Source organism: Nicotiana tabacum, chromosome 6 (assembly GCF_000715075.1).
Source record: "Nicotiana tabacum cultivar K326 chromosome 6, ASM71507v2, whole genome shotgun sequence".
In the NCBI taxonomy this organism is placed as follows: domain Eukaryota; kingdom Viridiplantae; phylum Streptophyta; class Magnoliopsida; order Solanales; family Solanaceae; genus Nicotiana; species Nicotiana tabacum.
In genome coordinates, this window is record NC_134085.1 from 5,298,319 (window position 1) to 5,370,407 (window position 72,089).

A 72,089-nucleotide genomic window follows, 5' to 3' on the forward strand; every position below is an offset into this window, starting at 1 on the left:
TATTGTTCCCTTGCCAGGATGTTGTTATATTGCTCTTGTTTCCATGCCGGGATTCTTTGTGATTGTCGTTGATTTATAACTAGGATTGGGTGGCACGCCTGCCACAAGATAAATGAAATGAGAGCGGATAGCACGCCTGCCACGAGATACATGAAATAGGAGCGGGTGGAACGCCTGCCACGAGATACATAAAATGGGAGCGGGTAGCACGCATGCCACGGGATACATGAAATAGGAGCGGGTGAAACGCCTGCCACGAGATACAGGAAATGGGAGCGGATGGCACGCTTGCCACGAGATACATGAAATGGGAGCGGGTTGCACGCCTGCAACGAGATACGTGAAATGGGAGCGAGTTGCACGCCTGCAACAAGATGTGAAATGAAAGTGAATTCTGCCTTTGTTTCTTTTATCCTTGTTAGCAGTTGGATTTTGGTTCCATTATAATTCTCTTAACATTCTGTTTTTACTTGTTATTCCCCGAAGCATGCTTTCCCCCCTCCCATCTTTACTTATTTATTTCTGCTTTACTTTTCGTTGTATATTATATAACTGCATAAGTTTAATTGGTGGTCTGATCCTAGCCTCGTCACTACTTCGTCGAGGTTAGGCTAGACACTTACCAGCACATGGGGTCAGTTGTGCTGATACTGCACTCTGCACTATGTGCAGATCCCGGAGCAGCTCTTGGACCGTAGTTTGGAGGCTACCTTCAGTCCACGCGGAGATCCAAGGTAGACCTGCAGGCGTCCGCAGGCTCTGGCATCTCCTCTATCCTTTATCTCTTGTTTCATCTCTTTCCTTCAGAAACAAGGTGTCTTTTATTTTCAGACCTTGTATTTAGCAGTCTTAGACCGTCTGTGGTACTGTGACACCAGGTTTTGAGTGATTAAGGCTTAAACTGTTGTAATAGACACATGTCCAGATATTTTGTTGCTTTTCTTCCGCTTATTCTAAATTTTCGTTGTTTACTCGTTGTTGTTTTATATAATGTTAAAGAGAATAAAATTTGGTAAAAAGGGTAAGTTGTTTAATAATTGGCTTGCCTAGTTTACATTAGTAGGTGCCATCACGACTCCCGAGGGTGGAAAATCCGGGTCGTGACAAAATACGACCGTTAAGGTGTTACCCTTGCATTATTTTATTTACTAGTCTTAGGCACGTGTACCCTATATAATGAATACACGATCTTAAAAAATTATAATTATTATTAAATAATAAATAATGTGTTTGAGCTATTGAATAAAAGTTAAAAGAAAAATATAAGTTCCTAAAATTGTTAAATGTTGATCCAAGTTAGCTAGTTCAATAAATAAAGAATAATGTCCTCTAAAAGTCTGTATATGCTTTATTATAATTTTTGATGACTTATATAGGAATATATAATGAAAAGTATTATTATTTTTGTTACCTAATACTGAAAACAAGTAACAAATAATACTATGATATAGCTAATTTTGCTCTATTTTTTAATTCCTTTCACTGCTAATGCTCTTCTTGTGGAAATAAATTTATGTAACTTAGGAGTTTTATCAACTTAAAAAATAATTTTACTTGCGTGAAGATTTTGAAAAAGAATTGAATTAGATTCTTTTTCTGATTATTTAATTCGACGATTTTTTTTTATTTTTTTACATGGGGCCTTTGTACTGTTAAAATAACATAGAAAATATAAATAATTTTTTAACTCCATTCCTACTTGAAGAATAATTTTCTCTTAATTAATATTTGAATAATAATTCAAAATTACATTCGATAATTAAAAAAATATTTAATTAATTACATATCTCTTGCTTTTAATAGTTACCATCTATAAAAGTTTTCGCTTATAAGAATAAGTTCTTTATTAAGAAGAATGAATGTCTAAACATATTTTATATGGAAATTATCGTGAGAAACTATAAGGAAACGAAAAGGTCTTACATAATACGAAGTCCATACACAAAAGAATAGTAGTTTAAAGAGTGAATACCTTAAACCACCTAAACTATCACGTTTTTGTTAGTTACCTACTTAAACTATTCGATGTCCTCAAAACCCCCTTACCTATGTATACCTATATATTGAAAACCCCTCGTCGATTTTTTAGTGGTGAGCGTGATACACCCTTCTATTTACTCAGCCTAATCTGATATATAAATTTAGTTAGGAATTTTAACTAATAATAAAAACAATTAAATAGGTAAATGTTTGGGGGGTTAAAAAATCAAAGGAAGAGGATGAAGGGATAAACACATGGTCATTTGTAAAAACAAAAAAAAATCTCTTGTATCTCCTCGGGTAATGACTACACCATATCTCAAACGTGATTTTTACCATTAAACTTCGATTAAACATTGAATTTTTTCCAATAACCTTCGTTGTCACTGGAAATTATAGTTTAATACGAGATTTGGAATAAATAAATTAGGGTTATGTTGAAAGAAGAAGACCTAAATGAAGAAAAATGATAATTTTAGAAGAAACAAGAAGAAAAAAATTTCATATGAAACCCATAAGAATAAAGGAAGAAGAAAGACAAAAAAAAAATGAAGAAGAAGGCTAGAATACAAAGAAAATAGAGGGAAAATACCAAAATTAAATCTTTTAAAGAAGGTAACAATAATTAACCATTAGAAATGGCCAATTGAGGTCATTTTTATGTATAATTTCATCTCTCAAGCGCCTTTTGGCGAGTTACCTTACATATTTCATTAAAATATTGATGATGGATTTTTTAATATATAGGGGGTATAGCTAAGGAGAGTTTTGGGGATACCGAATAGTTTAAATATGTAACTGACAAAAACATAATAGTTTAAGGGGGTTTTTAGGCTATTCACTCTAGTTCAAATATAATTAAGAAAATAATTTTAATTTAAAATAAATAAAGATTTAATAACAAAAACTTTTGTTATTTTCAAAGTTCTAAATATTAGGAAAATAAATATTAAATTTCAATTTTGTCTATTTTGAAAACTATTTTAAAATGGCAAAAAATGCGAATGATATTTCGCTAAGGGTCTTGGTGCTTTTAGTATAGTATATAGATTTTTAGGTTAGGCCTCCCCAAGAATAGAAAAATCCAAAAAAAAAAAAAGAACGACAACAATCATATCTAGTGAAAGTTCAAGATGTGTCATGTCTTGTGTAATTAGTTCTCCCTAATACTTTTTTGGTCTACCTTTACCTCTTCTCGGACTTGCCACTTCCACCTTCTCGCACCTCCTCACTCGGGCATCTGTGCACACCTCATGTTTGCATGACCGAGCTATCTCAAGCTCACTTTCGTTATATTATTTATCATGGAGGCCACTCCTACCTTGCTCTCTCTCTATATTTTCTTATAACCATATTCTACCTACACATCCATCTCAACATTCTTATTTTTAGTACTTTTTAGTTTTTGAATATGTGACTGACCAACACTCTATCTCATACAATATAGTTAATTAAACAATTAATCTATAAAACTTGACATGTCCCTCATGTGTAAATAAAATGTCCCTAACTATGAAAGATAAAAATTAAAAATACACGTGGCAAAGAAAACAATTTAAGAGCAACTTGCCTTCTGCAAATATTGGGCACATTTTGGGCGAAGATTTTGGACGAAATCTCAAATCCCGCCATCTCACCCAGCATCCACAAATCGATAATGCTTTGGCTTCGTCAATGTCGTAACAATGACATCACCTATCTGTTCTCCTTGTACTACTCCACAGCTGCAACTTCCCACAACAATTTGTTGGCGGAAATACTAGTGAATTCACTTGGTTTCTCCCACGATAAAGCTATTTCTGCTAGCGCCAAGGTAACACTCTTGAAACCTGGAAACAACAAGCCTCAATTGGTCATCAATTTCTTCCAACAAATTGGTCTAGACAAGACCCACATCAAATCCCTTGTTTCTTGCAACCCTAGGTTGCTGTTTTCTGATGTTGACAAAACCCTTAAACCCAAAATTAAGGTTTTTCAAGAACTTGGCTTATCTGGGTCAGACCTAGCTAAAGTCATCGCAAAAAGTGGGTCTTTCTTCTTTTTAAGTCTTGATAATTCAATCAGATCCAATCTTGATTATTTCCGGAATCTGTTAGGTAGTGATGACTCTGTAGCTAAGTTTATCAAGAGAGAGCCTAGGTTCTTATGGGGTATTGATGCCCCTAAAATAATGCCACCCAATATATCATTGCTGCAAAATCTTGGGTTTTCAAGTGTTGATATACAGAAGCTTATGCTTTGGAATCCTAGAATTTTTACTCAAAAGGCTGAGCGCCTCAAAAACACAGTGGATCGAGTAGAAAAAACTTTCTCTCTCTCTCGCGATTGCAACATGTTCATACATGGGGTTTATGCACTTGCATGGCTTGACGAATCGACGGTGAAAAAGAGATTAGAAATCTTCAGGAGCTTCGGGTGGTCTGACTCGGAGATTTTTAAATTGGTCCAAAAACTTCCTCTTTGTTTGACAAGATCTGAAGCTAAGATCAGAAATACGTTAAATTTTTTAATGAAGGAACTTGGTTATGAGTCTCATTACCTGGCTTCTCATCCCACGTTTATGACATGTAGCTTGGAGAAAAGGATTCTGCCTAGACATAACGTTTTGAAGCTACTCAGCCAAAAGGAGCCGACAAAGTGTAGTCTGAACCTTTATACTGCTGTGATATGTTCCGAGTCGAAGTTCTTAGAAAGATATGTGCTGCCTTTCAAGGATGAGATGCCCGAGGTGTATGATATATACATCAAAAATAGAAGCCAATAGAGCATTTTGTGAGTTTTACCAAATTTATTGATATGTTTGCTCATATCTCATTGCTATCATAGAGGATAAATCATTATGTTTCTACATGGTTGTTCTTGTTTTTTTTTTCTTTCAAATGTGGCTATCTCAATCTGAATGACATGTTTTTTTCTTGAATGCTTGTAGATTATGTTTTTGGTTCTTTTGTTTGTCATGCATTGGTCATGATAGTATTCCGCCTAAAGCCCTATTCGACCTAGTAAAGTTCTTCTAGATTCTAGAGGTAGTATCTTGTCTCAGCTTTGGTTTATCTGTAGTTATAGTAAGCAAAAGGCCAAGTGACAACCAACACCACTCAACACAGGTAAAGTATACTTAAAACAAATTGTTCTCCAGTTTGTCTGAATGATTTTATTGTATGTGTCTTCCTAAGTTACTCGAACTCTTCACTTTTGGTGCCGCACCCGTGTCGACACGACGTGGGTGTGGGTGTGGGATCCGTACTTGATCTGGTCAATCAATTTTGGGTACTTTGACCAAAATCGAAGGAATGATTCGAGACAGGTACAATGATTTTTGAAATCAAAACAAAAGTTAAGGTAAAATTGAAGAAAATGGAATACCTTGTATATAGAAATTTCTATGTTAGTCCTTTTCCTTTTATCTCTTTCTCGGATTCTCCTCTTGATCAATATAATTTTTCCTTCTTAGCATACATTGTTAGTTTTCCACATAATGTCTCATAATTTATATATATTTTTAGATATTTGAATTATTTTTAGTCGAATTCCCGCACCCGTATTTATATTTGGATCCATACCCCGAATCTTAATTTTTAAATCATGAAGGATCTGACCTCTAGATCCGCACCCGTATCTGACACCAGCACCCGAGTTCGAGCAGCTTAGGTGTTTTCAGATGCTTGGTGGTCACAATCATCCTGACAGTAGATATAACCGTTAAACTCCATCATTCGTTCTTATTTCTCTCGATTCAATTCAGCTACAAACTTGACTATCTAGCTGTACTACTTTCAACTGCACGGTCCTACACTTTGAGGTTTCTCTTACTAAGGCAGAAGAGAAGGCACCAATAAGGACAAAACAGCACAGATCACTCCTGAACAGCTAGCAAACTGATCTTGTATTGAATCAACACCAGCTTTTAACTTCACTGAATCTATAATTTTGAATAAATATTAGAATCAAGTTAATTAAGATGTAACTGTTTGATCATACCTTTTTATGTATTAGCTTAGAAATTTATGTTCACGAGTTTCTACACAATTAGGCTGTCTACATCACACCCCTTGGGCTGCGGCCTTTCCCCAGGCCCTGTGTGAATGCGGGATGTTTTATGCACCGGGATGCCCTTTATGTATTTATTTATAGATAAATTATGCAGAAGGGACAACACACAAGCTGAAGTTAAACTGTTTTCTCTCTTAACCTTTTGGCGCAAAATGCAGAATGTACAAGAACTGGATAGTTTTTATGTTTTTCAGCTCCCCAATAGATTAGTATGGAGAGGAACTGTCTTTTAGCAAGGTCCTAGTGGAAACCTTGCTTTTCAAGGATATGATTTGTGCATCAAAAGCAGAAGCTAAGAGAAATTCCTTTGGTGGGGGATGTTGACTACAGAACATTCTTTGAGCCTGTGTTAATAGGTCAGGCATTGCATACATCATATGTCCAATTCCTTGTTTGTACTGGTCATTCCTCTTCAAGCTACTGTCAAGCGTTTTACTGCTAATTTACATTTTATTTCTGTAGAGCCAGTGTTAATAGGTCAGGCATTCTGATGTTAAAGTAGAAGATGCTTTTAGTAGAGAAGCACATTTGTCGAATAACCATCTATTTTGGTAAATGGAGAAGAAAGTTCGGGAAGAAATTAACTCTTGTATCAGTTAAAGTCATTTCATCAATGCCAATCCCCGATCTGGAGAATATATCTTCTTGCATCTTAAAAAATCTTCTTGCTTTACACCAGCGCGACATTTTCTTAATCAAAGTTCTTATAGAAAGTATAAGTCATGCTAATTCTTTTTTATTCTGTCATTGTGTTTTGTTCAAACGTAGATTATTTATGTCTGTATCTTCATTGTCTATGGGAGGTGGAGTAATCTCTTCAACATGTCTTTGAAGATCATTTTTCACTGTTTCAATATCATCTCTCTCTTTAATAACATGGTGGTGTGGACAAAACATGGGATTCAATGACCAAAACTAATATGGTTATCCAACAAGAATGAGTCTACAAAGAGAGAGAGGATCTACTTCACCCATGTCACTTGTTGTATCGGCCAAGGCTTTACACCAGCGTGACATTTTCTGAATCAAAGTTCTTATAGAAGTATGTACGGTCTTTTAGGAATGGTTTCATATTCGAAAACCCACCTTTTGATCAAAGATAGAAGCGATAAGGATTATTCTTTACGGTAATATGCATATTGCAGATTCTTTGTTTGTGAGGTTTCTTTTTGATATTGTTTACTTAATCCTCTCTGGAGTATTACTGCTAGTTGACATCTGATTGCTGACCGCTTATTTACTTATTTATTTCGAATTTTCCTTGATGTTTCTTAATCCTGTCTAGAATATTTTCCTCTCCTTGTTGACTGCCTCTATTAATCAGTTATACTGGAAATGGAAGGTATTCAGATTTTGTTGTTCAATGATGCTTTGTAGTAAATGTGGAGAAAATAATGGAAGTTTTATTTATTTCCTTTGTTTATGTACCTATTCCATGAATCAATTTCTCAATGGGGATTGCATGTTCTTGTTTTTGGCTGAAACTACTAACTCTGTTTCTATGACAGGGTACCGGGTAGGGGTGGGCATAATACCGACCGAACCGTGCCGAACTTTTGGGTATTAGTTCAAAACTTAATTAATTGTCTTATCACTTATGTTCTTAGGCTGAAGCCGCTGAACTCTGAAGCCCAAAGCCCAAATACCTTTGAATCCCCCCCCACCCAAGTGACTCACTTACGTTATTTCCCATCAAAAATTAGACTTAGGGTTTTGCGAGTCTTGCGAGTTGCGACTGCTGGCTTCTTCCTCAGCTCTGTGCCACACTGCGAGTCTGCGACTGCTGCCTTCTTCCTCAGCTTCACTGTGACGCCTTCTTCCTCAGGTTAGTGCGACTTCTTGTAGCTAGGTAACAGTTTCTAATTGAAACTAACTTCGTAAAAGAAACTAGCTAGCTATTGCCGGAAAAATTTCCTTGTAGTCACGCACACACACACACATTAATCATAGTGTTGGGACAACTTAGTTCAAGTTTAATGTCCTATCTGTTGCTTGCCTTTAAAGATGAAATATGGCATAAATCCATGCATTTTATCCAATTCTGTAATATGTCTAAGGTTGTTCTATTTGTATAATTTGACTGAATTACTCTGTTGTTCTATTTGTTATAAACTTATAGCAGTTCCGACCTTAATTCTGTTTTCATTCGATTTTCTATAGATGACAGAAGTTGAAAGTAGAGTAAGTGAGGTGGGTTCATCTGAAAGCGAACCTACTTCTTCACCTACAATTTCAGTTGAAACTAGTCAAGACCCAAAAAAAAGAAAATCTGTACAATCTAGATCAATTGCTTGGGATCATTTTGAAAAGTTTAAAGACGCTTATGGAGGTGATAGAGCAAAGTGTAAACATTGTGGTTGTGATTATAAGGCTAAGTCACGATTGAATGGAACAACATCATTAAATACTCATTTAAAGAAGTGTCCAAAAATACCACGAAAAGTTGATAATACTCAAACACAATTGTGTTTACAAAAGGATGGGCAAATTAATGGTGGGGTGCTTTGGAAATTTGATCAAGAACTAGTTAGGAGGGCTTTAGTTGAAATGGTAATTATGGAGGAATTACCTGTTAGCTTTGTTGAAAAGAAAGGCTTTAAGAAGTTTATGAGCATAGCCCAACCTCTATTTAATGTTCCTTCTCGTAGGACGATTACAAGGGATTGTTTTCAAGTTTACAGTGAAGAGAGGCTTAAACTAATGAAAAATTTCAGAGATGTAAAACCAAAAATTTGCCTTACCACAGACACATGGACTTCGTTACAAAGAATTAACTATATGTGTTTGACGGGTCATTTTATTGATAGAGATTGGGTGTTGCTTAAAAGAATACTAAATTTTTGCCCTATCTCTAGTCATAAGGGTGACGAAATGGCAAAAGTTATTGCTAATTGTTTGCTTGAATGGAAATTGGATAAGGTATTCACTGTTACTGTTGATAATGCTTCTTCAAATGATGTCACGGTCAAAGAATTGTATAAACAATTAGATATGTGGAAAACTAATTCGATGGGTGGTAAGCATCTTCATGTAAATGCATGGCTCACATACTTAATCTAATTGTGCAAGATGGTTTGAAGGAAATTGATGTTTATGTAAAACGTGTTAGACAAGCTGTGAGGTATGTGAGATCATCTCCACAAAGGACCTTAAAGTTTAGGGAATGTTGTGCACATCAAGAGGTAGAATGTAGCAAAACATTGTGTTTGGATGTTCCTACTAGGTGGAATTCCACCTACTTGATGTTGGAAACGGCGCAAAACTTTGAGAAGGCCTTTGACAAACTTCATCTTTTTGATGATGGATTTTCAACTCATCTTTGTACACATGTTTGTGAGGATGGGAATGTTGTAGGTCTATTTATATGTGATGATTGGGTGAATGTGAGAAATGTGATAAAGTTTCTTGAAAGATTTCACGAGCTCACCGAAAAAGTTTCAGGCCCACGTTATGTCACTTCTAATTGTCATTTTGAGGATATATCTGAGCTTGATAGTCATTTGAAAACTTGTTTAGCTAGTGATGATACTAATTTGAATAAGATGGCAGAGAAGATAGAAAGAGAAGTTTAAAAAATATTGGGGTGAACCTCAAAAGATGAATAAAATGATTTTCATTGCTTCTGTATTAGACCCTCATAACAAATTTGAGTATGTTGGTTTTGCACTTGAGGAAATGTTTGGGAAGGAACCAGGGAAGAAATTAATTGCCGAAGTGGATGCTAATTTGAATTCTTTGTTTGGAGAGTATCAAAAAAAATATTCCAAAGGATGTTGTCTTCAATCATCTCCATCTAAATCTACTTCATCTGATGACACATCCGATTCATCTAGTGTAAATGTGAGAACAAAATCTGTGAGAACAAAGCAATTGTTGAAAAGGCAAAAGGTAGACTCCGGAAGTGTAGGTGCTAAATCTGAGTTGGAAAGATATATTGGTGAAAGACAAGAGCCATTGTTTGATGATTCTGATGACTTTAAAATCTTAGATTGGTGGAAAATTAATGCGCCTCGATTTCCTGTTCTATATGAGCTAGCTCGTGATGTATTAGCCATTCTAATTTCAAGTGTTGCATCGGAATGTGCATTTAGCACCGGTGGCCGCATTCTTGATTCATTTAGGAGTTCATTGACTCCTCGGTTGGTGCTAAGTCTTGTTTATGTTCAAGATTGGTTTAGATGTGACGATACTCCTATTAATGTTGAAGAAGATTTGGAGTTTCTTGAGCAAATTGAACTTGGTAAGATTTTCCGTTTTATGAGTGTTTTAGTAAAAATTAGTTTACTTTGTAAGTTTATATGACACGTTATCAAATTATATTTAGATATGGCAACAAACGGAAGAGAAACTTGCATTATTGAAAGAGATACTAGCATTGTTGATGCATAGTTTGAACAAGTGGTAAGCTTAAGAATTTGCTTGTTTTATGGTATTCTTTTGTTATTTATAATTAAAAATATTTTATTAACTTGTGATCTTTTTTTTTTTTTTGTAGGTTCAACTATGCCTCGTGGTCCTAAAGCTAGATCGACTATTTGGGAACATTTTGAGCTAGTTGAAGCAAATGAAGAAGTCCAAAGCAAAGTGTCTTCATTGTGGTCGAGTTTATAATTGTCATCCAAAGTATGTTGGCACCATGTGCTTAGTGAAGCATATTAAGAAGTGTCTCAATCCTCATCCAGTGATTCCGTATGTTAGACTTTAAGTATCATTTTCTAGACTTATTTTGTGGCTTGTGGGTTGTGACTAGTTTGCCACTGTTTTGTTGTTTGGTGATGGTAATTTTTAGACTTATTTTGGACTTTGGTAGCTGCTAGATTTGCCATATGTTAAACTGTTTTTGGACAAGTTTGCCACTGCTGAGCAGTTTATTATTTGTTTTTGCCACTGCCCCAGCACAATGCAATATGCATTGCTCCTTTCGTTTTCTCATTCTGGTTTGCCAAAGGGAACTGTAGTTTTCTCATTCTGGTATGCCAAAGGGAACAGGAACCTTCATGTCTATATCTTTCTGTTGTATGCCAAATATTTTGGTATTTGAAAAGTTACTGGTGTTCCATACTACATTGTGCCTAAACGCTATAATTGGTGAGGGGGAATGAATTGCCACAATACACATACTACATTGTGCCTAAACGCTATAATTGGTGAGGGGGAATGAATTGCCACAATACACATTATTTATAGGAGTCTTTAGACATTGTATTGTACATAATTATATAAGGACAGACTTTGTTCCTACGAGTCTACAACCGTTTGAAACCGAAAATATAAATTGGAAATAACCGAACCGAATTTTGAAAAAATCTGCACCGAATCGTAAATACTTTGGTTTGATTGGTTATTATTACAAAACCGAAAACTGATTAGCCGAACCGTATTTTTATAATAACCGACCGAACCGACCGATGCTCACCCCTAGTACCGGGAAATGGAGTGCCTAGCAATAAGGTGCAGTATTTGTTAGTACTCTTTGTTTTGGTTCCTCTGAAATTTTATGACTTGGATGCTCTGTTTCTTTATGCACTTACTCATCTTTCTAGCCTTGTTGTTGGTCCTAAAATAGTCAACATAAGGCAGTGATCATTCCTCAAGAATATGAGTAATCGCGGACTTGCATGTTTGATAAATTGAAGTACTCGCATTATTCAGTGAGGATTCATGTTGTCGACTTCAACTTATTTGGGATTGAGGGGTAAACTGTTGTTGTACATTTTCCTTTGTCATCATGTTCAGATCAACAACACTCATCGTCACATACCTTGCTTGCGCTCGCTTAGATCAAATCTAGTTCTAGCAGATGAAACATATCAACAAACTAGTATGAACATCCTATGGACAAATACCAATTACATAGAAATGGTTAAGTGGATATCGCAAATTACAGCCAATAATTGAATTAGAAAGCTAATTTCATCTCTCAACTTCCTAGAATGAGTAAAGAAATACCAGCTATACAATGCAACAATTAGGCTGAAGTGTTGTGAATTTGCGATCGCTTTACTACCAGTAACATGTGTGCGTATCTTCAATGTTATACTGTTGTTTATTTACAAAACTTGTAGCTTTTACAGAATGTTTTCCAGGTGAAGTTTATGTTCAAATTCAATTTAACTTCCACAAATTGGTTTTCGTATATTATGAGTTATTTCGAAAACTTCTTGTCAACGTCAATTGCAAGTACAATTGTAATTTTTTAATTTTACTCATGTGTTATTCAAATATGCTTGTTAGATATTAGATATATTTTTACGGAAAAAAAAAGAGAAAGAAAAGAATTCAAGGGGAGATGCCATGGTGTATGCTATTTGCAGATGATATTCGGCGCCAAAAAGTGATAGCTGCCAACTCGACGCTACACTAAGGTAGGAAGAATGGGTCACAAATAGCTTTTACCCGATATTAGGGTTGGGATCGATTTCCTGAGGGAGCTAGTAGTGGAGTTGGATTGTCTGTCTAGCCTAGAGATATATTTGTACTCCTAATGTCACTTCAAACATTTTTGGGTTTTTGAATTACAACTATTTTTATAAAACTATTGATTAACACTAAATTATGCTATGAGAATATTGCTAAGTTGTATCTAATGGGAAGAAGGGCACTAGGGTCATGACACTGCCTAGGTGGTTAATTGACGGATAGATGTTACTAAGGTTCGATTGACATAATTGGGGCTTATGCTATAACCATTGCACAATTTTACCCACTCTCACACCTCTCGATAGAGAGAGTGATTTTGCTCAATTGACTCGCTCGAGCCCAAATGGGTAGGCAAATTAGACCAAGCAACTAGGGTTCAAGTAGGGTAATTACTCTCTCGAGATTTAACCCGTTAATTGGGACTATCATTTCTAATGAGTCCATACCAATTCCTTGTTGGGTCAATTTTGGGGTCATAGACTCTCTTTCTCAAGAAGAATTAAACCCACAAAGCTTGAATCAGTGTTTGCAACCATCAATTCTAGGTTAAAACATAAAATCAACCCAAATAGCAAACATCCATAGTCAATCTAACACTAGATGACACACACATCAATTACCCATACTAGGGTTGAGCCACAACCCTAGCTAATGGGTTTAGCTACTCATGCTAGATAAAGAAATTGAAGAAATAGATGAAGAACTAAGCATATTAATTAATTGCTAAAATTAAACTACAAGAATCTATCGTAAATGTAAAGCAAAAGTGCCAAAAATGGCTACAAAATGCGTTCTCACGAGTGCAACTGTTGTCTGATATATCTGATAACCTAAAAAATGGTAAAATGTTCTATTTATATTAGGCTGAAAAAACTGGACAAAAATACCCCTACGGGGTCAGTGCGGGCCGCACTAAATGGACCGCGGCCGCACTGGGCTCTGAGACTGTGATTTCATCTTCTCTGATCTAGGACTCTGCGGACCACGTAAAATGGATCGTGGCCGCGGAGGGATCTAGCGCGGTCCGCGCAATCACGACCGCGGACCGCATGTCACTGGCTTTGCAATTTTTCATCTCTCTGAATCTCATGACCGTGGACCGCACAAAAGAATAGTGCGGCCGTAGAGCCTTCATCGTGGACCGCGAGATGTGTACCGCGGCCGCGCTTCTTCTAGCGTGATTCACCTACTCTCTGATCCACCTAGTGTGACCACATTCCACTTTGCGCGGTCCGCACTAGGCCCTTTTTCCTTAGATTTCTTGGTTTTTGCTACTTGAGCAGGTTTCACTCTTTTTTGAGCCGATCTTTGACATTTCGTCACTTTGCCAATCAGACCTGCAATCAAGCACAACTTATGAGTCTTTTAAGACTATTTTGTAACAATATATGATCAAAGTATAGGCAAGTAGAGGCATAAAACATGTTAAAATCCTAACTTATCACGTATCAACCTCTGAACGGCTCGAAACTAGCCAAAAGCAACTCAGATACATCAAATAACGCCTTAGGAAACAACTCAAGCGATAAAGGTCTAATCTTTAACCAAAAACTCAAAGTCCACCGAAAAGTCAAACTCGGGACCGCACCTCAGAACCCGACAAAACTCACAAATTCCGACAACACATTGAATTACGAGTCCAACCCATACTAATTTCACTCAAATCTGACACTGAATCGATGTTCAAAACCCAATTATTCACTTTAAGAAAGTTTATGGAAACCCCCCAATCTCTCTCCTAAAAATCATCAATCACATGCCAAAAATGAAGATAGAATAATGAAATATAATCAAAATCGAGTCACAAATACATACCCCAATCCATGTGGTGAAAATCCTCTCCAAAATCGAGCTCTAGATCCCAAAAAATGAGGAGATAACTGAACCCTCGATATATATAAAACTTGCCCAGGGAGTTACGCATATGCGGACAAAATAACGCACCTGTGCAATCGCATTTGCGAGAAAAAGCTCGTATCTACAACTTTCACTTACCTGACCATCAACCTCATCTGCGCGAAACAAACCGCATCTGCAGCATCGCAAAAGCGCGAACACGTCCGCAGAAGAAACACCCACTTGTAGCCTCAATCCCGCACCTGCGATCATTCTTCCGCAAATTCAACCTCGCACCTGCGACCCCTCACCCTCAGAGCCAAGACCTCGAAAAAGTGAATCTACCATCGTAGAAGCAGATACGCATCTGCGCTCCAACATGTGGAGATGCGAAACACCAGAACCAAGCCTTTTTCAGCAATGCAACATGAGACAAAATGATCCGAACACGCTCGAAACTCACCCGAGCCTCTCAGGATCCCATCCGAACATACCAACAAGTTACAGAACATAACACGGACCTACTCGAGGCCTTATATTACACATAACAACATCGAAACCACGAACACACCTCAAATCAAAATTGATGAACTTTTGAACTTTCAACTTCCAAATCTCGTGTCGAACCATATCAAATCAGCTCGGAATGACCTCAAATTTTGCGCACAAGTCCTAAACGACATAACGAATCTATTTCAACTCCTGTAATCCGATAACATCTAAGTCAACTCCCGGTCAAATCTATGAACGTCCAAAGCTTCAAATCGCCAACTTTCGCCGAATAGTGCCAAAACCTTGTAGAAATATCCAAATGCAAATTCGGGCATATGCCGAGGTCCAACTTTGGAAAAAAAAGTTAATTCCTTCTTGATATCTGAAAAATAAAATATTGTGGATCACAAAAAAATGGCCAAAAAATTAATTAAAGTGGACCGGAGGGAGTATTGAGATCATGAGGAAGATAATGGATGTGTGGGAGTTACAACCATAATGGTGAAGAACCGTTTGCACTCACATCTTAATTTTGCTTAATAATGTGATTTGAAAAAATATTTACACCAACGCTTGTCACACCTCCTTTTTCCGTACCTGCGTGGGTACAAAGGAGTTTTTTCCAATTAAAGGACAATCGAAACGGGATTGGTTTGTTTATTTCAGAGTCGCCACTTGGGAGTTTTAGGGTGTCCCAAGTCACCAATTTTAATCCCGAATCGAGGAAAAGAATGACTCCATATTACAGTCTGCGTACCAGAAATCCGGATAAGGAATTCTGTTAACCCGGGAGAAGGTGTTAGGCATTCCCGAATTCCGTGGTTCTAGCACGGTCGCTCAACTGTTATATTCGGCTTGATTATCTGATTTTATACAATTATGAACTTATGTGCAAATTTTAACTTTTTACCGCTTTCATAATTGTTATTATTATTTTCTACAAGAAATTGCAACGTTGTGAAAATATATCCCGAACCGCGTTACAATCAATGTACTCGTGGTCGTCGACACATTTTGACTCTCTGAGATTTGGATTTGGGTCACATCAATGTGCACCCGTGTTTAAGAAGGTTAAATTATTAAAGGTGCGCCTAAAGCAACTAGCGTATTGTTATTTTGGGAAGGCCGTAAAATTCGCTAAACGGCCTGTCCCGAATTCTAAGTATTTTAATATATACATTTAGAGGGCCCCGCAGCTTGTGCATTTTTGTTTGTCGAGGCTCGTCTCATTTTTATTTAAAAGGATAAACCTACAGTGACTATATTTTCCTATTAAGTTCGTCTCTAAAATAAAAGAAAATCTCTTAATTAATTACATGCTAAAAATGTAACTTATTAATTATTAGTTTACGGCTAATGCGAATGGAAAATTGCGACCGAGTTTGTACAAAGAAAAACTGCTTTCATTCTATATTCTATTATTCAATAATACTAAAACGTGAGATTGACACACCATAATATCAAAACAGATTAACTATTCTTTGATTAATTTAAACTAACATTATTAGATGAAGAAGTTATACATATGTGACATCGTTACTAATTTAATCAATCAACTACATTTTTATACAAAGAAAAGAAAATTATATTCAACCACAAATCTAAACAGGAGGAATTCAACAGGAACAAAGCCTGATTAATATTTCATTTTTGCTTCAAGCCGAGATTGTACAAATGTGTACCTGGAAACAGCAGTACAAGAACAAAAGAAGGAGAAGTCAGCAGCAGTAATAACACAGCAACAGCAGATTCAGCAACACCGCAAACCAGTACAGTAGGAATAGCAGAAAACCCAGGAGACTATAAACGACTCCAAGTATAGAGAAGAAGTAAAATGCAGGAAGGTTCTGACTATTTCAGATCTTAAGCGAGGCAATGAAGCAGTAACTATTCTTTTTCAACTTCAAAACTCTCCAAAATGAATTCTGCCCCTGTATATTCAGTGTATCCAGAATGTATATCGGGTGTATACTTCTCACTCCGCCCCCTCTTTTTTTCTTCTCTCTATCTAGTTTTTCCTCTTTTTTTCCACTCCCTTCTTCCTAAATTTTCTCTTCTATTTATAGCAAAATTTTTGAAATTTTCAGATTTGTTTTTTATTATTTTATTATTTTTTTAATTAAAAGAAATCCCACTTACAAATTGCTTTTATTTTTTTAGAAAAAGAAATCCCACCTTTATTTACTTTTATTTTTAAAATTCCAACTTTAATTACTTTATCTTATTTAAAATCCCACTTTTTATTTTTTTAAAAGAGAATCTCACTTTATTTAATTTTTCTTTAAAAAACAAACCACTATCTTTTCTTTTTCTTTTAAAAATGCTACTTTCAATTACTTTAAATTTTTTAAATTTTCAGATACCTTTATATTTATTTTTTAATTCCAACCTTCTTTTACTTTTAAATTTTTTTAAAACTTTTTATATATTTTTTTTAAATTTTCTACATTCTTTTACTTTTTTTTTTAAAAAAAAGAGAATTTCACCTATTTTTACTTTTATATATATATTTTTTATTCAATACTTCCCTTTTTCTTATTTTTTTTAAATCATTTCCGAAATTATTATATATATATATATTTTTTTTAAAAATAAAAATAAAAATAAAATAAAATATTTTCGGATTTTTTATATATAAAAAAACAAAAAATAAAACTATTAATAGTGATAATTCACTTTTTATTTTTTTATTTTTTTGGTTTTGTTTTGTTTTTGGACAAAAAATGAAGAAGGGGTGTTGGGTTAATGGAGCGGACCGGGTCGACCCGGTTTGAAGTGGATCGGGTCATGGGGAAAGTTGGGCAATTATTTGGGCCTGTGGTTTGAAATTGAAGAAGTGGCCTAATCCGATTTTTCTTTGTATTTTTGTTCTCTTTTCTTCTTTTATTTTTTTAAAACTAAATTATAAAAGTACTTAAATTATTATTAAGAACTAAATTAAGTTATAAAAGCGCAAATTAACTTCCAATAACAATTAACGCACAATTAAGTAATAATTAAGCATAAAATTGTTCATTTGGACATTAAATGCTAAAAATGCAAAAGATGCCTATTTTTGTAATTTTTAATTTTTGTAAACAAATTTAATTACTAACAATTGTAGAATTAAATCCTACATGCAAAATGCGACATATTTTGTATTTTTTATTAATTTAACAAATAAACATGCATAGACAAACATACAAATAGTTACACAAAATATCACAAAATATCACAAAAATTGCACACCAAGAAAAATTATTTTATTTTTGAATTTTTTGGGAGTAATTCTCATATAGGGCAAAAATCACGTGCTTACAGCTGCCCCTCTTTGCCCGAAGACACGAAGGGTTTTCGTGCAAAGATAAAGCGAGCGATTTTTGCCCATCCGAGTACTCCGTGTGAAGCATTTTTTTTTTGAAAAAGATTTGACCGAACCTTTGCTTCAAAGGTTTCCTACATATCCTGGGCTAAACAGGAATCAGGTCAATGTAGTTCGGGAAGTTTTTGGTAGCTGGGACTACCGTGGGACTGCGATGTTACTGTTGTTGCATGCTGTTATCACTGCTTACCGATCTCCTTGTTACACCGTGCTTAAAAGAAAACAAGAAGCTAGGCTAGACTAAAATTTGTTCTTGTTGCCTTGCTTTCTTGTCGGCTTGTGTTTCCTTCGGTGCTTTTCTTCCTTGAATTTTGGAATGATACTGGCCCTTTGCTTTTCTGAATACCAGTTTTCATCATTTTGCTCGGTCCGATGGGGACATGGCTTTCTTCATCAAGCTTTTCGGCGGTTCCTCTGGTTGGTACGGCTTTCTTCATCAGACTTGTTATGCTGGGCATGATTTAATGTTCACCAGCTGCTTCTTTCAAGACGCGTCCTTTCTTCCTTTTGACTCATGCGCCTGAATTTGTGCTGGAACATCTTGTTGCAACCTTCTGTTTTCCGGTGCTGGGGATTTTTATTGTTTCCTGCTGGGGATTCTTGTTGTAACCCTCTATTTTATTATTTTCTGACTTGATCTTGAAATGTATGCCTCTATTATATGGGCGGGCTCCCAACTTCAACGCTTGTAATGAAAAAGACTGAATGTATTCCCGCATTATACTGGTGGGCGACCTAGAACATGAATGTATTCCCGCATTTTACTGGTGGGCGACCTAGAACAGAATGTATTCCCGCATTTTACTGGTGGGCGACCTAGAACAGAAAGTATTCCCGCATTTTACTGGTGGGCGACCTAGAACAGAATGAAAGGACAGAAATGTATGCCTCTGTTATATGGGCGGGCTCCCAACTTCAATACTAACTTAGGAGGAAATGCCTCTCCTATGGGTAAAACTAAACTTAGGAGGAAATATCTCTCCTATGATAAAATAAACTTTAGGAGGAAATGCATCTCCTGTGGGTAAAACTAAACTTTAGGAGGAAATGCATCTCCTATGGGTAAAACTAAACTTAGGAGGAAATGCGTCTCCTATGGGTAAAAGTAAACTTAGGAGGAAATGCATCTCCTATGGGTAAAATGAACTTAGGAGGAAATGCGTCTCCTATTGGTAAAGGCGTGGAATGTATTCCCTTGTTATACAGGTGGGCGCCTAAAATATGAAATGGACAGACAAAAAGTATTCCTCTCGTTATACAGGTGGGCGCCTGGCTTCAACAACAATTTAGAAAATAAAATCCTATTCGAGGGCGGATGAACCCAAAATATCCTATTCGAGGGCGGATGAACCCAAAATATCCTATTCGAGGGCGGACGAACCCAAAATATCCTATTCGAGGGCGGTCGAACCCAAAATATCCTATTCGAGGGCGGACGAACCCAAAATATCCTATTCGAGGGCGGACGAACCCAGAATATCCTATTCGAGGGCGGACGAACCCAGAATATCCTATTCGAGGGCGGACGAACCCAGAATATCCTATTCGAGGGCGGACGAACCCAGAATATCCTATTCGAGGGCGGACGAACCCAGAATATCCTATTCGAGGGCGGACGAACCCAGAATATCCTATTCGAGGGCGGACGAACCCAGAATATCCTATTCGAGGGCGGACGAACCCAGAATATCCTATTCGAGGGCGGACGAACCCAAAATATCCTATTCGAGGGCGGACGAACCCAGAATATCCTATTCGAGGGCGGGCGAACCCAGAATATCCTATTCGAGGGCGGACGAACCCAGAATATCCTATTCGAGGGCGGACGAACCCAGAATATCCTATTCGAGGGCGGACGAACCCAGAATATCCTATTCGAGGGCGGACGAACCCAGAATATCCTATTCGAGGGCGGACGAACCCAGAATATCCTATTCGAGGGCGGATGAACCCATCTTCAAAAACTTGGAATTGTCTTACCTCCGACTGTCTTTCTTAGAATCGTGTTGTCTTGCTATCTCTTAAAACTTGAATTGATTTCTTCGTTCCTTCGAGAAAATTTTCGACAAATGGCAGAAAATTTTCTGCCCCAGTGTTGGTGCTTTTCCTTGTGGCATGTTTTTTCGCCATTAACAAGATTTCCTTTTCCTGCTTCAAATCAAAGAAAATTTGTTAGTTTTAACACATGGTGAGTGGTCGTGCCACTCCTGCTGGGGATGGTTTTTCCCTTTCCCTCTTCCCCGCTCTGTGCTTCATTACGCTATCAAAACTTGCTGGGGATGAATTTTCCTTTCTTCCTTCCCCACTCTGTGTTTGCGACCAACTTCTTTTCACTTTATCGCCTTATCTTTGGCCTATTGTATTCGCCTTTTGCTTTGCATCATTTTGGCAACTGGTAGTAAACTCTGAAAATCCTTTTCAAAGACAAACTGTTGGGGAGGTAAAATCTTTAAACCAAGAAATGAAAAAGTGAAGAATTTCAAAAATAGAAAAAGAAGAAGTCTTTCTGAACAAAATGTTGGGGAAAAGGAAAGAAAAGAACTTATCTGAATGATAAAACTGATCCCAACGATCATGTCACGCATTCCGGATTAATCAACCCAGTCTATTTGTATCAATCAACCCTTCGGACGGCCTCATGTTGCTGGGGATAAACATGCACTCAACTCTTTGCCAAATGTGGATCCTTCCCGCCAATCTTGTCTTGTCGCCTCATAGTGACCTTCGAGGGGGTTTCACTAATAAGACTCTCTCATTTCTCTCAACTCCCGTCGCCTTATGGTGCCTGTGAAGGTTTTCACCGATAAGACTCTCTCATTTTATTTTATTTTTCAGCTGGGGATTGGAGTGCTGCCGATATGACTCTCTCTGTTGGGGGATTCTTTCGGCTATCAATTCATTTCCAGCTTATGATCTTCTTCTTTGCTGGGGATCAGAGTGTTATTCCCGACTTCCATTTGCATTGACTTAGCACTTCTCAGTTACTGATCGGGAGGTCTTTTTGGATATCAATAGGGGTTTTTGTGTATGGCTGAAAGGAGAAAGGGTATCCAAAGTTCAAAAATAATTTTTAGATCACAAAGCGTCATTGGGCTTGCTCTGTTTAGATTGCAATAATCAACACACACCCGGATTTTCCATTTCTTTTTTTTTTTTTACACTTGCACCATATTAGCCAACCAATCAGGATATCGAGCGACCCGAATAACCTTAGCGTTCAGCTGTTTGGTTACTTCTTCCTTAATCTTCACACTTACGTCGGTTTTGGACTTCCTCAATTTTGCTTGACGGGGTGAAATGCTGGGTCAGTGGGCAATTTTTGAACCACTAAATTGGTGCTTCAACCCGGCATGTCGTCGTATGACCATGCAAAATGTTTTGAATTCAGTAAGTGCTTTGATTAGTTCTTCCCTGATGTTTGGTTCCATATGGACGCTTATCTTAGCTTCCCTGATGTCATCCGCATCCCCTAGATTGACAGCTTCCGTGTCAGTTGGGCTCTTTTTTCAAATTGGCTCAACTCTCTGTTAATTTCTTCGAAGGCTTCATCCTTATCGTATTCCGACTTATCATCACAATCTTGTACTATAAGTTCGAAATCAAATTGATTTTTTAGACTAGGTTGAAGATCCATCGTGCATGCCATGTCATTAGAACCAGTATAAAGAGAACTGTTCAGAAGAGAAAAATAAGAAGAAAAATTAAAACAAAATAAGGAATGAGAAAAAAAACTTTCACTTTATTAAAATACGGGATAGCAAGGTTTCACACTTTGGAGAGCACAAGAAAAATCTGGATTACAACCCTGGAATAATCCAGACAACAAAAAAGAAAATTAGAGCCCACTACCAAGACTCCCTTCGTATAGGAAGAGGAGTAGCCGTTCAATTGTTGATTTTTGCTTTCAACCCCACAAACTGCACATCTGCCTCGTTGGACCCTTTTCCAACACCATAACTGGCTTGTCATCCACCTTTCCAACTATACTACCGCTTTTCCACTGGTTAACATTTCTTTTGAACCGACACGGATCATCATCACTGTTTGTGAGGGTTTCTTTAGCTCCCCTCCTTCGTGCACTAGCTCAATCATGTGGGTTTCAAGGTGTGCCGGCAACGGGTTCTGATTGATGTTGGGCGCCTCTGGTGTCTGAACCTCAATCTTGTTGGTGTCAATAAGATTTTGTACTGCATGTTTCAACTTCCAACACTTCTCGGTATCATGTCCGGGAGCCCCCGAACAATACTCACAGCTTACCGAGTGGTCCATATTTTTGGGAAGGGGATTTGGCAATCTGGGCTCAACAGGACTCAACAAGCCTAACTGCCTTAATTTGTGGAACACGGCAGTATAGGTTTCTCCCAACTCAGTGAATGTTCTTTGTATTATTTCATTTCTGAAAGCCTGATTTCCCCAGAAACCTGCCCCTTGAGGGTTCATGTAAGCTCTTGGCGGTGGATAGGTGTTTTGCGATGGTGTATGTGTGTTATGGGGAGCCGGCGCGTACCATTGCGGGCGAACCGGAGGCTGAGTGTATGTTTAGGCTTGGTGCACGGAGAAGTGTGGTTCTTGAGGTGGATAGTAGTATTGTGGTGGGCTGTATGGGTAGTTTGGCTTGTGGGGTCTGGGTTGGTTGTAGTATGGTTTACCAGACCTGGACCAACTGCTTGCCTCAATCGTGGCAATTTCTTCTTTCTTCTTTCTTCCCAGCGCACCTCCCGTGCCGCTCTGAATAGCCTGGGTTGTTGCCTTGAATGCTGAGTAATTCAGGATTTTGTCAGACCTCAGACCCTCCTCTATCATGACCCCTATCTTTACTACTTCATTGAAGGATTTCCCAACCGTCGTCACCAAGTGACCAAAGTAAGTTGGATCCAGTGTCTGCAAGAAGTAGTCCACCATTTCTCCCTCTCTCATGGGAGGATCAACTCTGGCTGCTTGCTCTCTCCAGCAGAACCCGAACTCGCGAAAACTTTCCCCGGGCTTCTTCCCGATCCTCAACAATGTGAGACGGTCAGGGTCTATCTCGAGACTGTATTGGAAATGACTTGCGAAAGCCTGCGCCAGATCATCCCAAGTGTACCATCTGCTGGAATCCTGCCTGGTATACCATTCGAGTGCCGATCCGCTCAGACTTTGGCCAAAATAGGCTATTAGCAGTTCATCTTTACCGCCTGCCCCTCTCATTTTGCTACAGAAACCCCGCAAATGTGCCATGGGGTCACCGTGCCCTTCATATAAATCAAGCTTAGGCATCTTGAACCCAGCCGGGAGTTGGACGTCTGGGAAAGGGCATAGATCTTTGTAGGCCACACTGACCTGGTTGCCCAATCCGTGCAGGTTCCTGAAGGACTACTCCAGGCTTTTGAACTTCCTCAATACCTCCTCTTGTTCTGGGACTTTAACCGGCTTTTCAATCTCTGCCGGTACCTCCAAGTGTGGATTGTAGGCATGTGGTTCGGGGGCATGGAATGTGGGCTCAGGGGGATAGTATTGCGTATCGTGAGCCTGAAACAATGGCTCGTTGGAGGATCTTTGCAACGTGGCTGGCGGAGGTGCCCCGACGACGGGGACGATTGGCGGAGGAGGGTTTTGTTTGGGTGGTGGAGCTTGGGGATTATAGGAAGTATCCCCTTGGTAGTATTGGGCAACGGGGAAGCTCGTTGAAGGGCCGGGTAAAGGGTATTTCGGTGTGTGTCCCGGTGGGGAAGTAGGAGTGACGAGTGGTTCGGGCCCCTTTTGCGCCTTAGCCATGGCTAGCTGCATTTCATGCATTTCCAATCTCATTTTTTCTATATTGGCCATCGCCTCCTTCAGCATCTGATGTGCCGCCCCTTCCGACTCAACACTATTTTCTGAGCCAGTCATGCTTTCTGGTATAATCCCTTTTGATCTTGTTTGATAATGGTATGGTGCCAGTACGCTTTAACAACTAACTGTTTGGATTTGGACAAACAACAAACTTGTTAGCGTTAAAGTTTTAACAGATATTGCAATTGCATGTTGGGGAACGCAATTTTCTTAGGCAGTTAACCATTTCTAACATGTTTTTTTTCTACCGCGTGCATCCTCCCGCGTGAAACCCTTCATTCCACCCTTTTTTATTTATTCTTTGTGCCTTTTTTATTTATTCACTTTCTTTTTCTTTTTTTCTTTTTTTTTGTTGTGGTCGAATCTTATGGAGATTGCCTACGTATCATGCCCCCGCATGAATCAGACCTTGCGTAGTTCGGACCAATAATAGATAAACAATAATGAACATTTTTTTTCAATTTTCATATTAAAACAAACTGAGTTTAAAAGGTTTGAAGATGACCTACGAACTCGAAAATCAAACAACCAACATATTCTAATAAAAAGATTTACAAACTCAAAAACAAACGGCCAGCTTCCTTTTCCCGTTTGTCAAATGCAACCAAACAACTATTTTTGCAAATGTTGCCCCTTCCAAATCTCACATGAATTTTGAGGCTAGGGAGGATTATTTTGACACTTTACAAACTTGTCCATTCTTTTACAAAAATAACCTTTCGACAACTGAAAGATACTCTAAGGCTATTTCGGCGAGAACGGTTTAAGACGCGGCCGAAGCTGGCTCGGCTTATTATGACAAAATTCAAACGGTATTCACCTGACCGCTGACTCTTTGTTTTTTTTTCTTTTCAAAATTACGAAAAAAACTGGTGTTGCAAACACGGCCCTTCAGCACCTCGGGGACGAAGATTTCTAAGGCTGTGTGGGTCCACTGGACAAAAAATCCTAAACATGACCCAAAAGGTGGCTGTTTATGCAAAGTCAGCCTTTCGGCGTCCCTTTAGGGAACATTCGGCTATTTATGACAAAACAACATCACCTGACTTATTTATGACTCTTTTTATCGATTTTCAAATTAGAAAACTCAATATTGCAAGCACGGCCTTTCAACGTCTCGGGGACGAAGATTTTTAAGGCTGAGTGGGTCAACTGGATCAAAATCCTAAAATGACCCAAAGGTGGCTGTTTATGCAAAGTCAGCCTTCCGGCGTTCCTTTCGGTCGGCTATTTATGACAAAACAACATCACCTGACTTATTCATGACTTTTTTATCGTTTTCAAATTAGCAAACTCAATATTGCAAACACGGCCTTTCAACATCTCGGGGACGAAAATTTTTAAGGCTGAGTGGGTCAACTGGATCAAAATCCTAAAATGACCCAAAGGTGGCTGTTTATGCAAAGTCAGCCTTCCGGCGTCCCTTTCGGGAACATTCGGCTATTTATGACAAAACAACATCACCTGACTTCTTTATGACATATTATTTTTATTATTATTTATTTGTTTTTGGTTATTTTAGCAAAAATGGGGGTTGGACCCGATGAGGGTTGCCTACGTATCTCACATCCGGTGAGAATCAAACCCGCGTAGTTCGGGTAATCCCGAATAAAGTAAATAAACTAACCCTTTTATTTAATTTTATTTTTTGAAGGAAAGACTTATAAAGAAGAAAGAAAATATTTTTGGAATTTTACTTTTAATGAAAGATATGCTTACGAAAATATTTTTTGAATTTTGAATTTTCTTTTCAATGGAAAAGAAAAAGGAAAATATTTTTGGATTTTTTTTATTATATATATTTTTTATCGTTTTTTAATAATTAAAAAGACTTTCTAAAGAAGTCAATAATGGAAAATATTTTTGGATTTTTTTGTTTTGAAAATTGGGGGTATAAAGAAACTTTTCTAGACTTTTTGGCAAGACAAATATTTTTTGCAACATTTAAAGATATATATATATTTTTTGGAAATAAAGAAAAACTTTTGGATATATATATATATATATATATATATATATATATATATATATATTTGCAACAAATAATGAAACCGCTTTCAACGCCCGACTCTTTTATTTTTTTTATTTTTTTGACATTTTCATAAACAAATAAATAAAAATAAAAACATTTTTTTAAAAATAAGATTCTTTTTTATTTTCATTTTCATGGCAAGACAAACTATTTTTTTCTATATTTTTTTGAACAACAAGACAGAACAACGATTTTTTTTTCTTCTATTTTTTTCTTTGCTTTTAATAAAACAAACTAATAAGACATTTTTGTTTTTTTCATTTTCTCAAAATTTCGGCAGAGTTTTGACAGTATTTGGGCATTTGTTTTTTTTTCAAAAAATAAACAATCAATTCTCTAACTGCTATTTTTTTTTTTTCAATTTCGAAATATTATTCCTGATATTCACAAGTCAGTCAACACACAAGTCCGAATCAAATTAATGCGCAAGTAGTAACAAGTAAGATGCATCAGGATGGTCATTTTCATTTTTGGTGCACCTGTCCTAGACAGACCCAACCCCTATGTTGAGCCTCCAAAGTCAGATGCACGTGATGCAAACAAACGTTCCTACTAGGGATCCGGCATGTGGCTTTGTTATACTAGGTTCAGAATCTGGGTGTTTGTTCTAGACCTGGCTTACCCGAGCGGACAGCTCGAGCCGAGGAGGAGGCGGCAGTCCGTAAATACAGAAGCTTCACCGGCTTTGCGACTTATCGAAACCTCGTTCTAAATTGGGATTTGACACTACACAGAAAAGAAGTCGTACGAAGTACACCCTTCTTCATGATTTAGAAGACTTAGAGAGGATATGGGTTTCGGCATAGTTTATATACAGTTCACGTAATATCAAAGCGGTAAAAGCAGCATTTAGCACATTAGGCTCAAACATGTAAAAATCAGATAAAGCAAAATATAACAATTTATCTAAGCTCGATTTTCTAACCTTGAACCAGTGGTTCTGGGCCACGTCCCCAGCAGAGTCGCCAGAGCTGTCACACCTCCTTTTTCCGTACCCGCGTGGGTACAAGGGAGTTTTTTCCAATTAAAGGACAATCGAAACGGGATTGGTTTGTTTATTTCAGAGTCGCCACTTGGGAGTTTTAGGGTGTCCCAAGTCACCAATTTTAATCCCGAATCGAGGAAAAGAATGACTCCATATTACAGTCTGCGTACCAGAAATCCGGATAAGGAATTCTGTTAACCCGGGAGAAGGTGTTAGGCATTCCCGAATTCCGTGGTTCTAGCACGGTCGCTTAACTGTTATATTCGGCTTGATTATCTGATTTTATACAATTATGAACTTATGTGCAAATTTTAACTTTTTACCGCTTTCATAATTGTTATTATTATTTTCTACAAGGAATTGCAACGTTGTGAAAATATATCCCGAACCGCGTTACAATCAATGTACCCGTGGTCGTCGACACATTTTGACTCTACTGAGATTTGGATTTGGGTCACATCAATGTGCACCCGTGTTTAAGAAGGTTAAATTATTAAAGGTGCGCCTAAAGCAACTAGCGTATTGTTATTTTGGGAAGGCCGTAAAATTCGCTAAACGGCCTGTCCCGAATTCTAAGTATTTTAATATATACATTTAGAGGGCCCCGCAGCTTGTGCATTTTTGTTTGTCGAGGCTCGTCTCATTTTTATTTAAAAGGATAAACCTACAGTGACTATATTTTCCTATTAAGTTCGTCTCTAAAATAAAAGAAAATCTCTTAATTAATTACATGCTAAAAACGTAACTTATTAATTATTAGTTTACGGCTAATGCGAATGGAAAATTGCGACCGAGTTTGTACAAAGAAAAACTGCTTTCATTCTATATTCTATTATTCAATAATACTAAAACGTGAGATTGACACACCATAATATCAAAACAGATTAACTATTCTTTGATTAATTTAAACTAACATTATTAGATGAAGAAGTTATACATATGTGACATCGTTACTAATTTAATCAATCAACTACATTTTTATACAAAGAAAAGAAAATTATATTCAACCACAAATCTAAACAGGAGGAATTCAACAGGAACAAAGCCTGATTAATATTTCATTTTTGCTTCAAGCCGAGATTGTACAAATGTGTACCTGGAAACAGCAGTACAAGAACAAAAGAAGGAGAAGTCAGCAGCAGTAATAACACAGCAACAGCAGATTCAGCAACACCGCAAACCAGTACAGTAGGAATAGCAGAAAACCCAGGAGACTATAAACGACTCCAAGTATAGAGAAGAAGTAAAATGCAGGAAGGTTCTGACTATTTCAGATCTTAAGCGAGGCAATGAAGCAGTAACTATTCTTTTTCAACTTCAAAACTCTCCAAAATGAATTCTGCCCCTGTATATTCAGTGTATCCAGAATGTATATCGGGTGTATACTTCTCACTCCGCTCCCTCTTTTTTTCTTCTCTCTATCTAGTTTTTCCTCTTTGTTTTCCACTCCCTTCTTCCTAAATTTTCTCTTCTATTTACAGCAAAATTTTTGAAATTTTCAGATTTGTTTTTTATTATTTTTTTATTATTTTAATTAAAAGAAATCCCACTTACAAATTGCTTTTATTTTTTTAGAAAAAGAAATCCCACCTTTATTTACTTTTATTTTTAAAATTCCAACTTTAATTACTTTATCTTATTTAAAATCCCACTTTTTATTTTTTTAAAAGAGAATCTCACTTTATTTAACTTTTCTTTAAAAAACAAACCACTATCTTTTCTTTTTCTTTTAAAAATGCTACTTTCAATTACTTTAAATTTTTTAAATTTTCAGATACCTTTATATTTATTTTTTAATTCCAACCTTCTTTTACTTTTAAATTTTTTTAAAACTTTTTATATATTTTTTTTAAATTTTCTACATTCTTTTACTTTTTTTTTTAAAAAAAAGAGAATTTCACCTATTTTTACTTTTATATATATATATTTTTTTATTCAATACTTCCCTTTTTCTTATTTTTTTTAAATCATTTCCGAAATTATTATATATTATTTTTTAAAAAAAAATAAAAAAAAAAATAAAAAAAAATATTTTCGGATTTTTTATATATAAAAAAAAACAAAAAATAAAACTATTAATAGTGATAATTCCCCTTTTATTTTTTTATTTTTTTGGTTTTGTTTTGTTTTTGGACAAAAAATGAAGAAGGGGTGTTGGGTTAATGGAGCGGACCGGGTCGACCCGGTTTGAAGTGGATCGGGTCATGGGGAAAGTTGGGCAATTATTTGGGCCTGTGGTTTGAAATTGAAGAAGTGACCCAATCCGATTTTTCTTTGTATTTTTGTTCTCTTTTCTTCTTTTATTTTTCTAAAACTAAATTATAAAAGTACTTAAATTATTTTTAAGAACTAAATTAAGTTATAAAAGCGCAAATTAACTTCCAATAACAATTAACGCACAATTAAGTAATAATTAAGCATAAAATTGTTCATTTGGACATTAAATGCTAAAAATGCAAAAGATGCCTATTTTTGTTATTTTAATTTTTGTAAACAAATTTAATTACTAACAATTGTAGAATTAAATCCTACATGCAAAATGCGACATATTTTGTATTTTTTATTAATTTAACAAATAAACATGCATAAACAAACATACAAATAGTTACACAAAATATCACAAAAATTGCACACCAAGAAAAATTATTTTATTTTTGAATTTTTTGGGAGTAATTCTCATATAGGGCAAAAATCACGTGTTTACAACGCTTTTATGACATCACTAGTAAATATATCCGCACTTCGCGCGGTTAAATTAACGACATGATAATTTTTCTAATACCGAAATATTAAAAGAGTTGCCGGTAGTAGATACTTAATTTTTTTTACCTCCATCTCAATTGTTTTCTTAAAATTTCTAATTGATACGTTTAAGTTAAATACTTCTATTTTCAAAATTTAAGAATTTAGTAAATCAATATTTATTTAATTTTACTTTTCCTTACCTTTTTAAAAAGAAAAAAAATAGTTCTAATTCTCGAAAAACAAAAAAAAAAAAGCAAAGCAAAAATAGTTTATCATTTAATACTTCTCATTACCTTAACATTTTGATTTTTTTTTTTCATCCGATGGCATTTTTGAATTCTCGTTTCCCTTTTTGTCATTTTTCTTGTTGATAATCTATCCTTTGGTTTTAATCTTTTTTTTTTTTTTGTTTTTTTTTATCGTTTTTCATTTTGATAATTTCATCCTACCTCTTTTCCTTATACTATTTATTTTAATTCTTTCTAACATTATTTTCCGTTCCCACCTTTCCTCAGCTTCTATTTATTTTTTCACCGTGGTTACCTTTTTTATTACTTCTTCCTTTTTTCTCATATTATACCATTCAATCCCTCCAATGCAATAAAAAGTCGATATCCTTCCTTAAATAATCTAAGTCAATTCTCCTTTCTGCTCTTACTAATTAAGTCAATTTATCTCTTAATGAATTTTTTTTATCACTACTAGAATTCTGGGAAAAAGAGACCGCAAAAAGCGACCAACGGCTAAATAGCGACCAAAATGCGACCAAAAGTGCCTGGTAGCTATATTGATGGTCCCTTTTATTTAGGGACCAAAGTTGGTCGCTAATTGTGAGCACATGATTTTTGTTTTACGCGACAATCGCTCCAAAAGAAATAAAAAAATAACAAATGGTCCTGCTGTACAAGTTTTGGATTTTATGTGGCATATTTGTTAGTTATCTGTAATCTCGTCCGTGTTTATTTTATTCAAAAAATATATATAAATAAAAAAATGTGTGCATATTTCATTTTATTTTTGTCATTAAGTGATGTTAGTATAATTAAATATTAATTGTATGTAAATTGTTGTTTATGGTTTTATATGGTATTATTTGGCAAATTAATTTAAGAAATTCAAAAGAAAAAATAATAAAAAAAAAAGAAGAAAGAGTTTTCGGACTTGGGCCAGTCCAATTTTAAACAAATTGGCCCAAACAACCCAACCCAAAACCCCATGTGAACCCGGTCCAGACCAGCTGGCCTCAGAGGGCGTTCCAAACGACACCGTTTTGATCTGGGCCGTTGATCTCAGATTGATCAACGGCCAAGATCACATTTCCCATACCCACGAACAAACCCGACCCGTTCAACCCCAGACCGACCCCAACCCTTTGCACTTGAAACGACACCGTTTCCCATTAGCTGAAGGATCCTGGCCCTTCATCGTGTCTCATCCGACGGCCAGGATCCATTCGTCCACTAACTATATAAGCCTACAATCATACCCCACGCCCCATCCAAACACCCCCTACCTTCCATCGTCCTCACCACAGACCCTTTTGAAACCCTAGCCGCCCTCTTTTTCCTTCACCATTAATTTCGGCGGCATGAACGCCGGTGGCCTTCACCTTAACACCCTAGGACCACCTTGACACCGTGAACATGAATCCACCAACCGTTCAGCTCGAATCCCATCCCACCTTCTCGAATATTCATTTGAAGATTCGAGTCAAAACTCGATCTACACCGATCTGCCCTAGATTCGTACCAGACAGTCCCCGAACCTCCCTCGTGACCAAACCATGCTTGGTTTGGTCCGAATCTAACCAAGGAAACCCAAAACCCAAATCTGCCCTCTAAGAACCCTAGGTTTCCTCGTGACTGATCCGTGTCTATTTGAGCCAAGTGATTAGGGTCTAATGGACCCTAATCGAAGTGTTTCTCATTTGAGAAACACTTCTATTAAAGTCCGTTCAACCCCAAGAAAGATCTGTTTGAATCCAAGACAAGGTTGTCTGATTTTTTCAAGTTTCGAGGTAATTTTTGTTTTTCTTTTTCAGTTCGTTCTGTCTGTTGTATTTGAATGTCTGTTTGTGTGTCCAGTTGTTTGTTTAATTTGTGTCCTTAAAATTTTTATCAACTGTTTCTGTCCATCTCTGTTTTGATTGAATCTTTCTTTCATTTACTGGTAATGTGTGTGTGGGTAAACTGTATAGTCAATGGAATTTGAAACTGCTCGATTAATCAGTCCCCAAGGTCGTCTGTGTTTCGACATTGCAATCTGAACCCCTTTGTTAATACTGTTAGATTTCTGATCATGGTTTCGATTGTACATGTTATGATTAGTATGGTCGAGTCGACATATGTCGTCAATTAGTTTCAGCTGTCTGAACAATAACAAATTGACCTGCTTCTGTTAAGCATTACCTGAATCAATTAGGAACTGAGTTTAGTTACTTATAGTTGTTAATTTGAATCAGAAATGTAAAAGGAATGTTTTTGTTTAGTTACAGTCTGAATTGGAGGGCATGTGCACTTGTGCCCAACATGTGTTCTGCATAAAGGCCTTTGTTAAGTTTAAAATAGTTTGACAGCATATGCTGTCAGATTATATTCTGCTGCCCATATTCTGCTTTAGTTCAGAAATAATAAACCTTACTTAAAAGGTAAGTCTGCCAGGGAATATCATGGGGGTGTGTTTTTATTTAAATAGTAAGTGGAAACTGAAAAGAAGACATCACATGGGAGGGGTTTTCTGATTGATGAACAGGCTGTTAAAGGGCTGAGTTTTAGGCTTATAAGAGAGGGAGAACTTCCATTTGAGGGGGAGGATATATTAAAAAAGAAGGGGATACACATTGAGAGATACACACACACAAACACACATAGGGAACTCAGACTGGACTGGGGGCTGGGATTTTCAGAATAGATAGAAGAACTGAAAAGACAGAGAGATTTCTGGACTGAAAATTTAGACTGGTTTTCTTTGGATTATTCAAAAGAGATACATAGAGAGATAGAGAGATCACAAAAGAGAATATACAGACACAGATACAAGAGAGAAAAGATATAGAAAAAATCAGGAACTGTTTCTTCACAGTGTTGTCTGGATTTCATTCGTTCTTCTACTAGATTCAATCGATTCTGATCCTTCCAAATTTAAACTGAGTTTCACTGGTTGGTTCGCATTGGTTTATTTCCTGAAGTTTGGTCTATCTGGGGTTTCTATTTTCACTGCCTTGTTTGCTACCTGCTGTTACATGTTGCTGTTTGGTGTTGCTCCTAGTGTTACTCTGCTGACTTCTCTTCTTCTTCAACTGCAAACACTTCCAGGTACACATTTCGAATCTGTCTGATGTAACTGATGTCGCAATGAAAGTTTGAATCGAAAGATCTGAAGGAATTATAATCATCTGTTGCTTTACTTACAAATTTTTATAAATGTTGTTAGGCTGTGCAAATTTTAGTCTGTTAGTCCAATAGAGGATACATTAGTAAATCTGTACTTAATTGAAGCTTATGCTGATCTGAAACCGCGACATTTGACTTATTTAGTAGTATACAGGATGTGAATATAATTCATGGAATGTGCAACTATTTAATACGATTATTAAATTCAAACTCACTTTTAACATGCTTTGAATAGGTAAGGGCAAATGGCTGTTAAATCTAGCCAAATATAATACAATTTTTAAATCCCCAAGTTTCAACTTCCTTAGGCAGTTTATAGGACGAGTTTTGAACATCATCAGTAACATCCTTTAATAAGGAATTCTACTAATCCTGTTTAAGCAAGTTAATTTAAATTCTAACTTAAGGATGTTTGTTTGGATTAAGTGTTGTATTTCGTCAATCTCTTATGTAATTTCTTTGTCAAATTAAAGCATTTTTCGTGAGGTATAACGTTTCTTCACTTTGTAAATAGTTAATCAGAAATTGATAAGAATCCGGATTTAGTTAAAAAGCATGTAAGTAAATTAGCACGTACCTTTTCCCGTTATTGTTCGAGACAAGCGTAATAGAAATGCAGTCACTTTACGATATGCTTTTAAAATAGTGAGATGAGCCTCGCCAAATAAAAATGTAAATTGCGGGGCCCTCAATAACTAACCATAATAAGTACGTAGAATTTGGGACATGCCGTTTAGTGAATTTCATTGCCTTCCCCAAAGATAATAACACGTTAGGCTCTTTAGGCGCGACTTAATTAAATTACATTCTTAAATTCGGGTGCGCATTTATGTGACCCAAATTCAAATCTCAACGGAGTCGAAATGTGTTAACAACTATGGGTGCATTGATTGTGACGTGGTTCGAGATGCATTTTCACGACGTTGCAATTCTATAAAAATAAATGATAATAATAAAAGCGGTTTAAACTTAATAGAAGCACATAAGTCACAACATGTATTTAAATCAGATATTTAGTTATTATAACAATTTAAGCGACCGTGCTAAAACCACGGGATTCGAGGGTGCCTAACACCTTCCCTCGGGTCAACAAAATTCCTTACTTAGAATTTTTGGTTCGCAGACTTCATTTGGAAAAGTCGAAAATTTCCTCGATTTGGGATTCAAGATAAACCGGTGACTTGGGACACCAAAAGCCAAACCTTTCCCAAGTGGCGACTCTGAATTAAATAAATGATCCCATTTCGAATATTGTCACTTAAATTGGAAAAACTCCCTTGCGCATTTAACCCTTCGGGGCGGGCGCGCAAAAAGGAGGTGTGACACTAATTAGCGACCAACTTTGGTCTCTAAGCTAAATGGACCCATTTTTCCGGATATTGACTATAGAAACCAACTTTGGTCGCTTTATTAATTTAATAATATAAATTTGGCGACCAAAGTTGGTCTCTAAATAAAAAATACATTATTTATTTATTTATTATTAATCACTAAAAAGCGACCAACTTTGGTCTCTAAACCAAATACTATATTTTAAAATCTGGAAACTAGAGACCAATTTTGGTCGCTTTTGTATTCAATTATTTATTTATTTTATTAAACTAGCGACCAACTTTGGTCCCTAAATACATGGATTTAATTTATTTTTTAAATATTAGCGACCAACTTTGGTCGCTATGTCACCAGAAATTTTATTTTTTTTAATGAAATAGCGACCAAGTTTGGTCGCTTTTTGTAGAAATCTGGGTAAATAGCGACCAAAGTTGGTCGCTATTCTCCAGAAAATTATTTTTTTAACATGAAAAGCGACCAAATAGAGACCAACTTTGGTCGCTTTTCTGTGTATTATTTTGGCGGAAACTGCCTGTTTTTGCAGCTACACCACCTGCGAGCCATATCAATTTCCTAAATAGGCATTTTATGCCAACAACAACAACAATAAAAAGCAATTAAAAGTAGCAAAGAATAAAGTTCAATAAAACTAACACATTAAGCTAACAAAACTAAGTTAACGCTTATTACAAGCCCATTCAAATTAAAGAGAACTAACACAATAGTAAATTGGTATGTAAATTAGTTCTAATACAATAGAACTAACACAATGTAAATTAGTTCTAACACAATAGAACTAACACAATAGTATATAAAGTACTGAAGGGGTATTCTTTCATCATCCTCGTCTGCAAGTTGGATTGCCTCGCTCGGTTCATTAGGTGGTTGACTGCATATGAATTCTCCCACGTCAGATGTGAAGTAAATTGAACCTATATGAAAAATTATATTGAATTAGTATTTCAAAATTTATATAAAAGAAAATCAAAATATTTAATGAAAAGTAAAAAACTTACATGTATGTAGTCGAGGCTCGACCTTCCTTTCTGAATCAGTCTCTTTCTTCTTCTTTACAATACGAGTTTCATTGAATAGCTCATCTTGCTTCATTGGCATCATAAAGTTGTCTGGTGGCTTTGGTGATTATCCTCGTGGTACTATTACTCGAGATGAACTTTGATACAGAGAATAACTTGGATACGGTACATGACGGAGTGTGTCTTTGATCAATTGTTTATCTCATTAGCTACAATGATAATAAGAAGGCAACGACATGTGTTTCAAAAAAGTAATGGTGTAGGTAGGATTTAACATTTCCTAAGTAGATAAATGAGGTTATAGAGGAATTCTGTACTTCATTTTCCATGAGGAAAAGAAGTTTGATTGAGAGTGACAAGGTTGATGAAGACAAATGGTTTTCCGTTAGTCGTTGTAGTTCCCATAAAACGTGGATCATAAGACTTTATGATGACAAAGATTATAGGAAGTTTTGTGCTCAACTTTCTTCTAAGTCTGATCCGTACAAGCTTAATGTGATATTGGATGATATTTCTTCAGATTCAGACAATAATTTGACCGACAAAAGTATGGAAATGCTCTTAAAAAGAATTAAAGGTAAAACGTTTTTCTTGGTCGAGAAGGAAGCTGAAAAATATTTTACCTTTAATTCTTTTTAAGAGCATTTCCATACTTTTGTCGGTCAAATCATTATCTGAATCCGAACCAATATCACATTAAGCTTGTACGGATCAGACTCGAAAGAAAGTTGAGTACAAAACTTCCTATAATCTCTGTCATCATAGAGTCTTATGATCCCCATTTTATGGGAACTGCGACGACCAATGGAAAACCATCCGTCTTCATCAACCTTGTCACTCTCAATCATACTTCTTTTCCTTATGAAAAATGAAGTACATAATTCCTCTATAAGCTCTTCTTTTATCTACTTAGGAAATACTAAATTCCTACCTACACAATCACTATTTGAAACACATGTCATTGCCTTCTCATCATCATTGTCGCTAATGAGAATAACAATTAAAGGCACATTCTGCCAGGTACTTTATCTTAGTTATTCTTGGTGGAAGTTCCATTGCATGTCTAATAACGTCATCAACCTCTTCTACAAAATCCTCCCGCAATCTAAAATTCCAAAACATAAACCAAAATTTCAATTCATATCCTAAAGGTTCAACTCATACCTAAAAGGTTCAATTTATATCCTAAAGGTTCAACTCATACATAAAAGCTTCAATTCATATCCACAAAAGTTCAAGTCATATCCTAAAGGTTCAACTCATACATAAAAGCTTCAATTTATATCCTAAAAGTTATATTCATATCCCACGAGTTTAAACTTAAACTAAAAGTTCAATTTATATCCTAAAAGCTTCAACTCATACCTAAAAGGTTCAATTCATATCCTAAAAATTCAACTCATATCCTAAAAGGTTCAATTTATATCCACAAAAGTTCAAGTCATATCCTAACGGTTCAACTCATACATAAAAGCTTCAATTTATATCCTAAAAGTTATATTCATATCCTACGAGTTTAAGTTCAATTTATATCCTAAAGGTTCAACTCATACCTAAAAGGTTCAATTCATATCCTAAAAATTCAACTCGTATCCTAAAAGGTTCAATTTATATCCTACAAGTTCAATTCACAAGAACAAAACCTAAAAACTATAAGTTATATTCGTATCCTACGAGTTTAAACTTAAACTAAAAGTTCAATTTATATCCTAAAAGTGGGCGACTCGTTGTACTCAAACAAGAGCCACGCAACGATTCGCTTAAGGCCTTAAACATTAACATTGTCTTGAACTTTAAGAGAAAATCCAAATATACTATCATGTGTCTATATTAAATATCTACCTATAAACTAATCAAGATTAAACTAAAAGTTCAATTTATACCCTAATATATATCTACCTATGAATCAAATCTTTGACGTTAAACTAGTATCTATTGCTTACTAAAATATTGAAGGAGAAATACTCAATAAAGCCTAGCCTAAATATTCAACCCATACCCTAAACCCTAGATTTCTATAAAATGTTAAATAATGATAAATACAATCTAAACCCTAGGTTTCTATAAAATACAATATTAAATAATCAATTGAAACACTAATTCTAGGTTGAAACAATAAACAATTGAAACACTAATTGAAACCCTAGGTTTGTAATTCTAACCTTGAATTTTTAGGAGGTGGAGAAGGAGAGACGCAACAACGGCAGAGGCGACGGCGACGACGGCAGCTGAGCGGTGGTCGTTGGTGGCGTGGGTGGGGCCTGGTGGTGGGAGTTGGAAGGGGGGTGGGGTTTGAGTGTGAGAGAGAAAAGAGAGAGTTTGGGAATTTTTTAGAAAGAATGGGAAGGGATCCCGGTTTTGAGAGTTATGTAATTAAAATAACGACCAATGTTGGTCGCTATTTTGGTGGGTAAAACAGTTTTGAATTTTTAGAAATAGCGACCAACTTTGGTCGCTATATTCTGACCGTTTGACCAAAATAGCGACCAAAGTTGGTCGCTATTTCAAAAAAAAAATAAAAAAAATAATAAAATATATATATATATATATATATATATATATATATATATATATATATATATATATATATATATATATAAGCTGTATTCGATACACTATTACCTAATACACTTATACTTAGTGCATAGTATAGCGTGAGTACATATATTATATATATAAGCTATATTCGATACGGTATTACCTCATACACTTATACTTAGTGCATAGTATAGCGTAAGTACATATATTATATATATATAAGCTGTATTCGATACGGTATTACCTAGTACACTTATACTTAGTGTATAATATAGCGTAAGTATATATATTGTATATATATAAGCTGTATTCGATACGGTATTACCTCATACACTTATACTTAGTGCATAGTATAGCGTAAGTATATATATATAAGTTGTATTCGATACGGTATTACCTAATACACTTATAGTTAGTGCATAGTATAGCGTAAGTATATATATTATATATATAAGCTGTATTCAATACGGTATTACCTCATATACTTATACTTAGTGTATAGTATAGCGTAAGTACATATATTATATATATAAGCTATATTCGATACGGTATTATCTCATACACTTATACTTAGTGCATAGTATAGCGTAAGTACATATATTGTATATAAGACACACACGCCCGCTTCGTAGTACTATTCATCCCTTGTATTACAAAATTATTAACGACTTACATTTATATTATTTACATAGTAACACAAAAGTGATTTTTAAATTTGACCATATAGAGACCTACTTTGGTCGCTAACTTTAAATGAATTTAATTTAGCGACCAAAGTTGGTCACTAAATGTACATGAATTTAAATTAGAGACCAAATTTGGTCACTAAAATTTAATCAGATTTATTTATATTTTATATAATATTTAAATTAATAATAAAAATTGTTAAACGTTAGAACTGGGTCCCACATTGGCGACCAACTTTGGTCGCTAAATTTTGAATTATATTTATTTATATTTTATAATTTTTTTACATAAATATATATTTATTAAAATATTATAACTGGGTCCCACTTTAGCGACCAAAGTTGGTCGCTATCTTCTTATCCTTCAGTTAGCGACCAACTTTGGTCGCAAGTTTTAAATTATATATATTTATATTTTATAAGTTTTATAAAATAATAATAAAATTATTAAAAAAATTTGTGTGGGTCCCACTTTTGCGACCAACATTGGTCGCTAAACTCAGTGTATCTTTGACCAAGCAAGTCTGACCAGTCCAGTCAACAGTTTGACTAAATTTGCGTTCAAATAGCGACCAACTTTGGTCGCTAAATTATTTCAATTTTTTTTTATTGTTTTCGGTAGTTTGGCGACCAACTTTGGTCGCTTTTCTTAACAGACCAAATTTGGTCGCCAATATTTGGTCGCTTTTTGGCCGAATTCTAGTAGTGTATATTATATTTTGTACTACATAAAAAAGTCAAAAATCAATTTTTATATAATCTTAATTATATTTCCCTCTCATCCCCCCCTCTCTCTCACACATCTCTTCATAAAAGTAATCTGATGTTAAAAATAAAAGTTATATATTTAAATGTTTAACAAAATATAATATATAAAAAGTTGTAGCCAAAATACACATTTTTTTCTTTCTGTTATCTTCTTGTTTCATTTTCTTTCTAATATTTCATACTCTTAAATTCCTCCATAAAATCAGAAATCATTACCCTTCCTTAAATAACCATTCAATCCCAAAATTTTGCAGCAATGCTACATTGGGTGGCATTAGTTTAAGGGCATTAATACCACATCAGAGGTTAAACTTCTCCATGTACCATCCTATTTCACTGCTTATTTCTCAAATTTTTTCTTTTGATTTTCTATTTTTCGGGAGACATAACATCAAAATAATAGAAATAATGCAAGGGTAACACCTCCTGGGAGAAGATGCCCGAGGTGTATGATTTATACATGAAAGCTAGAAGCTAAAGAGAAGTCTTTACAGTGGAGATAGTAACTGCGTACTTTCTTTTTCATGCTCTTATCAAGCATATTACTGCTTGTACCGTTTATTGAGCGACGAATACTGGAACTTGATGCAAGTCTCATGTTCAAATCAGCATGTGCTTGTTTTAAGAGAATGAAATGAGATTTTGTGATTGTGAGAGTTTGATTATTTAATTTGAATCTTATCTCAGTCAGGATAGTACTCTTTTGGCTTGCACTGAAAATTCTTTCACTATTGTCTTACGTAGTTTTGACTTTGAAGCTTGTTTTTCTGTGTTGTCTTGTCGTAGTGAGTGGGACTAAGATCTTCATTGTTTGGTATTGATATAACATTTTAAGAAATCGAATACTAAAAATAACAAACCGAAATGTTTCAAAACCGTATGATAGCCCAGTCGTTTAGTCGTGTACATGGAATTTGGCATCCAAGTATGTTAGTGTAACATACTCATCATCTGTATGATAGCCATTTGTTTCCTAATTGGAGATTACTTTGTTACTGTCATAGAAATCATTAAAACTTAAAATAGAAAACGTGCCCATTTCCTGTGTGCGTAACTGTGTTAAAACAAAAATTAGAAAACTGTTAGAAGAATAAAGAAATGTATAAAATAATAAAGAATCAGAAATATTCCGAGTCCACAATTTTTCTTGTGTGTCCTTAAGGAATTTTAACCCCCTCACACGTTGCCAAGGTAATGGATTAAATCCTCCCAGGATAAAACGGAATAAACCTTCCTGCAACAGTGGCAATACAAACTGCAGGATACCAGCGAACTCAAAGAACGGAGCAAAATCACACTTACGAATTTGAGAGAGAGAGACTGCGAATTAGAATGCAGTATATTCAGAAAGAAAGAAGTTCTGGAGTTTTTTTCATGTCAAGAAGATGCAGCCTTGCCTCAGAATTTATAGGCAAATATCAGAAGAGGTGTCTGGAAAGGTGCCTTTTCAGAAAATACGCGGCCTGCCGCGGTTCTACCGCGATCGTGGCAGAACCGCGGCCAGAGAGGCTTTCTGAATCTAAACAATTGGCACTGACTGTAGAGCTGGTGGTTCTGATTCTGGATTAATAATGTGAGCCAAATAGGAGAGACACCCCTTACCGATCATTCGTTGTGCCTTAAGATAAGAAATAAACTTACCTACAAGCGATGCTGAATTACCCTTTCACTCTAAAACTTCTTCATTTGGAAATTAGAACCTGACTATCTTGGCATGACAATCTAACATGGCATAGCAGGAAGACAACCAATCCATACCCATGATCACATCAAAATCCACCATTTCTAACTCTATGAGATCAGCTTTGGTGTTGCGACCTTGGACTGAAACTATACAGCCTCTATAGACTATGGTGACTTTCACTGACTCGCCAACTGGAGTAGATACTAGGAATGACTCACTAAGTTGTTCAGGTTCTAGTCTGAGGTTAATTGCAAAGTATGGAGTCACATATGAAAATGTTGAACCTGGATCCATTATGGCATAAGCATTATGTGAGCAGACTAAAAGTATACCTGTAATAACTTCTGCAGATGCCTCTGCACTCTGACGATCAAGTGTAGCAAATAAACGGGGTTGTCCCCCTCCCTGAGTAACTCGGTCTGCACCTCTGCCTGCTCCATGCCCGGACTGATTATGAGAACCACGAGCCTGAGGTGGTGCAACTGCAGTAGCTGAGGAACTAGAAGGACGAGTTGATCCACCACTGAACTTACGTTGCAACTTTGGGCAGTTGGCCTTTATATGACCAATGTCTCCACAATGGTAGCAACCATGAAACCCGAGCTTGTACTGACCTGAATGTGGCCGCTTACATGTTCCACAAATACTTTGCTGGTGTGAATGTTGCTCAGCATGACTCTGGCTATGTGAGGATGATGTCCTAAAATTCTGATTCTGGCGAGACTGATTTCCATTACTCTGAGTACGTCTGAAGGAAGACCCACCACCTGACTGATGACTGAACTGAGCTGGTGCTAATGACTCCTTATTAGAGGAATTCCTTCCGCCTCCGCTGGATGTACCATTAAACCTGCCCGTTGTCCGGGATTTCTTGTTATGCTCTTTCTCTTCTCTCCTTTGTTGTCTGTCTTTTTCTAAGTGCTTGGCAAACCCCACAACAGATGAGAAAGCTATCATTCCTACCGCTGCAGCTGATGTCGTATCCTTAATGTGGTAAACCAAACCGCCAACAAACCTGCGAATCTTTGCTTTTTCTGTCTTAACCATGTGAGGAGCATGCTTAGCTAACCTTATGAATTCCATCTAGTACTCTTGCACACTTTTATTCCCTTGCGTGAGCTGTTCGAACTCTGTAGCCTTAGCTGCTATATCCTCTTCTGGGATAAAGTTAGCCATGAAGGCCTCTTCAAATTCTTCCCAAGTAGGTGGACCATCATCTTCATCTCTCTCTTTTTCCCACATCTCAAACCAAGCGCCAGCCACATCTCTAAGCTGGTAAGCAGCCAGCTCCACAGCTTTGTCATCAAATACTTTCATCACTCGGAGGGCTTTCTTAACACCCTCCATCCATAACATTAGATCTTCATCAACTATAGAACCATGGAACACTTGAGGACTCAACTTCAGAAATTCATTCACTCTTGAGGGCTCAGAATTGTTCTGCCTATTTGTTTGAGGTGGAATCTTATCTCTTTTCTCGTTCTGGTTGGCCATAAAGGCCTTAAGCATCTCCATAGCACTGTTGACTGCATTGAACATCTGACCCACCTCTGGGGATATAGTTGTTTGAGTCGGAGCTGCTGTTGGGGTTGGCATTGGATCCTGAGGTACTTGCTCATCATGCTCCACCCCTTCTTCATGTTCAACCTGGGGTACTTGAACCCCCCTTGTGGATTTACCCTTCCTTTTCTGAGTTCGAGCCTTTTTAGTTATGCCTTGAGCCACAATAGTAGCAATAGTTTCTTGAGCAGCATCCAGAGTGTCGGTGTCAGAGTTGCGAGTACGAGCCATTTCTGCGAGTTTTGGAGAAAAGAATACATTAGATAATTTCTTAGAGGTAGGCTCTACTACACGATCTAAAGTATGAAAAAAAAGATTTTTCCTAAATGCTTGTAGCCTCCTGTTTATAAGTATGGTGCGCTTCATACACATAAACAAGACTCTACTAACACGGCTTCATAGACCCCTAGGACTCCATAAACCTGAGGCTCTGATACCAAGTTTGTCACGACCCATTTTCTAAACAAGCCGGGACCGGCACTCGATCACTAAACCTGACCGAGCGAACCATCTCTGCTGATCAAATCTATTATAACTTCAAACTTTATATGAAACAAGTTAATACTCCAACCAAATACTTTTGATTAATGTAAATATTTAAATAAATCAACTCCAAAACTTTATACGTACTAACTACCAAATTTATGCTAAGTTATTATAATAAAAAAAAACATCTAAATCTTAATCCATTGACTATGTCTATGAAGCGTCTACTGATAAACTGACGCACTGCTCAGGACATGAGATTTCCTGGCCAGGTCTCTAAATAAACAAAGAAATAGCTAAATGAAAATGACTCTAAGAATACTCCACGAACAAAAGCGGAGCTCACCAATATCACTGGAAGGGAAGGAAATCCTAACTCGTAACCTGCTCGCCTGCAAATCCAGTTCCTATGTTGTACCGCAGACCAACGTAGGTTCCCAAAAGAGAACGTCAGTACCATCCACTGTACTCAGTGAGTCTCAACAACAGGGGGAGAAACTTTAATAACATATACGTTACAAGCAAAGGTTCTAAATGCATGTAAAACATAAAGCTTATAAGAATAATTCTAAAATAATTGCATAATAGCAATTTATGAATATTCTAAAAGAAATTCTTTTCCTTTTTCTTTCTTTGAAAAAAAAATACTTCACTTTATACTTTGGGAGTTCCAACTATCCTGACTTAATTCTGTCTTAGTCACTGTGTGATCGGCACGGGTTCGATCCCAACCTGATCGAATAGGCCCAATCCACGAGGTGCCACTCGCTTCATGGTTCTCAGCGCTCATGTATCATACCTTAGCATGGCTAAGTAAATTCTCAGCAACGAGACCCTCGGCTCGTATGCTCCCTAATTTGGCACAAGTAGTTTCAGGAAGTCAACGCCTTGGTCAGGACCCTCGGCCTGGACGATGACCCCTTCTCAGAATAAAGGATACTCCCCAAAAATCTTTTCTTTCTAAAACTTCTTCTTGTGACTTTTCAAGTCTAAATCTTTACTTTTTTGGAACATTATGTACATGCTCATATTGGTGTCCTTAAATGTAAAGCATAGCATAAGAATGAAATAAACATATAAAAATATTTTCAAAGATTCTCTTCTTCATAATTTCAACATGAAAATAGCATATAAGAACAACACAAAAATCTGAAATTTTAAGCACATATAGCGTAATAGATCATCTAAACTTTTGCTAGAACAAATTCTACATTAATGGGGACTCACTCGCTCTAATTAAATAAAGATAAACTCTTTTAAGCAATTCATCAAACACCTTGTATGCGTGCTTTTGTGAGTTAAACCACTTTAGTAAAGGGTTATATCAACTCACCTCAAAACTCCTTGAGCCAATACGTAGACCCCAGTCCAATTGACACCAGTCAAACAATCGATTCTACAACAACTGGTGTATTTTGATCAATTTTAAAGTACTACACCTAATTATGAAATTTATTGATGATATAGAGGAAGAAGGGATTTAGCTATTCAATTCTTACCTATTACTACTGTAGGGTAATTGACAATAAGGGATTTTACATACCTGAGTTCAAGAATAAGTGAGTTGTGAAGAACCCTAGTATTTTTCGTTGCCTGCGTGCTCGGTTTCGTGAGCGAACAGAACTTAGTGTTCTGTTTTTTTTTCGTGGCCTCTGCTTTCTGCTTTTCACGATGGAAGTTTTTTGGTTAAGGCTTCAAGAGCCTTTGTCTTTAAGTGCCCATTTTATGGGTTTTTTTTAGGCCCTTTTCCCTTTTTCTTTTTTGTAACTAATAATTAATGATACCCACCTTTAATAAATAATAATATTTTCCTAATTGTATATCCAATTATTTATGAGTGTGTGTGTGTGTATATATATATATATATATATATATATATATATATATATATATATATTCACTATTAACAAGAAAAATAATAATAATAATAATAATTTAATTCTATAATTAGTGTATCTTGAAACTATTATAAATTTGAGGAGTGTTACAATCTTCCCTAGCAGATTCAACTATTGCTACTTGTTTAATGAGAAGGAAAGCAGTGTAGAAATCAGACTAGATGTATATGACATTTATATTTGAATTCTTATCTAAATCAGGACGGTATTTGTTGTCGTTGTAACTGAAGTTTCTTATTCCAATATCTCTTTGTGATAGGGCAGTATTGCTCCTCGACCTAATTTTGACTTGAGTATTTTCCTTTGCTGCCTCATCTAGGTGAGTGTGTCCAATATCTTCATTATATTTTGGAAAAGCATCTTCTTTCTAGCTTGGTCAAGTGTGGGCATGATTCTCTACATGCAGCATGTACCCATTGTTGGCAATTCCAAACGGAGTGATAGGGCCATTGCCTATTGACAAGAAAAAACAGATTGTTACCTAAGATATCAGATACAAGCAAATTCTTTGAAAGTTGCTTCAGAAAACCAATTTACTTTCGGTGTGAGCTTTATTTCGGTTGTTTTGCCATAGTCATGTATGCGGAGTTCGGCATTGATTGACTCTTTACTTTTCCTGGGAGAATGGGGTGTATAAGAAAAGGAGAATCTGAAGTTTCCTCTGCATTACTTTACAAAATCAGCATATATGTTTAAATGTTCCAAGTAACTAGCCAATCATCTATATGATATCTGGTTTTTCCTAATTGGAGATTACTTCACAATTTTTCATCTTGCAAAGCGTGTTAGTTTCTTGTAGTAGACACTACCGAGTGAGGATCATAAGATGCTTTACTTTTTTTATGGCTGTTGATAATTTCTTCAGTTTTGAACTTCTAATTAGGGCGATGCATGATATTCAAAGGCTTATTTGTTGTAGAAGTGGGCATATGGCGTAAATTTCATTTTCAAGTCAAAGGTTCTTCGTGGTTAATGGACAAGTGAAGTCGTAGGCATAATAGGTTTTTTTGACACACTTACAAACATAATGGTTCTAAATGTTTCATGTATCTGTGGTTGTCAGTTCTGAAAAAAGCAATGGACAGTTGCTTTTAGTAGTAATGGCGCAAAAAAGCAACTCCTTTCCATCAGATTTCAGCTCTTTTACTCCACAGCTCCAGCGAATTACCATGCCAATGTATTGGTGGACTTTCTGGTGAACTCACTTGGCTTCTGCAACAAAGAAGCCATTTTTACAAGCTCCAAGGTAACTCGTTCGAGAATCCGAAATTATGAGCCACATTTGTTACTTGATCTCTTTGACAAAATGGGTATGAACAAAGCCCCGATCAAAAACCTTGTTTCTTCTTCCCCTGAATTGTTGTTTTCTCATATTGACAAAAACGTTAAGCCCATAAGGTCTTACAAGAACTTGGCTTATCTGGGCTGACCTTGCTCCTTTTATCAAAAAAAGCAATTTCTTGAAAAAAGGTTTGCGTACTGCTATAAGACCTAGTCTTGATTATCTTCTGAAGTTATTGGGTTGTCATGATTCTGTAGCTAGGGTTGTTAAGGGAGAGCCTAGATTGTTTTCCCATAATCTCCCTAAAGTAATACCACCCAATATATCATTGTTGCAATATTTTGGGTTTTCACGGGTGGATATTGAGAGGGATTTTCATATGCATCCTAGGTATCTGCATAGTAACACTTAGCAGATCGAGAGAGTTGTGCATCGACAAGAAAAGAATTTTCATATGCCTCGGGGGTTGGGGATGTTTTTTCATGGCATTGAAGTACTTTTGTCGCTAAAGGAATCAAACTTAGAAAGGAGATTAGATATTTTTCGGAGTTTTGGATGGTCTGATTCTGATATCTACGCAATGGTGCGAATCCTTCCTTACTGTTTGACTACATCAGAGGCTAAGATAAGACGCACATTGGAGTTTTTTATGATGGAATTGTGGTACAAGTCTTCTCATGCGCCACTTTTGAAGTACAGTTTGGAGAAGAGGGTTTGGCCAAGGAACGAGAAAATCTTGAATTTTCTTAAAGAAAACCAGCTGGTAAATGGGAAGCTAAGTCTTTACACTGTCGTGAAATGTTCCGAATCACGTTTTCTAGAGAAATATTGGTTCCTTTCAGGAAGAAGATGCCGAGATGTATGATTTATACATGAAAACTAGAAGCTAAAGAGAAGCTCTCACAGTGGAGATAGTGGCTGCAGAGCAACGACTGTCTGTTAGGTACATGATATTTAGCTTAAGGTATATATATTTTTACATATATCGCCTCATGTTTTACTCGTGTTTCATGGATTTCGGATGTAAAATATATTGATTTATATTATTCGTGATATTTTTATGTAGGAATCATCCGGAAGCAATTGGGGGTGAAAGATGCGAGATTAGAGCCAAAACGGAGAAAAACGGGAAAATGTTGAATTCCAGCTCCACAGGCATCGCCCCACGCCACCTGTGCCATTTACAGAATATTTGATTTGTCAGCGCCAGTGCCCCACGCTGTCCTGGACGCTGGTGACGGGAATTTCTCCAACTTTGCCCCGGACAAAGTTATTTCGGTCCTAGGCCTACTAAACACGCCTATTTTGAGAGGAGGGACGCCACTTTGAAGAGAGAATACACACGAGAAACATCGGGGTGCAAGGATATCTCAGTTTTCTTCATCTTCTCTTAGTATTTTCAATTATCCAACACTTATGAAATTATTTGATAGTATCATGAGTGGCTACAACCCATAGTTCTGGGGTTGTAATTTAGTCATGAATATTGTTGTTTAATATTGACTTAACCTTAAGTATAATTCGCCAATATATGGTTGTTTTTTCAATTCCATGATTAATTGCTTAATTGTTTAGCCAACAATTAGGTTCTATTTACTATCTTTGCTAAGCTTGGGAAAGCCATGTTTAGATTAGAGAAGAATTGAAGAGAACACGATCTTAACTCGGGTCGGGGGGGGGGGGCGAATTTGTGGTTAGGATAGGAATATACCTAGTCACCGTGCTTAATTAAATATCGTAATCTTAATGTATTCTTGATAGATTGATTCCATAGGAATATAGGCGTTAATCTATTTTTAATAGGTGAGTAGTACTTCAGGAGAAGGCTACGAGAGCTTTTGCTCAATTAATTAGCAACCATGAGTGAATTGTATGAAACGGAAAGTTAACTAGAACACAATAGAATTAGTGAATACACAACAATCATTTTGTTGCTTGATAATTTAGTTACTAGTTATAATTATTGTTTAGCATAATCACACTCTTGAACTTGAATTGGCTCGACTGAATAACAATCTTGCTGAATTTAGTGGGTTCGACAGTCAACTTATCATTCTATTACTTGTACGATCACGTATACTTGCGTGTGCGTTTGGGAGCAACAGTACAGTTCCTTGATAATATTGTACTTTCATTTTCGTTCTCTTGTCAAATCATATTACTGCTTGTTTACTTCTATGGCTGATGATCCATTACTGACCAACACATACTGGAAATTGAGGCCAGTTTTAGTTTCAATTTTTCTAATCTTAGCTTCTTCCCGCGAGTTAGTTCAAAATTGAGCACATACATCCAAGTTTTGCTTATGGAACTGATCTATCACATGTTGATATGCAATATGAACACATATCCTTAATCAGGAGAAATATTGACTTTGTCTCTTCAACATGTCTTAGCTTGGTAAGTGTGGTCATGGAGTAACATTTGTTTGGCATATTTACAGACATAATGGTTTTATATGTTGCAGGTATCTGTGGTTGATACAAGAAACTTCACTTGGAATTCTTTGCAAAATTTCTTATCATTGAAGTTATGGTGTCTGTATCATTTCTCATCATATAGTTATCCTAAGAGAATGGGGTGGGTCGACACTCGACAAGTGAGAAAGGATCTCTTAGGTTTACTCTAGACATTCACCAGATTTATAGCTTTTTTATGTAAGTCAAATCTTTACACCATTGTGTCATGTTCTGAATAAATATAATGGTGAAGCATGTGCTGACTTTCAGAAACGAATTATGAGGATTCTGATGTGCATACATCAAATATACGAGGGAAAATTTCTGTTGGTAAAGATGCAGACTGCAGAACATTCTTTTGTTTGCGGGTTTGTTTCTTGATAATGTTCTTTCCTCTCAAGCCTCTCTAGAATATTACTGCTATGTCACATTTGGTTGTTGGCAGTGTTTTAAAAGACTTTTCTGGAACTCGCCTCGGGGCACGCCCCGGGACGAGGCACTATCAAAACGCCTTGAGACTCATGTGCCGTGCTTAGTTCTATGAGGCGTACGCACCCAAGCGCCTGACTGTGCGCCCTAAATACACCTAACGTTTAACTCTCGGGACTCGCCCAATAGTTCCTATGCAAATCATGTGTTGAATTCATTAATTTGCACTACTGACTCTTAAAATTCTTTAACAAATGAATGATTAACGTTCTTTTTATCTATAAGAATATAAAAATTGTGAATAACTCAAATAACGAACCATAGTATTGCATATTTACTAATTGAAAACATCGCGAGGGTGAATATCATTTGAATATTTTGTCACGATCCAAAATCCACCAAGGGTCGTGATGGCGCCGGACACCGCTGTCAGGTAAGCCAACCATAAATACTTAATTAAATTCTTGTTTAAATAATTATGAAACTATGATTTTCCTTCAATTTGGCTAGTAAAAGATAATCTTTACAAAATAAATAAAATGTTTAGAAGTTAATACAGAATACCCTATAATCATCCCAGAACCCGGTGTCACAAGTGCATGAGCAATTTCTAGGAAATAATGTAATACAACAACTGTCCGGAATACAATTGGACAGAAAAGAAAATACAGCACAATACTCTGAAAGAGACTCTGCTGGTTACGGATCGTCTCGAGAGGTGCAGCTCGCCTAAGTCCCTGTATCAACCATGCCGCTGCGCCCAACTAGGCCACTAGACTTACATGCCTGTGCAACAAAAATGCACAACAAATGTAGTATGAGTACGAAAATAACGTGTACCCAGTAAGTATCCCGTCTAACCTCGAATAAGTAGAGACGAGAGGTCGACTTCGACACTTACTAGTGGTCCAATAATAATATATTAATAAGGTGAATAATCATGAATTTATTAAAAACTGCAGTAAATCAAGAAACAAGTAAACAATCCTTTTTATATTTAGAAGTTTCCAAATTCATAATCCATGGTCTATCAATTTATCTCAGACCAGGGAGGCAATTTCATTAATTACAAATTTTTCTGGCAAGCAATACAAGCATGCACAAATCATGCCGAGGTCGTACGATCCAATCCAACAATATTTAAATTGTGCACTACTAGAGGGTCAAATGGCACGAACCATAGATGAATCTATTACCCCGCTTGCAAATCATACATGCGACACGGTCAAATATAAATAAACACAACAAATAATCAATCAAGAATTCATCAGGGAGCAATTATTCAAGGAAAAACAATTTCTCTTTTAAAAATCAAGAAACGATGTCCAGTCTTTTAGAAGTTCATTTTACACGTTCGATATGTTTTAAGCATTTTAAATTGACAACAAGATTTCAAATATTGCAAGTAAAGTATGCTTTTGGGTCCTAGACTATCCGGACATAAGCATAATAGTAGCTATGCATGGACTCTCGTCACCTCGTACGTATGTAGCCCCCACAAATAGAAGCACAAATCCAATTAATTCACCTATGAGGACAATTCCCTCTTATAAGGTTAGAAAGGAGACCTCGCTCCGAAGTTCCATAACCGGCATTCCACGCCCTTCTGAAGACTCAAATCGATGCACAATGGTCCAAAACTAGCCAACAATTATGTAAACCTATTAACATATGCTCAATTACTCATAATAACCCAATTTATAACAATTTCTAACCCCGATCGAAAAGTTGACAAAATTGCCCACGGGACCCCGTGCCCAGATTCCGAAATTTTTCGATGATAAAGTTTACCCACAACCTCACAAACTCAAATTTATAATTTGCTCTCAATTTCATATCCAAAATCGTGGTCAAAATCCAAGAATATAAATTTCCTAGGTTTTCTTCAAAATCCCAAAATTTCTATTAATTTACATGATTTTCCATGTTAAAATCTAGATATAATCCAAGTAATTAACTTGCAATAGGTAGGAAACACTTAACTTGACATAGATGATGAAGATAGAGCTTCAAAATCACTCCTAGATCTGCTCCATGGAGGAAATGAGATGAAATGAGCCAAACCTATTTCTTTACACTTATACACTGTCTAGACGACTCTTCTTCGCGTTCGTGAGACCCCCATTGCGTTCGCGAAGAAGAAATTCTCAAAAATCATTTTTCAAACTCTTCTCAGACAACCTCTAGTATAATAGCCATAAATTTTTGTACAAAACTCCAAATGATAATTGGTTTAATATTTTGAAAACTAGACACCAAGATCTACAACTTTAATGTTAGGTCATCTCCCAATTCCTTATAGATTTTGAGATATAAGCTGCCAAATCAGCCCTGTGCAACACAAATTTCTTCTTCATCTTTCCGGACAACTTGTAGTGTACCAACCATTTTTGTAAACAAATCCAAATGCTAAATAGTTTACCTTTATGAAAACTAGACACAAAGGGCTACAAATTTTATTTTTGGATCATCTCTAAATTCCTTATAGATTGTACGATATGAGCTTCTGAAATCAGACCTGTGCAACAAAGATTTCCTTCTTCGCGAACGCGAAGAACAAAGTTCCTGAAGCCAAATCCTTCTTCGCGAACTGTAATGACCCGACTGGTCGTTTTGTGCAATTTCATTTGGTTCGGAAGTTTGAGGTTACAAGCAGCTTCACATTGTGTATATCGACTTGTGTGCAGGGTTGGATTCAGTTTTCGGATGAATCAGAGTCGAATTGGAAAGAAGGAATATAGTTCTGGAAGCTTAAGTGGAGAGAACTTGATCGGAATTTGACTTTTGAGTAAACGGCTTTGGAATGAGTTTTGGATGCTGTCAGTAGCTTCGTATGGTGATTTTGGACTTGGGCGTGTGTTCGGATTTGGATCTGGAGGTCCGTAGGGTAATTTGAGGCATTTCGGTAAAAGTTGAAGTTTGGAAATGGAGAGGTTTGACCCATAGTTGACTTTTGTGTTATCGAGGTAGGAATGCGATTGTAAAAGTTGGAACAACTCCGTTATGTCATTTGGGACTTGCCTGCAAAATTTGGTGTCGTTTGGAGTTGATTTGATGTGATTCGGACGCTTGGTTGCAATTCTAGAGGTTCTTAAAGTTCATAGTGATTTTCATGCGTTTGGGCATCTGATTCATGGTTTTAGCATTGTTTGACGTGATTTGAGAATGAGACTAAGTTCGTATAAGGATATGGGAAGTGTTGGTACATTTGGTTAAGGTTCCGGGGGCCTCGGATAAGTTTCGGGTGAGTTTTGAGCGAGTCCGGACATTTCGGAACTTAGAAAATGGTTCTGATGCTTAAATCATTGTTGGGGGCATAAGTCTTATCGCAGATGTGGGAGTTTTTCTGCTGAGGCGGTTGAATTACCACTGAGGCAGAAAATGGTCTGCGGTCCGCGGTGGGGGAGAATCCGCAGGTTCACTGGTTTGATTTGGGAAGATTATATCTTTTGATCTACAAAGATGTTTAGATGATTCAAAAACAAAAGTTGTAGCCCTTCGTATCTAATTTTCAGAAAGCTAAAAAAATCACAATTTGGACATCTGTAGAGAAAGTTATGGCCAAATACTAAAGCATGTCACTACAGTCAACATTTTTCGCTGTAGCGGTGGATTTACCACGGTCAGCGGTGATGGACCGCGGTCAGCGGTGATTTTTCCGCGGTCAGAGGTGATGGAATCTGGGAGGTGCACTATAAATACGGGATTTAGGGTTTTATTTCATATTTTGACCTAGAGAGCTCGGATCTTGGCGATTTTTCGAAGTTTTTTCAAGAAATTCATCGAGGTAAGTGATTCTAATTCGGATTTGGCTAAAACGTGAATCTATCATTGAATTCATCATTTGATTCATGATTTGGGATGGAATTTGGGAAAAATTGTGAAATCTTTCAAAAATGTAAAATTATGATTTGAAGGACCAAATGGTATCAGAATTGGATAATTTTTGTATGGGTGAACTCGTATCGGAATGAGTATTCGATTTTTGTAAATTTTGTCGGTTTCCGAAGTGCGGGCCCGGGGAGTTGATTTTTGTCGACTTTCTTCAAATTGTATAAGAATCATAGTTTTGTTAATTGAAATTATTTTCTCTTGCATTGTTTGATGTATTCAAGTCGTATTGGTTAGACATGAGTTGTCGAGAGATTTTTTCACCCAAGAAGTGCATTTTAGAGTGTCTGTTTGTCTTCTTCGAGGTAAGTATCTTGCCTAACCTTGTGTGGGGGACTTTCCCTTAGGGTTTGAGTCTTCTATGCTAATTGTAGTCCGTGCACGTGAGGTGACAAACGTGTGCTCGGACTTATTTGTGGGAAATTTGCCTCTAGGGTTCTAGGTCCTTATGTTCATTATGTGCAAATTATTCCATCATACTTGAATTTCCTAATTGCTTAAATTACCTCTATATGCTTCATATGATGTTGCTAGCTTTCCTCTAATTCTTATGTGCTACTTGACCCCTAATTACCTTAATTGAAGTGATTGCCTTCCTTATTGTTTTGATACTTCTTGATTGTGAGTTCTTCTATGATTTCGTGCAAATATGTTACATGTCCATTTGTTGTGGTTACGGGTGTAATTATCACATATTTATTATGTATTGTTGCTTTGTTAAGGTTAGTGTGCTTCTTGGTTTTCTTTTCGTGGTCCTTATTATGTACTATTCATGCTTGACTTGATAAGTATTCATGTTGGACCAAGCTTATGGTAATACCTTGGTATTTGAGCGTTGTTGAGTATTGACTCAACTTGGAATTCATTTTTGTGAAGTTAACTGTTGAAACAAGATTGGTTATCGTTGATTCCCTTGCCGAGAGGTTATTGTTTCTATTGTTGATTCCCTTGCCGGGATGTTATTGTTATTATTGTTGACTCCCTTGCCGGGATGTTATTGTTCATATTGTTGATTTCCTTGCTGTGATGTTATTGTTTTTATTGTTTGGGTGAGGAAGAGTGTAAAACACGAAGGGTGATGCCGTGCATGATATTGTGAGAGAGAGTTAAACCACGAAGGGTGATGCCGTGCACATTTCTATTTATGCATATTGTGAGGAAGAGTGTAAAAGCATGAAGGGTGATGCCGTGCCACATTATTGAGAGTAAAAGCACGAAGAGTAATGCCGTGCCACATTATTGAGAGTAAAAGCACGAAAGGTGATGTCGTGAATTATATTGTGGGGAAGAGTGTAAAGCACGAAGGGTGATGCCGTTCACATTTCTATTTATGCATATTGTGAGGAAGGGTGATAAAGCACGAAGGGTGATGCCGTGCACTCTCTGTTTGTTGTGCTTCTTTGTAGTTATCAATTCAAGTATTTTAGTTGTTCAGATTTCTTTACTGCCACGACCCTTGTGATGGAACCCCATAGAGTTTTCAATACTTTGCCGTATTTATATATTATATATTTCAATAATTCAAACTTCAATAATTATTTCATTTTTTATTCAATTAGTTACTCAATTAAATTCCCTTAAATCATTTGAGGTTGTATTTTACTTAAAAGGGAAATTCTACTAAGTTAATTTCTTAAATCCCATGATAAAGGTAATAATTATTTCGATGTTGTATTTTAATTGAAAATGGTACTTTCTTTATTCAAATGATCTCTAAAAATAATTTCATCTTTTCTGCTGAGTTCTTAATTAGCTTAGAACTTGTACTCTACTTTATATTATGTAAATGAGACTCCTTGAACATCTTAATTGCATTGATTATGGACCCTATATACTGAGTAACATGAGAACGTTATTGTGTAAAGAGAGATAGAAATATGTGGGCACAAGGTGCCGGGTGTGCTAAAAGTTTGGTAATTGAGGTTATGATATGAGACATCGAGTTGAGATGGCTGGAATTATGCATCAGGAATGATATGATTTATTGAGCTGACATCGCCTTCCTTGTTTGAGTACATTTTTACTTGTCTGTGTTCCAGCAATGTTGATATTAATTTAATTGGTTATCTTTCGTTTCCATCCGTGTTTCTCTTTATTATTTCTTGTGATTGTAGTTTGTTCTTTCCCTGCTGTTGATATTACTTGTCATTTTTAGGTTGATAGTTTATTATCAAATTCTGTTCAATTTATTTGACCAGTAGGTGTCTAGATTATCCCTCGTCACTACCCCACCGAGGTTAGTCTTGATACTTACTGGGCACCGCAGTGGTATGCTCATACTACACTTCTGTACATTTTGTGTACAAGTCCAGGTATTTGATCGGTAGTAGCTGTGCGGATCGTTGCGGTGAAGACTCAAGGTAAACCTGCTGCTACGTTCGTAAGCCTCTGAGTCACCTTCATTTGTACTCATTTCCATTTGTCCCTTTTGTTTCGGAACAATGATGTATTTATTTTGTATAACTACTCTTAGAAAGACTTGTGACTTGTACCACCGGTTTTGGGAATTGGAATTTATTAAGAGTTATTTAATTTAAAGTTAGCAAATATCACTATTATCTCAGTTAATGTTAGGCTTACCTAGTTTAGAGACTAGGTGCCATCCCAACTCCTTCGGTGGGATTTTTGGGTCGTGATAAGTTAGTATCAAAGCTCTAGATTCATAGGTACTACGAATCACAAACAGGTTTAGTAGAGTCTTGCAGATCGGTACAGAGACGTTTGTACTTACTTTCGAGAGGCTATAGAATTGTTAGGAAATTCCCCTTCTTTCATTCCTTATCGTGAGATATTGATTCAGCTCGAAGTATATGATTTATGTCCCTTTACGTCCACTCATGTATAATATTACGCTCTCAGCGTCCGCTATGCGCTAGCGGTCTGCGGTCTACGAAGGAGCCAGAGATGCTCAGACATTGCCTCAACGTGTCATCCAGACTGGAAATACAGAGGTATTTAGAGACTATTCAATTGTTCAAATAAAGGCGCAACAATTTCCGACATCTGGTTAATGAGTGCGAGCTTGGGAAGGTTTAATTAGTTGACTAGTCATCGCGATTGTGGCAAGGTCAGAAGGTGGGCGTTGATTGTGGATAGTTGGTGGTACTGGAGTATCTTGTGGTTTGTGTTGTACGAGTTGTAAAGGTTAGTTTTGTGGATCATCAGACGTCATTTTCTATGGCTTCGTGCCAAGTGGAGGAGTCCATCAGCACCATTCAGATAGCAGAGTCAGATTTATATCAGTTTTAGTTGGAGGTATGTGTATATGTGGTATTGGTATGTTCCCGAATTTGGGGTATGACCAGGGTCTGAGATCTTGCACGAGATGATGTTGGGGCTTACAGTATTTCTACGTCAATAATAGATCTACATTTCAGTATCAAAGGGAGTCGGGGGAACAACTTCAGATCCACAGGAGGTCTATTTAGCGTAGGTATCGTGGTTGCAGCAGAACGGGGTGCTTCAGAGAAAATACGGTGGTTTATGAGCTTCTGGCTACGTGGTTCATGTTAGGATTATCTGTATTTGGGACTTTGATTGGGATTATTGCATATCTACTACCCGAAGAAATGGGTCAGCTCTGTGGTATTGGGTCAACATAGCGATGAAATAATTGGTGCTTGAAATAGGAATTCTCTACTGGCATTTGTGAGAGCACTCTTAAGTTGGACGGTTTGTATGAATCAATTGAGTTGGGGAGGTGCATGTCCTGATGGATTAGTTGCGTGCAGGCAGATCTCGAAGGGTTCTCGATGGTTTGACTACGGCTTGAGTTGGGTGTCTACTATGGGCGTAAGGAATATGTGGTACATTATGGATTTCTCCTTAATCAACATCAGAAATTAATGAAGTGTTGACATTTTTGGCTATCATATGTAAAGAGTGTGCATTTTAGAAAGGACCTTGAGGTTTGGTTTGCGGGTGCGTGGCTGGTAACATGGTGATTACTGGGTTTTGAGGCTTTTAAGGTTCATGTTTTGTTACGCGGCCAGAAACTCTATATGAGTGCTTTAGCAGAATGATAGGGTGTAAGTAATATATCAGCCATTCGTATGTGGATCATTTCCTGCTTGTGGATTGTGAAGGAACATTGAGGATCAGGTAATTAATAGCATGCATGATTGATAGGTTGCTGTGGATTTTTGGGAAGGATAATTATCTATTTGGAAATAATCAGGATTTGGGTTGGAGGCTATTTGAAAGCTCAATGAGAATATGTATCTTGTATCAGGTCCAGTTTATGTGCTCCTGCAAGATTGTCATTATGGTTATGCTATCAAGCATAATGGCTATTATTTGTGTCCCTAGCCTATGTTATGTGATACTCTTTCATGTTGTGTTAGATAGTGAGGTTGTATGATTATACCCCACGCATGTTGTAATTCCGTTCAGGCCTTATGGTGATGCGGATGAGATAGTCCTCATGATGTTAATTTGCTCATTGCACCTCAGTTGTACTTATTTCTTTTATGTCTTATTACTTCTATTCACTTTTTTCCACAGTTTTGTTTGTGCACTTTGTTGTACTTGATATCAGTATTCATATAATCAGTGAGCCCAAGCATTTTGTCTCGATGAGTATTTGGGAGTGGGCTGCACGCCGCATCGGATGTTATGTGGGATACCCTTTCCTTGTGTTTATCTGGTGTTGTGTTTTCCCTCTGTGGGATGATTTGATGAAAAAATACACTTTTGTTGTTACACACGTTGTACTTGTTAGATAAATCTTATACCTTGCTTTCCTTTATTTGTGCTGCATAATTCTGTTATTGTTGGTTTGGTGTACAAACTGTATAGTGTGAGAATCCGTGTGGTTCCGTGATGAGTTGTTAGTTGGTCTGCTTATATTGGCTGAGATGAGGTTCTTAGACCTAAGATTTGTACCATGGTATTGGGGGGGGGGGGTGAGGAGTGTTTGGAAGTATGAGGTTGTTTCTGTTAAGATTTGGGTAATGGCCCTTAGCGGCCGAGAGAGCTTCTTGACTTGTTGTCTTCATGGGCGGCTATGAGTTCCTGCATGTTTCTTTATCATGAACATCAATGTGGAGGTCCCGAATAAGGTTATATTTAATGTGAGGCATGTTGCCGACATCCAGGAGGTTATTTGAGCAGCTATGATGGTCAAAGGTTATTGCTTCGGATATTTGAGTTGTGTAGAACAACATGTGAATGTATTTTGGATTAGAATTTTGGCTCGGTTCAGGTTGTTCAGGTTCATGCAGTGTGACGATGTGGAATTCGGGTCCTATGATGAGTTTCAGATGTTGAGGTCTGGGTTCTGTTATAAGGTTATAGACTAAGGAGAAGATGAGACCTTCAGTTAAGTTGCATTGTTAGTTCTTCTTAGGTTGGGTGATGGGGATCACCCCCGGGTGTATGTATGGTGAGCTCATGCAGTGGTTCGATGGCTTTGGAATGATTCCGGGCACGTTCGAGGATGAACGTATGTTAAGCGGAGGAGGATGTAATGACCCGACTGGTCGTTTTGTGCAATTTCGCCCAGTTCAGCAATTTGAGGTCACGAGCAGCTTCACATTATGTATATCGACTTGTGTGCAAGGTTGGATTTAGTTTCTGGATGAATCGGAGTCGAATTGGAAAGAAGGAATATAGTTCTGGAAGCTTAAGCGGAGAGAACTTGACCGGAATTCGACTTTTGAGTAAACGGCTCCGGAATTAGTTTTTGATGATGTCAGTAGCTTCGTATGGTGATTTTGGACTTGGGCGTGTGTACAGATTTGGATCTGGAGGCCCGTAGAGTAATTTGAGGAATTTCGGTGAAAGTTGGAAAAGTTGAAGTTTGAAAAAATGGGGAGGTTTGACTCATGTTGACTTTTATGTTATCGAGGTCGGAATGCCATTCCAAATGTTGGAAAAGCTCCGTTATGTCATTTGGGACTTGCCTGCAAAATTTGGTGTCGTTTGAAGTTGATTTGATGTGGTTCGGACGCTTGGTTGCAATTCTAGAGGTTCTTGAAGTTCATTGTGATTTTCATGCGTTTGGGCATCTGATTCATGTTTTTAGCGTTGTTTGACGTGATTTGAGAATGGGGCTAAGTTCGTATGATGTTATGGGATGTGTTGGTACATTTGGTTGAGGTTCTGGGGGCCTCGGATGAGTTTTGGGTGAGTTTTGAGCGAGTCCGGACATTCCGGAACATAGAAAATGGTTCTGATGCTTAAATCTTTACTGGGGGCAGAAGTCAATACCGTTGAGGCGGACGTTTTTCCGCTGAGGCGGTGGGATTACCGCTGAGGAAGAAAATGGTCGCGGTCCGCGGTGAGGTAGAATCCGCAAGTTCACTGGTCTGACTTTAGAAGCCTATAGCTTTTGATCTACTAGAATTTTGAGATGATTAAAAAATAAAAGTTGTAGCACTTCGTGTCTAAATTTCGGAAAGCTAAAGAAATCACAATTTGGACATTTGTAGAGAAAGTTATAGCCAAAATACTAAAGCATGTCACTGCAGTCAATATTTTCTGCTGTAGCGGTGGATTTACCGCGGTCAGCGGTGATGGACCATGGCCAGTGGTGGTTTTTCCGGGGTCAGCGGTGATGGAAATCTGGGAGGTGCACTATAAATACGAGATTTAGGGTTTTATTTCATATTTTGACCTAGAGAGTTCGGATTTTGGCGATTTTTTGAAGATTTTTTCAAGAAATTCATCGGGGTAAGTGATTCTAACTCGGATTTGGCTAAAATACATGAATCTATCATTGAATTCATCATTTGATTTGTGATTTGGGATGGAATTTGGGAAAAATTGTGAAATCTTTCAAAAATGTAAAAATATGATTTGAAGGACCAAATGATATCAGAATTGGATACTTTTTGTATGGGTGAACTAGTATCAGAATGGGTATTCGGTTTTTGTAAATTTTGTCGGATTCCGAGGTGCGGGCCCAGAGAGTTGACTTTTGTTGACTTTTTGCAAATTGTATAAGGATCATAGTTTTGTTAATTGAAATTGTTTTCTCTTGCATTGTTTGATGTATTTAAGTCGTATTTGGTTAGAAATGAGCCGTCCGGAGGTCTTTTCACCCGAGAAGTGCATTTTAGAGTATCGGTTTGTCGTCTTCGAGGTAAGTATCTTTCCTAACCTTGTGTGGGGGGACTTCCCATTAGGGTTTGAGTCTTCTATGCTAATTGTAGTCCGTGCACGCGAGGTGACAAGCGTGTGCTCGGACGTATTTGTGGGAAATTTGCCTCTAGGGTTCTAGGTCCTTATGTTCATTATGTGCAAGTATTTCTTGCATGCTTGAGTTTTCTAATTGCTTAAATTACCTCTATATGCTCCATATGATGTTGCTAGCTTTCCTCTAATTCTTACGTGCTACTTGGCCCCTAATTGTCTTAATTGAATTGATTGCCTTCCTTATTGTTTTGATACTTCTTGATTGTGAGTTCTCCTATGACTTTATGCAAGTATGTTACATGTCCATTTGTTGTAGTTACCGGTGTAATTATCACGTGCTTATTATGTCTTGTTGCTTTGTTAAGGTTAGTGTGCTTCTTGGTTTTCTTTTCATGATGCTTATTATGTACTATTCATGCTTGACTTGATGAGTATTCATGTTGGACCAAGCTTATGGTAATTCCTTGGTATTTGAGCATTATTGAGTATTGACTCAAGTTGGGATTCATTTTTGTAAAGTTAACTGTTGAAACAAGATTGATTATTGTTGATTCCCTTGCCGGGATATTATCATTACTGTTGTTGAATCCCTTGCCGGGATGTTATTGTTCATATTGTTGATTTCCTTGCCGTGATGTTATTATTTGGGTGAGGAAGAGTGTAAAGAACAAAATGTGATACCGTGCATGATGTTGTGAGAAAGAGCTAAATCACGAAGGGTGATGCCGTTCATATTTCTATTTATGCATAATGTGAGGAAGAGTGTAAAAGTACGAAGGGTGAAGCCGTGCCACATTATTGAGAGTAAAAGCAAGAAGGGTGATGCCGTGCCACATTATTGAGAGTAAAAGTACGAGGGTGATGTCGTGAATGATACTGTGAGAAAGAGTGTAAAGCACGAAGAGTGATGCCCTGCACATTTCTATTTATGCATATTGTGAGGAAGAGTGATAAAACACGAAGGGTGATGCCGTGCACTTTCTGTTTGTTGTGTTTCTTTGTAGTTATCAATTCAAGTGTTTTAGTTCTTCAGAATTTCTTTACTGCCACGACCCTTGTGATGGAACCCCATAGAGTTTTCAATACTTTGCCGTATTTATATATTATATATTTCAATAATTCAAAATACTTCAAACTTCAATAATTATTTTTTTTATTCAGTTAGTTACTCAACTAAATTCCCTTAAACCATTTGAGGTTGTATTTTACTTAAAAAAGAATTTCTACTAAGTTAATTTCTTAAATCCCATGATAAAGGCAATAATTCTTTTTATGTTGTATTTTAATTGAAAACTTAACTTTATTTATTCAAATGATCTCTAAAAATAATTTCATCTTTTCTTGTTGAGTTCCTAATTAGTTTAGAAGCTGTACTCTACTTTATGTTAGGTAAATGAGACTCCTTGAATATCTTAATTGCATTGATTATGGACCCTATGTACCGAGTAACATGAGAACGATGTTGTGTAAAGAGAGATAGAAATATGTGGGCACAAGGTTCCGGCAGTGCTAAAAGTTTGATAATTGAGGTTATGATATGAGACATTGAGTTGAGATGACCGGAATTGTGCATCAAGAACGATATGATTTATTGAGCTGACATCGCCTTCCTTGTTTGAGTACATTTTTACTTGTCTGTGTTCTAGCTATGTTGATGTTAATTTAATTGGTTATCTTTCGTTTCCATCCGTGTTTCTCTTTATTGTTTCTTGTGATTGTAGTTTTTTCTTTCCCTGCTATTGATATTACTTGTCATTTTAGGTTGATAGTTTATTATCAAATTATATTCAATTTATTTGACCAGTAGGTGTCTGGAGTGTCCCTCGTCACTACTCCACCGAGGTTAGTCTTGATACTTACTGGCACCGTTGTGGTGTGCTCACACAACATTTATGTACATTTTGTGTACAGATCCAGGTATTTGATCGGTAGTAGCTTTGCGGATCATTGCGGTGGAGACTCAAGATAAACCTGCTGCGGTGTTCGCATGCCTCGGAGTCACCTTTATTTGTACTCATTTCCATTTGTCCCTTTTGTTTCGGAACAGTGATGTATTTATTTTGTATAACTACTCTTAGAAAGACTTGTGACTTGTACCACCCGTTTTGGGAATTGGAATTTGTTAAGAGTTATTTAATTTAAAGTTAGCAAATATCACTATTATCTCAGTTAATGTTAGGCTTACCTAGTTTAGAGATTAGGTGCCATCACGACTCCTTAGGAGGGATTTTGACACGAATGCGAGAGGATCCTCTCGCGAACGCGAACTACAACACCAGACCCCGGCATCAGCTATTACAAAACAACCCGAAATGATCTAAAACCACCCCAAAACATACCCGAGGCCCCTGACATACCAACAAGTCCCATAACATAACACGGACATGCTCGAGGCCTCAAATCACATCAAACAACGCTAAAACCATGAATCGCACTCCAATCCAAGCTTAATGAACTTTAGAATTTTAAACATCTTATTCGATGCCAAAACCTATCAAATCACGTCCGATTGATCTCAAATTTTGCACACAAGTCATATTCGACATTACGAGCCTACTCCAACTTTCGGAATTGGAATCCAACCCGATATCAAAAAGTCCACTTCCGGTCAAACTCCTCAAAAACCTTCAAATTTCTACCTTTAGCCAAATGACTCCAAAATGACCCACGGACCTCCGAATTCACTTCCGATTGCGCTCCCAACACCAGAATCACCATACGGAGTTATTACCAGACTCGAAATCCTAAACGGACATTGATAACATTGAAATGCACTTCAACTCAAACTTATGAAATTCTTTCAAAAATGCCAACTTCCACAATAGGTGCCGAAATGTCTTCGGGTCTTCCAAAACCCGATCCGGACATACACCCAAGTCCGAAATCATCATACAAACCTGTTGGAACCTTCGAATCCCAATTCCGAGGTCGTTTACTCAAAAATCCAATCTTAGTCAATTCTTCCAACTTAAAGCTTTCGAAATGGGAATTCTCTTTCCAAATCAACTCCGAACTTCTCGGAATCCAATTCCAACCACGTGTATAAGTCATAATACCTAAAGTGAAGCTACTCATGGCCTCAAACTACTGAACGATGCGCTAGAGCTCAAAACGATCGGTCGGGTCGTTACATTCTCTCCCACTTAAACATACGTTCGTCCTCGAACATGCTTAGAACTGTGCTAGAGTTGTCCGAAATCACTGTTTAACACCTCTAGAACCTACTGTGCTACCATGACACAATTTAGCACATTAGATCGAGCAAAATCTGAAGATATTCTCTTTCATTTAGGCAAATAAGCCTTAGAGCCCAGTTCCAACATCTGGAATTCTCTGCCAGGCCTGTTTCCAAAATACGAACACTATATCGATCACCACACGAGGTACCAGAACATGACTGCATACTTTTGTTGAATTCTCACCATGAACCACATCATTTACAGGACCATAATAACATTCTCTGATCATAATAACCAACATTCCCCAAATCTGATGCTCACAATGCACCTCATGATATATAAGTCTTGTTCCAACTCTCGCAATACTACCATGACGGAAGAGGTGTAGAAATTTATAACCAACTGCCAAGTCAACAAATCATTGAGTCTATACCTATGACAAGAACCATTACCTCATTCTGAACTAAATAGTGATTTTCGCTCTTTATTATACTTCATATAATCCGACTGCTCTGATCCTAGATCCAAAAAATCTCGTCTCACCCAGTACGAACTGCTCAGGCAATAAGCCACCCCGGTCATGATCAAAAGTCCCATATGATGCCACAACGTGCCAATAGGCTACAAGCTCGAACGTGATACATAAGGAAAACGAACTCTGGAATGGACTACTCAACTCACGCAACTAATATGAATTTCCCTCAGAAAAATGGGAAATAAAACACACAAAAATAGAATATAGGGAACTATACTCAACATCACACTATTGCGCCGTGCAACCCGATCCAAACAAAATACCCGTGGCGGTGTGCCACCCGATCCACACATAAAATTCACATAAGAAGATACGCTCCAAGATAAATCGCTCATTACTACAAAATACTGAATATGGGCCACAAGCACGCTAAGTGCATAATACCATCCCTAGGGAGATAGATAGCGCCATAAGCTACAAAATTCAAGCACAACTAAAGTGCGATATATGATCTGAATCTCAAGAGTCATCCTGCTCACATAACACCATCACTACGCGGAACCTCAACATATAAGAAATTTGTCTAGCCGTTTTGCAACTCACACGGAATAATATATCATTATATGAGATAGCCGACGACGAAATAACATCCAACATCCGAATACTCCTCCATAAGGAGCACTATGCTGAAATGAACATATCTGGCCTGATATAGAGCCCGTATTCATATTTAAATCCATTCACAGACCTCAAGCCGATTTTGATCATACTGAACTCGGACAATAATCTTTCCTGGGTCCATAATAACCCCATTTTTCCCATAACACATAAGAACAACCATCATAACCGAAGCAATCCTCCATAGACCACAACCCAATAAACTGAGTGCCCTCCAGGAATAAATTCTCAAATTAATAATATCACCACAATCTTCATACTTGGTTTAATTCAATCAATCAAGTGATTACATGCCACACTTATACAATCTTCCCGTGGGGTACGCTCCCACGACCTTCTGTAACAAATAACAAGTCTACACATCCATACCACCAGCCGCACTAATGCTGAAAAGCGATCAAGAATCCATAACCTGGATGCAAAGCCTTTTTCACAAAACATCGATCTCAGGTGACGCTGAAGACAATGCCAACTTACTCTAAACATTCAAATCCCTTTCGTACTCATCCGAGCTCATGACATCCTTGTCAATACCGAATAACAACCTTGATCCTCACTTTCAAATTCCATACTACTCACTGCACCTAAGATACCAATATGCGATAGTACAAGATTTTCATCAGAAATTCGGAACCACTAATAGATTAATACTTCGTCATATAGAAACTTTTCACTTAACTCATTTCAGGAGAACCATAGTAACACACAAGTGAATCCTCATAACTGTAGAATATGCAAATCTTCTAGTAGTGGTCTAAGCCACCATATCCATTTCGGGATCCGCCTACACATATCAGGCTATAATACTAGAATACTTCCGAATAAAATCAATTACGGCGGCCGACAAGCCTCACACATACCGTCACAAATCACTTGCATAACTTAATCATGCTTATTTACTGTGAAAATGGTAATAACAATTTAATTTAATTTAGTGGTTCTAAAAATATGTGATCTATTTTTATGATAGTTGTTAGGGAGTTGATGCTACGTGAAACACTTAGAAATAAAATGAGAGTTTAAAATTGAGATGTTAATCAAATCGAAGCGTTATTGATCGGGCCTCGAGCTTGCCTATTCGGGAGCCTCGAGGTCATATCTGATGCTCGGCTGTGAGCTATCGAGGGTGGTCGATGAAGGATAACAGTTGTAAATAGATCAAAGACGACTCTTTATGGCCAATAATAAGCAATAAATGATGAACAATGAATAGAACACAATAAATACGAGCAATGAATGAAATAACGAGATAAAGAGAATGTGTTAGAGAGTTGAGAGAATGTTCTAGTATATTTAGTATGGAGCAACAGGTGTTTACAAAATGAAAATGATCCCCTTTATATAACAGGGGGAATATCAGCATAGTACAAGTGTATTTATTACAAAGATATGGGCTGGTACAACCATTTAATGCCTTGATTTGCTTTTCTGACTTGACCACTAGACCTGGCCAGGTGTACGTATGTGCCTTGGGAAATTCACCCTGATCCGCCGAGACCGTTTATTTCATTGCCTCGAGTCCTGTCGTTACTTATACTGTCAAAGTGGAACTATCGAGAATTCTCGGAATTAGTTACCAGAAACCCTCGGGATGCCGTGAAATTGGGCTGTCGATTTCCAACGTATACAGATAGTCCCCACATTTTCTAGAACAAAGTGATAGGAAACGATTCTGAGCTCCTACTCAATAAGCATCATTGCTGTGATGTCAGCCCATCAGAGCATTAAATGTCATACTTCAAAAAGCCATGCAAGGGTCGCTATCAAACACAATTATCGAAGAGCCCACGAACCACTATTGGCTCGTCATTTCCTCTGCCCATGCGGCTCCTATAAATGCATCAACTACTCGATAATTCATTCTTTCTCAGCATCTTCAAACTTTCAAGGCCAGACCCATCCCCTTTCGCATCCTTTCTTCTTTCGTTCTTGATCCTTTGCCTAATTTCTCAGAAAACGTTTTCCACCATTATGGCTAGAACTTCCAAGACAGTTCCTCGGAAAGACGAGGCTGCCTCTTCATCCCAAACCTCCAAAGGAAAACCCAAATTGATACCCACCGTCGAGCAGTACACTCCTATTGGGTTTTACACGATGAAGGATTTCACCATCGACAAACCTTCGTCTACACCATGCCGATGCAAACACGTGTCCTAGTATATTAGCATAGTAACCAATGTGAAGAAAGTGAAGAAAGACTGCCGCTGGGGGAAGGTAGTGCTGGTTGAGATACCCCGTTCTGATGAGAGCATAACAGATCATAAAGCTGGTCTCCTTTATGTAATTACTTACCCGTTCACTCTAGGTCCAGTCGATTCTTCTAACCCTTCTTCCTCAGAGATAGATCTAGTTATTCTTGATTTCTACAACAAGTACTAAGTGATGCTCAATCAAATCTATCTGTTTTTCTGGAGGACAATCTACATGCTCTACCACTTTTCCGATGGGGTCGAGGGCGATACCTTTACCCTCAACCATCTAATAAGATTGTACAACCCTCAATTTTATCGAGGTTTGATCAAGCTTTACCACCGGTCCAAAAAATCATTTTTCTCGAGCACCGATGAGGACAAGGATTGAGGGTGGATCAGTAGGTTCATCCGAGTGAGGACCTCGGACATCATCCCGGACGGGAGGATGCCATTCCCGGAGAAGTGGAATACACAACGTAAGTACTTTTCCTTCGAACATGCTCTGTGATATTCTTACCTCTCTTCCTAAAAATGATTTCCCCTTGGTTTTTGCAGCTACTGCTTGGTACCTTGAAGCGGTTCAGGATCTGCCCGGATGGATCAAATGGTTGGTACTTCATTTTCATTTCTCGTTCGGTCTTGGCCCCACCTAGCCAAAAAGCGGTGGGTGGTCAAGAACCATGGTAGGATCCCTCTTGCTTCTTTCACTATGTTTTTTCACTTCTTTACCATATCCTTTATGCTGAGAGATTTCGATCACTATGCTTATGTAGGCCTTGGCGACGGAGTGCAGATGAGACCGCCTCCTGATAGCGAGGAAGGGGCCCTGAAGCCTGACAAAGGAAAGAAGAGGAAGAAAAGTTCGGCCGTTAAGTCCCTGGTGGTGAAGAAAGCTAAATCCAGTAGATCTCGGGCCGAAGCCAAGGTCTCATCTTCAGCCTCTAGAGTGGGCTCCGATGATAAGGACGATGATGGAGATTACGCCCCTTTGGTACAAAGGAGAAAGTCATGCACAGGAGCTTCCCAAATGTTCGAGCTGAATGGCGCTAAGTTAGGGTCGGCTAAATCGGCTCGGGCTGGTGCCTCGTAGGGCCTCGAAGAGGGTGCAGGCGTGGCCCCTAAGCCTTCATCTGGTCGTGGTGTAGCATCTACCAAGGAGACTGTTGCCAAAGGTTTCAAAGGGTCTGGGCCCGAAGCTTTTTGGGGACATCAATTCCCTAGGTGACCTTAATTTGGGCCCTCAGTTCTCCTTCGGGGAGTTAATGGACGCCCAGGACCCGAATGTTGCCGACATGGGGGTTCCTCTCAAGGGGGGAGGTGTGCTTGGAAACATTCTCGATGATATTAACAATGTCACTAAGGGCATCAATCTTAACGCCTCTAGTGCCATCAAGGTAGCGTATAGGTTTTAGCGGTAGGTGATAGTTGGTTATGTATATTTCCTTAGTCTTTAAGCGTCATTCCTCATTTGTCTAACTCTTCTATTTTGCCGTAGTCTAAAAAGATGTATGACCACGCCCACTCTAGGCTCCGAGAGGAGTTTTCATGCTGTGAAAAGGAGCTCGAGAAGCTTACCTCAGGTCTGCAGGAGTTAGAGGCCTCTTTTGCCCGAAAGAAGAAGGAGCTGGGCGAACTTTAGACGAGTTTGGAGGGAGTGCTCAGAGAGAAGGCCGGCCTTGTAGAGCAGGTAATTCATTACTCGTAAACCCGTTAATTGTTCCCATAATTCAAGGTTTGCTGACTTACTTTTTCTTTTGCAGATCGGGCAGAAGAATGGGGAGATCCTCGAGCTAAGGAAGCGAAACGAGGCAACGACCTCAGAATTGACATCGACTTAGGGTCTTCTCCAAAATGCTCAAAAAGAGATTGCTGTGCTATCCGTGGCCAAGTCCGAGGTCGAAGTAAAAGTTGTCACTATGAAGTACACCGCTATTGCGAATCAAATAGCCCGAATTATATCGGAGAAGGCTGAGCAAAAACTTATTCGGGCTGTCGCTCATGCTAGCGCAAAGGCGAGGAGGCAAGCCTCAGAGGAAGCCAGTGCCAATGGTGTCAATCTCTCGACTAAGGTTGAGAAGGCCCGAGAATCATAGGAAAACTAGGAGCTCTTAGTTGCTTTGGATGAAGGTCCCGGAGATGGTTCGGAGGGTAGAGGCGATGAAGAGTAGGCTTGCGTTGTCCTTGCTTTTCTTCTTTCTTTTTGTGTATGTACTCCCGGGGGACAAGTCTTGTAAAGATGCCCATGTAAATATATTTTTTGGCAATGCGAGAGAATCTTTCTGCTTCAAGTTTTTCCATTGTTTATATTCCATTGTTCTTGCGGAGTTAGCCTTCGAATTTCGATGTTGGCTATTTGGAGCTTATACCTCAAGTAATCGGGGCTCTGGAGATCGTATTCTATCTCAAAATTAGGTCGACAACTCATTTGGGGCTGATGCTTATGATAGCAGGAAAAACTTCAAGGTTTCGATACCTCCCAAACTTCGCGTGACAACAACGTTCATGTGACATGATAGCGGGACCTCCAGGGTGGTCCTGCTAGTACATTTCCCAAAAAAGGCAACGATGTCATGGCCATAATTAATTGGTCTTCTAGGTAGGTGAGCAGTCATTGCCTGGCTTTATATATTCACTCGCTTACTTCTCAAATGGAGATCCTTCCATTCATAGTAAATATATCTTACATAGAACTTTGTTCTTTGTGCTAGTTCTCTCGTTGGTTCGACTTAAAGCATTGGCCCAAACCTTCACCCTTATCTTTCTGTTTTACCGTAGCCATAGATGCTATATCGACATCCTCCCACCAAGGAGAGGGGAGTTCTGCCTCTGTTCTATGTTCGGTCGGTGGTACACCGCTGGTACGCGGTGATCGAGCCTCGAGGTGCTTTGTCTCGAGGAGAGACTTTATGTTGGAAAGACCTCCCAATGTTCAAGGGCATCAGGAGCATATATCGAGGTTCATCTCCTCAATAAGGGAGGAATACCTCGAGATGATTAGAAAAGATTGCGGATGGGGAGAAGGAGTGGTGCTACAGGTACCTTCCCAGGAGAAAAATATCATGACCCATGTTAAGGGGTTTTTGAGCATGTATACGTATCCTTTTACATCGGGTCCCCCTAATAGGGTCGTGCTTGAGTTCTGTAGGAGATATCAGGTTACCCTGGCGTAGGCTCATCCATCCCTCTAGAAGATAATGCTGATGATAAGGTACTTTGCAGATAAGGTCGGGCCATATCATTAGGTTATATCGTCCGCTGTATTACTGGGGCTTGATTACTCTGCGGTGTTGATCCACTCGGTCCCCTGCCATTAACGATGAAGAGGACGAGGACTGGAGGTGGATGAGCTGATTCGTTCGAGCACGGACAGTCGATATTATCCCTGGAGAGTTCTTGCCATTTCCTGAGAAATAGAATGGTCCCGCAAGCTGGCAGCTTGTTCGACCTATGATAAGCACAGGTGGCGAGACATGTCTAAGGGGAGATAAGAGTCAAAACATCACGGTAGGTGTTTAGTGGCTTATTTCTTCAGAAAGGTACCTTTCTTTTTAGTGCACTAACTCTGTCGCCGCAGGTGTTGGAGATTTTTCCGAGATGAGACCGTTCCCCTAGAGGAGGAGGAGAGGTTGCCAACCTCGGGGTCGAGGGTTGATAATAAACAGAAAGAGTCTCTGAGGTGTGAGGATGCTCAATGCGGGGAGAGTACTTTCTGAGGTTCAAAAGAGGCAATTCGGCTTCTCTTCCGACTTCGGAGGCCTCTGTTTCTAAAAGATCATTTCCCATTCCCGTCGAAGGTATTTCGAGGATCGAGGGTCATGCGACGCCTTCTTCTTTTTCTACCAACGGTGCTTCAGGGAATACTATGCCATCAGACATTGGCTCAGCCTTTGGAGAGGCTCAGCGGCTTGGCTTTATGGTAAGCTCCAGTAGCCAGTATATGCTTGTCTTAGTTTCTCGCCCTTCCTTCTTTATCAAATCTTCCTTATTAGGCCTTTGACAAGCTTAGGTTCGAGTTGCTTCGCCAAGAGGCCAGGCTGCAGAGAGCTTTGGATAGGGATAGATCCCTTAAGCTCCTTTGCGAGAGAAAGGAAAGTGAGCTGGTATACTTGTGGTGTGAGGCGGATCGAAGTCAGAACTGCGAAAGCCGTCTCAAAAGATAGGTAACCTGTATTTCAGGTTGATGTATGCTCCCCTTTCACTTTCGGAGATTAATGTTTTGATATTTCAGTTGGAGAACAAAATGGAGGAGCTAGAACGTCTTTGGGGCGAAGTTGGCCGGGCCAAACTTGAGCTTAACGAGTTGAAGGCTCGAGTAGATGCCCAAGCTACGGCCAAGGAGGATGCTTTGGCTAAGGCTTCTGCCCTTGAGGTGCAAATCCGGTACGCTCATGCAAATGATTCTGTCCAAGCAAATATGATCACAAGGCTCGAGTCCGAGCTTTTGAATGCGAAGACCAAGTGGTGAACGCCTGAGCTGAGGCAGTAATGAGCTGCACTGGGGCTGACCAGAAAGAGGAGGCTTATTTGAAGGGCACTGCCTATGCTAGAGCTGAGCTGAGGGAAGCTCTTGATCGCAAGAACAATAGTAAAGAGTACGTGAAGTTTAAATCTCGGAGGGAGACCCTCGAGGAAATTTATGCCAGGGGCTTCGACCTCTCGGAAGAGATCAATCAAGCCAAGGCGGAAGAACACAATACTAAATTCCTTCTGTCCGATATCGAGGATAGCGAGGATGAGGACGACGAGACATAGTCCCAAAGAGGGATGTAGATTTCCTTTTCTGATTCTGTACATAGTACTTTCGAAGTATGTTGTAAATGGAGCTTGTATTTTTTTGTGTGTATGTATAAAGAGGAAAACCTCGCGGTTCTGTTTCTATTGCATTTCTTTTTGTTTTGATTTTAGCCAGATGAACTGGTCTTTGAGTTGAAAGGAATCCTTAGATTCATGGCATGGCCTCGAGGCTCATTGGGCTGGCGACAATGACTCTTACGCTTTTGGTCGATGCAACCTTTAGTGTATGTGGGCTGGCGACAATGGCTCTTACACTTTTGACCTTAGGCATATTTAGTTAACTGTTTTAGGTTCAATCTTCGAATCGGGTTATGAATCGAGCTCATTCGACCCTCAAGTTTTTGAATTGCAAGCTAGCCCTTAGGCTCTTACGCGTTGGGTCGGTACGACCTTTTATATATGTGGGCTGGCAACAATGGCTCTTACGCCTTGGGTCGATGCGGCCTTTTATGCAGGCTTTATTTTTCCCTCGATAAG

General features: G+C 37.7%; 2 protein-coding genes across 14 annotated transcripts; one reads left to right on the plus strand and one right to left on the minus strand.

Annotated features, from left to right (window-relative positions):
- Positions 1-3,534: 3,534 nt before the first annotated feature.
- LOC107807800 (zinc finger BED domain-containing protein RICESLEEPER 2-like) lies at positions 3,535-10,907 on the plus strand. Of its 13 annotated transcripts, none has more exons than XM_075254517.1 (6): positions 3,543-4,752; positions 7,542-7,593; positions 7,737-7,858; positions 10,202-10,273; positions 10,358-10,434; positions 10,529-10,907. In XM_075254517.1, exons 1-5 carry the CDS (start codon positions 4,677-4,679, stop codon positions 10,420-10,422), a joined length of 387 nt encoding a protein of 128 aa, XP_075110618.1. In that variant the 5' UTR covers positions 3,543-4,676; the 3' UTR covers positions 10,423-10,434; positions 10,529-10,907. The 13 variants fall into 13 exon arrangements, 3 of the variants coding, with proteins under 3 accessions (XP_075110617.1, XP_075110618.1, XP_075110616.1); XR_001653008.2 differs by having other exon boundaries at positions 3,546-4,752; positions 8,194-10,273; XM_075254516.1 differs by having other exon boundaries at positions 3,535-4,752; positions 7,542-7,858; positions 8,194-10,273.
- A 29,369-nt stretch (positions 10,908-40,276) lies between these two features.
- LOC107806179 (uncharacterized) lies at positions 40,277-44,890 on the minus strand. The gene is made up of 2 exons (XM_075254362.1): positions 44,742-44,890; positions 40,277-42,945 (listed from the first exon to the last, which is right to left on the minus strand). Exon 2 carries the CDS (start codon positions 42,941-42,943, stop codon positions 42,236-42,238), a length of 708 nt encoding a protein of 235 aa, XP_075110463.1. The 5' UTR covers positions 42,944-42,945; positions 44,742-44,890; the 3' UTR covers positions 40,277-42,235.
- Positions 44,891-72,089: the final 27,199 nt, after the last annotated feature.

Bases quoted from the DNA above. Each gene is read 5' to 3' on its own strand.
- LOC107807800 (XM_075254515.1), top strand. From the start codon at position 3,638: ATGCTTTGGCTTCGTCAATGTCGTAACAATGACATCACCTATCTGTTC.
- LOC107806179 (XM_075254362.1), bottom strand. From the start codon at position 42,943: ATGGCTCGTACTCGCAACTCTGACACCGACACTCTGGATGCTGCTCAA.